The sequence below is a fragment of the Arvicola amphibius genome, chromosome 3 (assembly GCF_903992535.2).
Source record: "Arvicola amphibius chromosome 3, mArvAmp1.2, whole genome shotgun sequence".
Taxonomy (NCBI): Eukaryota; Metazoa; Chordata; class Mammalia; order Rodentia; family Cricetidae; genus Arvicola; species Arvicola amphibius.
Window position 1 is genome coordinate 407113 of NC_052049.1, and position 70588 is coordinate 477700.

The 70588-nt window shown below is 45.7% G+C and overlaps 3 protein-coding genes across 5 annotated transcripts in view; 1 reads left to right on the top strand and 2 right to left on the bottom strand.

Moving 5' to 3' along the window:
- LOC119808848 (palmitoyltransferase ZDHHC11-like) overlaps window positions 1–1138 on the bottom strand; it is a 24322-nt gene extending 23184 nt beyond the window's left edge. The window contains exons 1-2 of the mRNA XM_038321324.2: window positions 1061–1138; window positions 1–79 (exon numbers count right to left, since the gene is read on the bottom strand). The exon at window positions 1–79 is cut by the window's left edge and continues 212 nt beyond it. Of these exons, the coding sequence (XP_038177252.2) occupies window positions 1–79; window positions 1061–1138 (157 nt within the window). The remainder of the gene's footprint in view (window positions 80–1060) is intronic.
- A 3720-nt stretch (window positions 1139–4858) lies between these two features.
- On the bottom strand, window positions 4859–29549 carry Brd9 (bromodomain containing 9). 3 transcript variants are annotated; one of them, XM_038323160.2, is made up of 16 exons: window positions 29421–29549; window positions 28623–28837; window positions 28319–28451; window positions 26783–26843; window positions 26276–26420; window positions 25536–25646; window positions 24860–24972; window positions 22759–22891; window positions 20112–20187; window positions 18717–18812; window positions 16899–17031; window positions 14445–14556; window positions 13178–13216; window positions 12355–12454; window positions 8847–9014; window positions 4859–5489 (listed from the first exon to the last, which is right to left on the bottom strand). In XM_038323160.2, the coding sequence occupies exons 1-16, from the start codon at window positions 29470–29472 to the stop codon at window positions 5389–5391; spliced, it is 1788 nt and encodes a 595-aa protein (XP_038179088.1). In that variant the 5' UTR covers window positions 29473–29549; the 3' UTR covers window positions 4859–5388. The 3 variants fall into 3 exon arrangements, with proteins under 3 accessions (XP_038179088.1, XP_038179087.1, XP_038179086.1); XM_038323159.2 differs by having other exon boundaries at window positions 24860–24975; XM_038323158.2 differs by having other exon boundaries at window positions 24860–25035.
- Window positions 29550–29673: 124 nt separating this feature from the next.
- Trip13 (thyroid hormone receptor interactor 13) lies at window positions 29674–48400 on the top strand. The gene is made up of 13 exons (XM_038323576.1): window positions 29674–29835; window positions 30941–31106; window positions 32054–32183; window positions 34717–34772; window positions 35839–35929; window positions 37486–37558; window positions 40083–40146; window positions 40754–40840; window positions 41050–41156; window positions 42104–42257; window positions 44488–44600; window positions 46535–46604; window positions 47718–48400. Exons 1-13 carry the CDS (start codon window positions 29744–29746, stop codon window positions 47811–47813), a joined length of 1299 nt encoding a protein of 432 aa, XP_038179504.1. The 5' UTR covers window positions 29674–29743; the 3' UTR covers window positions 47814–48400.
- Window positions 48401–70588: the final 22188 nt, after the last annotated feature.

Consider the following 70588-nt stretch of genomic DNA (forward strand, 5'->3'; position numbering starts at 1 on the left):
TCCGGCTCACACCACAGATGTTTATCTGAGAGATAGAAAGGGCACAGAGCAGTCTGTCCCTGGGCATAGAATGAGTGGCCTGCAATACCACTTGTCACTGTCAGGGAGGTCACCAGGACCTGGGCCAAAGGCTGATATCTATATGGCAGGTTGGTATAGCTGACTAGGCTTGGCAGGAGATCCTTGTCCTGGCAGGTAGGTTTGTAGTCCCCAAAATAGTGGGCACACAAAATAGTGGGATAAGTCCATCCCACCTCTGTGGGAACAGCTGTCCATGAAGAGACCCCCTGGTTGGGCCAGACCTGATAGAGCATCACCTCTCTCCTTGACACAATTCTGTCCTGAATGTTCAAGTGACAAATACCAGAAAATACATAGAGAACAACACTGGGGCCATCCTATTGAAGAACCCAAGTCCATCCATTCCCCTAGAACCTTACCTCTCAGTGTGCTCCCTCCTAGAAGGGGCCTTCTATGAAGGACATCCCTAGGGAGGGGCCTGGGACAAGGGGGAAAGCACAATAGACTGATTTCACAGGAAAGGGCCCTGGTGGTGAGCCAGCAAGGTGAGGCCTCATCTTCCTAACAGCCCCAAAGTTCAACTTTATTGTTGCAGTGTGAGAACATTCTTGTACCATACGTACCACACAAAGCTACACACCACACGTAGAACATACAGGACACTACTCCCCACATCAAACATACGCATCACTCAGTTCTTAGGACCTCTGGACTCCTCTTTCTACCTGGCATGCCCATACTGTCTCCGCTGTGGGCATTGGTCCGTATTCTGCCTATGACACACACTTGCCAACACTCCCGCTTGCCTCCCTCAGAGCCACGCTCCACCCTCTCTCTGCGCTGGAGTCCCTTCATTCACTGCTTTCATAAGAGTGTAATTGATCCTCTCGAAATCTGAGGGATAAGGGTGTCTGCAGCCTTAGTGAGCTGTGAGCTGTAGGCACTGGTGAGCTGTGATTTCAGATCCAAGAATCGGAACTGGGAGTTTCTAGCATCTGTGACTATTTTGGCTCAGGTCTCTTGCTTCTATACAACCCACCTTCATTGTAGATTTCAGTGTGGACTCCGCCATAGTTACTGACACAGCTCTTGCCAACATTTCCAGAGCTTTCTGCATGAGTTACTCACAGCCATGAATTATCTCCTTATATTTTGCCTTAGGTTCCTTCCATATTTATCTTTGATCTGTCCAACACTGCTGTTATCCACCCATCCTGCTCATGATTTCCTATCAGTACCCTCATTTCTTGGGAGGAGCCTTCCCAGTCTGGGCTATCTCATTGTATGTCTCCATGGAGAGGTTCATCAGACAGAAACCCTACCAGCTCCAAGAAACCAAACAGGTCACATGATAGCTGGGGTCCCTGATGGCCTGAGTCCCCATCTGTTGAGGCCCTGGCCCGGGGAGTTGAGGTGAAACCCACTGCCCGTGGCCAATGTCTTACTCCGCCTCCTCACCTCTCTCATTGTCAGGTTAAGCAGCAAAGGTCAAACACTTATGCTCAGTGCTGAATTAAACAGCGGGAGGACCTTCCCATGTACAAAGCAGATATAGAACATTTCACAAAGGAAGGTTCCAAAGCTCATAAAGCCACAGCCCTTGCAACCAAGGAGACTACCTGCTGCTGACTAGAAGACAGAACAGAGGTGGGAGACAAACGGGTAGCACAGTTAGGTGGGAGTGGGGCTAGCTGATACACATGGGTGGGACTCTGAAGGCAGAGCCCAGCCTCACCACCCACATCTGAATTGGTTTTACATGGTCCTGAGTTTTGGTAACTATTGTAATCTCTTAATGAAGGCCATCAGCTTGTGTGTGGGCCTCTCTGACATGTCCCTCCAATTCTGACTTCTTTACACTTGATCCCCACCATTTTTGCTGTAGAAGCTGAGGGAAACATACTTCATGGAGAAACACAAAAACTCTGAGCCTGACCACTATTGCTGACAGGCTACTCTCTGGTGGCCATGGGTCTGGACAGCCCAGTGATGTTTCCTAGACTATGGACTCTGAGTGGTGAGTTGAAGCCCCAGGCTCTTCTGAGAATTTCCAAATAGAATACTACTTAAGTCTTTTCCATCAGTGTCTCAAGTTTTAGATTAAGAAATGTTTAGTTCCTGTTCATGGACTCCTAAAATGATATGGATGCTCCCAGCATGGACCGGAGGCTGATGCAGCCCCGGGACTGAGAGAGGATGGACAGAATAAACCCTTTCCATCCACAGCAGCCCCTATGGTGGCATGCGGCACCCCCAGAAAGTCACTTGCAGGCAGGATGTTGGTGGTGGCTGAAGACGGCTGCGCCTGGCTCTGTTGCCAAATGCCCACATGGACCAGGGTTCTAACCTGAAGCCACTGTTCAGAGTGTATGGACAGCACGATATTAAGGGACTGGAACGTACTGAAGACACTGGGTAGAGTGGGTTAGAAACTTGATAGAGAGGACGACTGGAGGGAAGGCCAGTCTGCTGTAGTGGGATTCTGAATCTCTGCTTTGGACAGTCTGGGGCTGGGCTGGTGGCGAGCTCCTTGCTCCTACATGTGGTACTAAACTCGCAAGGGTGACAGGAAGCCTCCCAAAATGCATCTCTCCTCACATCATCTTTGCGTGGCTCTCAGGATCTATTCATGTATTCGGGGCCTCTCTCCAGGGCTGGAAATGAGAAGTTTTGGTAAAGCTTCCTTATTCTTAATGAAAACTGCTGCCTCTTGATGAACCCAAAGTCTGGCCAGTATTCACTAAGATCTGCAGGGACTGGCCCTCATAGTAGAGCAAAAGGTGGTGCCAATGTTGCTTAACTCTTCTTTCCTTCTGAAGATTTGGAGAAAATTGCTGTGTACATACACCTAACTGCGTATCTTCACCGGTACAACCCACATCTACACAGCCCATTTGCACACTGCTCACCTGCACACTCCCACATCTGTACATACACTTCACATTCACACCCTCATCTGCATGTACAGTGGTACATACCTTCGTCCGTGTAATCCTCACCAGAAACATGCCAGTTCTTATTCCTATCTGCATATACACAAAAATATACATACTGTTGGGAAATAGTATTTTCAGGTGTGTTACGTTTGTTTATGTTGAATTTGATTAACTGGGAAGCTGTGATTCTTTATCTGTCTAAAAAGCCTCATAGAAAGGCAGAAGCAAGAGCAGGCAGGGCTGGCGGGCAGAGAGGATAAAAGAATGAGGGGCAGCAACAGAACAAGGAGAGGAGAACATCAGGGGCCAACCACACAGCTACCCAGCCAGTTGTGGAGAAAGAGTGAAGATGAGATATACAGAAGTAAAAAAAAAAAAAAAAAAAAGGAAAAAGCCCAGAGGGAAAAGATAGTCGGGATAATTTAAGCAGGTAAGAAACAAGCCAAGGCCAGACATTCATAAGTAAGAATAAGTCTCTGTGTGTGATTTATTTGGGAACTGGTGGTGGGCTCCTCAAAAAGCCAAGGGTAAAACATCACACAACACATACCTTCACCTGCACACACTATCTGTACACACACCTCCCATTTGACCTGTGCTATACATACGCATTCCAATCTAAAAGAGATGCAAAGGGTGTTTCAACTATCTTACATCTTGATCTGACCTTTTCCTTTCCTGAGATGGTGGTGGTTCCCAGGAGTGAGACGCAAGTCTATGGGTGACATCCAGCCAGTGAGTTTGAAGATTCACCCTATACCCTATTTAGTCAGCTGTTGAGTTTTGAGTTTGGCCAGGAATGTCTGGCTTCCAGGGCCTCTCCAGTACTCAGTACTGAGCAGTGGCCAAGCTGCAGTATTGGGTGAGGAGAGGTCACCTAAGGAAGGTTGGACTCCAAGATATAACAGTGAAAGGCAAATACGAGACCCCACTATTGTGGAATATCAGGAACTGGTAAATCCAGAGCATGAGCTGGTGACCTCAGTGAGCACAGAGTTCATCTGTAGGGTGATGGAAATGCTCTGAAACTTAATGTCAGTAGTGGCTGTGTAACAATAAATCTACCAAATGAGTTACATGATTTAAATGGTAAGTGGTTTAGATTTATGCTGTTAACGTCACCAAATTAAAAAGTCTTTCAACAGTGAAGACACTGAATTGTTTTTCTTCCTTTCCTCTGAAAAGGTGGTTGAATGCCTAACCTGTACCTCAGCATCTCCCAAGGCTCCTGTATAGTAATACTGCTACGGTGAGGACCATCGGACATGGACCTCCAGAGTGCAGTGCAGATGCCCTTTGCTAGCCCAGGTTCCCATTCTACCTCACTACGCGGAGGCCACCTTGGTCATGTGTAGTGTACCAGTGAGAAAGAGGCCCTGAAGAGAAGCTCTGTTCCTCTAAGGTTGCCTAGGCCTGGGAGCCTCATGGCTGGGGTAGCACCGTCTATCACCTGATGCTACAGACCAGAACCAACCTTTCCAGTCTCCCTCCCAGTGGGACACTGGCCCAGAGCTAAGTTAGCCTGAATAGAGAGGTGGCAGTCTCAAGACAAGACATATTGGTCCTAGGAAGCAGGCAGACTTTAACAAGTGCTGCTGCTGGCACACACTAGACTCAGCTACAACTTAACTAATGCTTTATCCAGATGTGAGATGATCTGTCCTTGGCAAATCTCAAGAACTCCCACAGACCACTGTTGCTTCCAGCCTGCTTGCTCATGCCAGGAATGCCACCTGCTATACCCTTCCAGTCACAGCCTGTCTCCCCTGGAAACTTAACTTCCATCTGCAGCTGGCCTGTGTAGGTGGGGTCTTCCCGAAAAGGAGCAGGATGTGTAGCAGGTCTACAGGACACAAAAGGTATCCCCACCGTCACAGCAGACAAGATGACCACAGAGTCACTACCTTTGGCATCTCTTTATTAGGGCCCATGCTCGTGTACTTAGCAAATATAAGCAGGTACTTAGCAAATACATGTAGTTTTGAACATTTTATGGGTCTGAATACTTCATTCTAAAATGTGGGGTGGTACATTATTTGTCAGGGAGACAACTCCATCCTCAAGTGACCAAACAGAAAATGGAAGCTACCTGAAGGCCTGTTCTGCAGGCTCCCCTTTGAGAACCGCAGGACGGCTGTTCAGGACTCATGTAGCATGACTATGATTGATCATAAACACACTTGGTCTCTGGGGCTCAGAAGAGACCAACACTCTCGTGTTCTATTGTCACTTCTCAGAACTTAGAGGACGCCACTTGGTGCTGTTGGGCCTCTGCTGTGGACATGGCAGTACAGACACACCACCATCTTCCTCAGGCTTCTACATGCCAGAGAGGATGAGACAAAAGTTTCTGTTTTGTGACAAAAAACCATGTATCAAATAAAACTTGGAAAAAAAAAAAAAAAGATAAAACAGCTGGAAAGCCCACAAGTTAGTTCTTGGCAGAAGCTGCAGGTTCTGGAGACTGAAGGAATTCATAAGGGTCATGGGTAACATCCGGCTGCTCCCCAACACTAAGGCGAGAAGGACTTCCTGTAGGTTTAAAAGAACACAGCATTTAAGAACACAAAACAGATCTGCAAAGCTTATGAGACCAACATCTGTGATTGATTGATAAATGTCCTCCCTGATATCACACATAGGTGCATTCATACTTTGAATTAGGGCTGCCTGCAACCTCCTAAGGCTCTACTTTGCTTGATACCCTGATCACAAGGTGATAAGAATAAAAACCAAATCTTAGCCTTTCTTCTAGCAGCTGCAGTCAGGCTTTCTTTGAAAAGATCAGGATTCATTCTGTACACAGAATACTTCAGGAAGCACGAGAGGTCAAAAGAGAATAGATGGCAGTGGAGGGCAGGGAAAGCAGTTCCTAAAGACCTAGCCCATTGCTCTGTTAGCCAACTTAGTTATCTTTAGCTGAGGTTCTTACAAATAAATACCAGGGACTGGAAGACCACAGAGAAAAGACATTACCAAAGAAACTGGCATGCAAGAGGCCGTGTTTGATGCCATGTTCACCGGAAAGTTAAGAGGTTGATTGAGCAGAGATCTCAGGATTGATATGGAGCTATAATGGCTTTGCTGAGTCCTATGCTGGGATGGAACCAGTGTGGGAACGACTTACATCAGCACATAAAATTTAAAGTGCAAAAGCAATCAAGAGGTGATGGGAAAAAGGAAAGTGAACAAAGGAGTCTATCTAGGTCACTCAAAGGCAAACAGGATAAGATTTGTGTCAAGCCAGAATTCACAAGGACAAACACCGACAGAAAGTCAGACGCTGTTAGTAAGCTGCTGGAAGGCTTTAAAGCCTAAGCAACAGTTCATAAAAGATGTAAGTGATAAAACTTCAAATGAAAAAAATTAAGCTGTCCTAGAGATTGGGTAACTATCCCCCCAGAGTTTACTGTATGTATTTCTCTCCTGCAACGAAGCACACCTGGGATGGATGGTTTTCTTGTTTGTTTTAAACCCAGCTCCGGTCAACAGTGAAGTGTGGTCAAGGGGAAGACATGAGCTGCGGTGTTACCTCAGAACTTGTCATAACTAGGTATCTGGTTCCAGGGGCAGGCATGGCAGGCCCAGTGCAGTCTCAGAACCTGTCATAACTAGGTGTCTGGTTCCAGGGGCAGGCATGGCAGGCCGAGTGCAGCCCTGATTTCTCTTGGTCTAATGCCAGATGCCAGAATTAGCAACACAAGCTGGCCCAATAAGACTCCCTGGGGCAACGACATGCAGTGGCCCCATGGTGGCAGCACTGCCCCAGGATAACAGGGCTAAAGGCTCACGGAAACGGAGTCTAGATGTTTGCAGAGGTCTAGACGGGATAGTGTCTTGTCCGTGCTCCCCCACAAACTGCCCTGGGGAAACGCAAATGATGAAGCTGTGCTGTGCTGTACTGGACCTTGATGTTTCCTTTTTAGTTGCTTTTAGCCGTCCAATACCAACTGGGACTTGTCTGGAGTGGACTGTGGGAGGCCTTCAGAGATCTTGCTCCCACTCTGTAAAAAGGTTTTGTTATGCAATGGTTGGTGCCTTACAGACTTGGAAAAGCGCCTGAAAAAGGTGAAGGCAGCAGCAGATACAGAGTCTGAATGAGGCACTGTGCTGGTCAGTTTCTGTAAACCTGACACGAATTTGAGTCCCTAGGGAAGAAGGAACTTCGAATGGCTTGTGGGCGTGTCTGTGGGGCATATTCTTGATTGCTAATTGATGCAGGAAGGTCGAGCCTACCAGGTGCTATCAACCCTGGGCAGGTGGGCCTGGCTGCATTAGAAAGGTGGCTGAGCAAGTCAGAAAAATTCCTCCATGGTCTCTGCTTCAATTCCTGCCTCCAGATTCCTGCCTTGAGCTCCTGCCCTGGCTTCTCTTGATGTTGAGAAATTTAAGATGATGTAAGTTCAACACCAAGTTGTGGTTAGTATATTATCACAGCAATAGAAAAGCTAAGTAGGACAAAAATCATAAGGTTCTTAGTTGAAAAACCCAGAGTGGGTTAATTTCCTGAGTTGCTGGAGGAGGCCCCTGAGGCTCCTCAGACCATAAAGGCTTTGGCCACTGTACTGTTGTTAGCTGCATGCCAGAATGAGACAGTAACTCTACTATTGACACACATACTATTGTTACAGGACATGGAAAAATCAGGCTGAGACTGACCTACAAGCTCTCTTCCTGCTGGCTGGTTTTCATACTGCTAGATGGTGTTAGGTGAGCTACTATTCGGGAGAGAAGTGTCATCAGAAGTCTTACTTGGGTATGGACTTTGCCGGCCACAGTGCCAACATGCTGTGTGTGGTGGTTTGAATGAGAATCCATAGGCTCATACATCTGAATGTTTGGGCCTCAGTCAGTGGGACTGTTTGCAAAGGATCAGAGGTGTGGCCCTGACGGAGGAGGTCTGTCACTGAGAGTGGAGGTCGCTGCCTGTGAGTGACGATTCGGGTTCTTAGCTGCTGACTGATCCAGTGCCAAGTCCACCTGTCATGACAATCCCACCACCTCTACCACACTCCCTGCCAAGACCATCACAGACTAATCCTCTGAAACTGTAGTCACCACCCCCCACTTTTGAGACAGGGTTTTCTATGGAGCTCTGATTATCCTGGAACTCACCACACAGACCATGTTGGCCTTGAACTCCACTTGCGTCTGCCTCCTGAGTGCTGGGATTAAAGGTGTGTGCTACAATGTCTGGCACTTTCTGATTGAATTAACGCAGGAAGAGACTCACATAGAGTGCTGTGATCCAGATCAAAAAAGCCAGTGACTGGGGAGGTCACAGGGCTCAGCAGGGAAGCAACTACTATTGCTTTATTAAATGGAGGTGATATGTCTGTCAATCTGCCTTCGAAACATCTGTGTTTATGCCCACGGAGCGCTGCTACTGTCAGCCTCAGCTCTGAAGAATAAAGGACTGCTGGTACAGGGGTCCAATGCTCAGACACAGATGGAGGAAATAACCATCTCACTCCAAAGCTTAAGGAGCATCGTGAGAGGAGCGACAGGAGGAGCGACTTACCTATGCTCCTATAAACCCCATAAACTCACTGGTTCACTAAGCTACACTTCTTTGTCCTGTTCTCAGTGCCACATCTGGGAAACTCATACGACAGGCTCAAGGAACTACAGAGATTTGAGATCCTACATGGGACTGGGATACTCAAGAGTGTTAGTACAGAAACCCCTCCATTGGTCAAGGAAAAAATATGGGATGGAAGGACAGGTGGCAACAAATCTATAATAAAAACAAATATCCTGCCCCTCCCCAAGATGCACAGGGTGTAGAGATCTCCCAGAAAAACAACAACAAACAACCCTGGTGAAGGCCACCATCCTGGCCCTGTGGGCCCAGTCCCTCACCTCCACTAGCCTGTGTGAGACCCTTACCTGGAGGGTGCGGCTCCCTCTCAGAGGCAGTGGACAGAGAGCTGAGATTGGAGGATGGCCGGGAGCCTCCTCGCTCTGCTTGTGCTTCATGCAAGTCCTGCAGGAGCCTGGTTGTCTCGTCCAAGTTCAAGTGGCTCTCATCGTGATCCAGCTCCTTCTTCACTTTCCCTAGGTGACAAATATGATGCAATGCTGGTAAGCTTCATCAGCACACACAGACCAGACACGGCACAGCTGTTCTGTAAGATCACTGCTGGAGTAGCTCACAGCACAGAACCCCACTGAGACAGGCCAGGGCTGGTAGTAGGCAAGGGAGCAGACCCAGTGTCTCTCACAAGCAGAAGGCCACTCTGAAGCTCAGCCATCCAATGCACCAACACTATGGACAACTTTGTCAACAGGAAAGAAGTGTCTGTCTGATGCTGGCCTCCGGCCATAAACAGAGAATGCAGAGTATGCAAATAAGTACACTAAGCAGGGTCTCCACCCAGATCCCACGCCTAGGACCGTGTTGACTGTCTTAGCCAAAGAACTACCTTGAACCTGAACACAGCTTAGCCAGAAGGGCTAGGAGCCCACCTTTGCCCTGTATTAAGGGTGACCTTAGGAACACCATGGAAGAGGAGGAAGAAAGACTAAGAATCAGAGGATCAGGGAGTATGCGGGGAGATTGTGTCTCCTAATGATAACAGAAACTGTACCCACAGTCTCACCAACATGACTGCCCAAATGTGGGCTATACAATACGATGCCAACGGTCATGCCAAAGTGGACAGGGAAAAGCCCAGGACGCCTCAACTCCAAGAACTTAGGCAACTAAGGAAAGCTGGGAATGTGGGGAGGTGGTCTTTCCCAGGGGAGAGAACATCAGCTGGTTGTCCACTGCTGAACGGTCAGCCCTGAAATTATACATACACCTAACACTATATGAGCTGAACAGGTTATGTTTAGGAATATATACGTCTATAAATATTATACGCATGTAAGAACAGTTAGTGAAAGAAAGAGGCCATGAATTTGAAAGAGAGTGGAGATGAATAAATGAAAAGGTCTAGAGAAAGGAAATGAGAGGGAGAAATTTTGTAATTATATCTCAAAAATAAAATAAAACATTAAAAGCAAATAACCCCTCCCCCAAATAAACAAACACAAAAACTAAAAGGTGTCCCTGGAAATGGTCCATGGAGTCCAAACTACTTACTGTCCTCAGAGCACAGGGTGCCATAACCCAAAGCATCACCCAGGATATAAATTCTGACACCATAAAAAAAAAAAAAAAAAAAAAAAAAAAAACCTATAAAGCAGCAAAAAAAAAAAAAAATGCCCCAAACCATGGGGGTGGAAGGGTACAAACAACTTAGATAAGTTAGCAGGCAGAGCGTTAATACACTAGAGTATTAGAAGGCAGAAGTAAGGGTAACAGCATCTGTGCTGAGACACTACCAGAGTGAGAGAGGAGAGCCCTCAGATGGTCAGCAGGCAGAGGGACACTAACCAGGGAGCTTACTTGCCTAAGATGATAGGCTGGTAACTGAAGGAACTATGGCCAGGAATTTCCACATTTGGTAAAGGATATGAAAACCCCATGGTCTGAGAAGAACTAATCTAAAGGAAAGCAAACCAAAGTACATTATAACCCTATTTCTAAAAAGTTGTAAAGGAAAGAAAAATCTTACAAGTGCCAAGACAAAGGTAGTCTGAATGCCGGAGAATGTACTAAGCAGCCTGGGCCATTGTCCCTAGGAAGGCTAGTATTCGGCCGTTTGATTTCAGAGAGGCAGGGAGTTCCCATCACTGACACTGTTTATTCAGAGAATGTGGTACGACTACCCCCATGGGGTCTGGAACCAATAAAGGCCAAGCCAGGAGGGGTGCATATAGTAGCACTAAATAGCCCCAACCAATCAAAATTCATGTGCTGGGACCTATCAAGCATGTTGTCAGAGCTCACTGAAGGACTGAAGCGTGCTCCCTGTAACTCCATGATCACAGCTCCTTGGGGGTTTGCTTGCATCTGGTTCCCTCTGGACTTTCCCACTGTGCCTTCTCCCTCCAATGACTCCTAGCCCTGAGTCCCAGCAGGCATGGCGTCTGGCATCTGAGATATCTTGAGGACAAGGACAGAGCTGACAGAAGACAATGACAGATCTAAACCCAATCCCTAAAAACTATGGCAATGTGAGGCTATACTGTTCACACACACACACACACACACACACACACACACACACACACACATCTACTTTCTCAGTCTGAAGCTGCTGACTCCGGGACCATCTTCACTGTGAGATGTGTGTCCTCTCCAAGTCAGGTATATGCAAGGAGAAGTACGGAGGGGAGGGCCTAGCTGTCTCCAATCTTAGGTGAAGGAACACACTGCACACCTCATGGAAGACAGCATTTCCAACAGTAGAGGGTTTATCCTTCAGGGAATGAGCGGCTGACACACGGCTGACACACCATGTCCGTGATCAGCACCTAAGCATCTCAGCTACCAAACAGGTTCAGTTTCAAGCAGTAAAGCACAGGGGTACGCCGCCAGGGCTAATTGCAGCTTCTGTTCAGAGTGGCAAGCATCAGACCTGCCTGGGGTCGGTGACAGATGTCATTTCTGTTCAGCCACGCATAGCTGTCTGACCAAGAGACTCCGAAGAAAACACACTTTTTATTTCCTAGTCTGATGTGGGAGAGTCTTCTGTTTGAGTTGACTTCATTGGCTAATAAAAAAACTGCCTGGCCCATTTGATTGGCCAGCCCTTAGGTGGGCGGAGTAGACAGAACAGAATGCTGGGAAGGGAAGTTAATAAATTGCCATGCCTCTCTGCTCTCTGAACGAGATGCGATGGAGCCAGCCACCAGACATGCTCAATCTTTCCCGGTAAGACACCACTTTGTGGTGCTACACAGATTATTCGATATGGGTTAGTCAAGATGTAAGAGGCTGAAACTAATGAGCCAGGCAGTGTTTAAATGAATACAGTTTGTGTGTTGTTATTTCAGGGCATAAGCTAGCCAGCAGCCAAGAGCCGGGCGGCAGGAATGCAGCCCGCTGCTCCTCACTACACTAGTCTCTTAAAAAACAGTGTTTTTTGTTGGTGGCTTGTTTAGTTTGGGGTTTTGTTTGTTTTTGGCATTTCTGATAAAGGGAATTGAACCCAGGGCATTGTTCATGCTAAGCAGGCACTCTACCATTGAGCTGCACAGTTCTTCTGACACTAGCTTCAGTTGGGCTTTTAACTCATAGGGAGCCAGCAGATATCACTTGGGTACCCTAATCTCTAGTTCTGACACTGTCCCCTGGAGACAGCATCTGATCCCATATGTTGAGGGTTTAATTTGGCCCTAACCACAGCCCCAGGGTGTTTCCTGTTCTGACTAGTGGTCACAGGTTCTCCTTGGCTGTGTTATTTACCAGGGCAGTTTGTGAGCACAGAGAAACCAAACAAGGCTTTCTTACTACATCACACATCACAGGTGGGCACATAAAACAGTTCCCAGGATGCCTCACCCAGGGAGCTGAGCATGGACACATCCAGAGAGACATCAGGGTATGGTTTCATCGACATGAAATCCAGAACAGGGCCACTATCTCCTAGTGGGTCCCCAACCTGCAGAAGATGAGGAAAATATTGATTAACAGACAGCACAACTGTCAGCTAATGCCAGCTGTATAAATCAACAGCCTGTGCTAATCTGAGCCCACCTCACAGTAAGTACCATAAACGAGCACTATCCTAAAGGCTGCAGTTCAAGGAACATGGACTCCAAGATTATCAGTAGAAATGCAAATCCATGTCCAGGGGCCTAGTCAGACCAATACACCCCTGACAACTCTCCTCTCTACTAAGAGCAAACCACCCTTTGCTAACTTCTTAGGGAATTCGTTAACACATGGAACTCAAGTGTTCACCACCACCTTTTTCAGGAGCAACGTGGCAGATTCCAAAACCAAAGGTTCCTCTTCTAGCAATGGTAAGACTGCAGTTGCCCAGCTCTCATTCCCTGGGAACTTAATCTCCTCAGGTACACAGGTCTCGGCTGGCTAGTGGGTAAACTTTGCAGCACAAGCCCAAGTTACAAGGGAAAAGGGTCCCCACCCTCCCTGAGGACAGTGCCTAGCTGATGGCTTTGAACTTGTCTCTGAGCTTAGATTACAGCTCTGTTCAGGTCACTAAGGTAAGCAGATGACAGCAAAGCAGGGCCACTGAAGCCCCTCTTCAACAACTAGCAGCCCCTGGATAGAAGGACAAGAGGCTGGCCACTCACTGCAATGACTACTAACCACACAAACCCGAAAGCTAAGCTTCTGTGCACATGTTTGGGAAACCCACCTTCACGTCATCTGCAGGTCTCATGGGGATGCTCCTCCTCTGCCAAGTAACAAGACAGGAAACAAGTTTTTCCATCAGCTTTCCATTACAAGGTGATCACTTACATTACACCAACAGTGGCTTGCTCACTGCCTGGGGTTCTGCTCATTATACCATCACTACATCTACACCTGAAGCAGGGGTTTTACAGGACTCTTCACAGGTGTAGTGAGGTTAGACCACAGCTGGTCAACTCATTCAATTTCAGCCAAGGTTCAAATACCATGCTGGGGCTGGGGTGAAGGGGAATATGGGTAAGAGGATTCCCAATTTTATATTGAAACCAATTATTAAAACAAACAAAAATGGGCAGCTTGAGAAAAACAGACCTGGATGATTAGTCTAGAACAAGATCAAGTGCCTGAGACTGGATGTGGACTGATGGAGGCAGCAGAGACATCTACTGCACTGCTGGAATGGGATGAGCTACATGTCCCGTGCTCTGGGAAGAGCATGCCTTTAAAAAAAACCCCTATTTTTAGGCACATTCCTCAAAAAAGATCATTTGGTATGTACTTCCACAGATTTGGTAATGTGGCCTTTATTTTACCATCTTTTCCTTGCAGAAGATTCCTCTAGCATTGCACCTTGAGTACCGAGCACCACTTTTACTGTGGCCGTCTATGTGAGATCATCTAACTCTTAGACAATGAATACAGAGTTCACCAGCACAACCTCACTTCAGGGACACACGGAGCAGTTTCCTGCCATACCAGACAATCCATAGCTAGAAACAGCCTGTGCTGGGTCAGCAAAATGCATCATCAGGTAAAAGCACTTGCTGCTCAAGCTGAGAACCTGAGTTTGGTCCCTAGACTCCACAGTAGAAGAAGGTAACTCTCAAAAATCTGTCCTCTTTTCTTCATATGTGCATCAGACACAAAATAATAAGAAAAAGGTTTTAAATAAATGGCCTGTGCTAACTTCTTGCCTGGAAAGAGAGACACGTGAAGAATGGCAACCAGAACAGGAGCCAAGCACACGTTGGTAGGGCTGAATTCTGGATGGGGCACAAGACTTCTATGCTTATATCCTCAAAAAAAAAAAAAAAAAAAAGGCCAGCTTTTAAGTATAATTTAAAGCTTAATGAACGAAAAACAGCTAGCAATGACCTCAAGAGCCTGCCTCCCTGAAATCTAGTGGGCTGGACAGCTCTCTGCTCCGGAGTAGCACCAAGAGTGGGACCAAGAGTCTGAGCCCACAAAAGTACGTCAACTTCAAACCCCACCTGCTTCAGCTGGAAGATCATCCTTGAGTGGTCTCCACCTGTGATTTGGTCCAGGAGGTCATCCACCATTTTCCTGCTGTAGCTCCCAGCATCCTTCACGAACTCCTGTAGGCTAGAAGAGAACCCTGTAAGGGAATGTGCTGAAAAAGCATCACATTCCAATTTCAAGATTCACCCCCAGCAATGACAATGATTTTGATTCCAGATGTCCACTGCCAACTCTCCTCAGTCCTCTGGGAGCTTCCCAGGTACGTGGGGTGGGGAGGGGAAGAACACATGATTGGACTGACCGTTCTCAAACAATTTTCAAAGTGGCTCATGGCAAAAAAAAAAATAAAAAATTTTAAAAAAAAGATTAAAAGAGCAGTAACACATGCAAGTACACATCCATAAAAAATTAAAAAATCCTAAGACTTACTAGTTAATCTAAAGAAGGCTGTCTATATCCACCAGTCTTGACATTTGAAAGTACAGGCAGCATGGAATGTAAAAGTGGCAGTGGGCAAATATGGAGGGGTGGGGAAAGACGCAGGGCACACCTTCTGGTACACTTTGATTTCTGGATCATATGACTATATTGGCTTAAAAATAAAATTTAAGATGTAGGCAGAGAACAAAAATGCCCTAGAACAAAGTATCAAGGATGACTTCATAAGGCTCCTAGACCTGGAAGACCTTCAGAGAGAGAAGCAAGGCTGCCGGCCTACAGCTAAAGCTAGATAAACCCATTACTATAGAACACTATGATAGAAGGGATCTGGGATAGAGGTACAGAATACTGGGGACCTGGGATACCCTGACTGTGGCACAATTCGTAGAAACCTAGAGACAGAAATAGGGGCTCAACCTGAAGGTCAGAAAAACAAAACAGCCAGCTACTAGCTCTTACCTCTACCTCAGTCTGAGATGGCAATACTGCCTCCAGGAATCCTCAGAAGGAGACTGTGTCTGAGAGCTGTCTCCTCCCATCTTATATTCCTCTCTAGGTCTGGGATTAAAGGCGTGCACCACTACCGCCTGGTTTCTGTGGCAAACTAGTGTGGCTACTGGGATTAAAAGTGTGTGTCACTACTGCCTGGTTTGTAAGGCTGACCAGGGCGGCTGGTTCACTCTCTGATCTTCAGGCAAGCTTTGCTTATTAAAGTACAAATGAACCACCACTACACATGACCATGTGTACAGAGGCCAGATCTTGAGAATGGAGACCTGAGGTGCTCACAGATCAACCCTGATGACCCCACTCCTGCCCCTGCAACTGTGAGGTGCTGCTATCTTCTGGTATTCTGTGTGACATGTGGAACCCCATGTTTCTCTGTGACAGAACTCAAACACATTCCAGGAGCAGACACCTGGGCAAGGCAGCAGGACGTTAATGGCCTGGGACAACTGCTCCCAGTGCCCTCAAGGAGAAGAGCTTGGTATAGGTGACGTGAAAGACAGGGCCTGCTAGGCAGCATGTACTCTGACTATGGAACTTAAGCCCCACCTGCTGACTTAACATATTTCTCTCCTGAAGGAAACCCCTTCTTTCACTGCCTCTTTGGTCACAAAAATCAGATATTCACTTATTAGGGACTAAATAGAATTTTTCTGTTTTGTGTTCTCAAAGATTCCATTTTTTTTAGAGGCCAGCAAAGTTTAATTATTCATAAAAACTTAATTCTACAAAGACGGCCCACTTCTATTTTGTACAGAAAACAAAACAAAATACAGACAATATGGAGATGCAGTCTTGCATCTGTGTCTTTAAAGAGATTTATTATTTCCTTTAGTTATATGTGTGCATGTGTATCTATGTGGGGTGTGTGACCATGAGTGCAGGTACTTGCTGAAGAGGGCACTGGACCTGCTGGAGCTGACGTTACAGGTGGTTATGAGAGACCTGACCTGAATGCTGAGGACTGAACTCAGCTCCTCTGCAAGTCTAAGAGCAGTATGCACTCAATCACTCGGCCATCTCTCTAGCTTCACAGTGGAGTTTTATGCTCCATTCTAGACTCTGTTAGGGGCTGAATTTTGTCAATTCCACCTCACCCCACCCAAGTTCATTAGCTGCAGTCCTAACCTCTGCACCACAGAATACGACTGTATTTGTAGACGGAGTCTTCTGAGAAGTGATTAAGGTAAAAAGGAGAAACTAGGGTAGCTGTTGATCCAATCTGACTAGTGTCATAAGAAGAGATCAGGACAGAGGGAAGGCTATGTGATGGCAGGAGAAGACAGAGTCTATACTGAACCAAAATTGCCAATCTTGGGCCTCAGACCTCCAGGTTTTAGTACAGTGAGGCCTGCAGGCCTTGGTGCTGGAACTTGATTACTGTGGACAGTGGCAAATAGTATTGGAGTTTCTGCTGACATCACCTTGCTGCCAGTGCTGCTATTCCCCAGAGCTCACAGCAATGCCAAGCTGCTCACCAGGGAACAGTTCTCACGTATCCATGTGACCTGGCTTACCTCAGTGCACACTGCACACCAGTTTCGTCTCCATATGCCGAGTACAGAAGTTCCATCTCATCTGATTTCAGGTCCCCAAACACAGAGTTGTTCTGCATTGAAAGCGCAGTGCTTGCACTAGAGAGGAATGTAACTAAAGAGAAGGGAGCAGAGGGAAAGTCAAAGTCATGCTCAATGCACTGCCAGCATGGCTACAGCCATTTCTCCTTCCAGGTGATCTCAACCTGAGCTCATGCCTGGTTTCTTCCTTTTTCTTCCTGCTTGAGCACAAATGCAGTAGCAGGAACTGCCCATGGATAACTGCAGAGTCTACTTAGCACGCCATTTCACATCTGTGGGCCAAGGGCCACAAAGCAAAGACTGACCCTTAGGTAGAGATGAGCTTGGCTAAGCAGAAGTGGTTCTTGGAACCAGTCAGTTCATGAACCCCTCTGACAGAAACAGGAGCTGAACCAATACAGAATACACTCTTTCCCAGGGTTATAATAGTAAACCAGGCTATGTCTACGTGGGTGTGCTTTTCAGTCTCTATTGGCAGTCACTATGGGTAGAAGTCATGCCGTGTCCTGCACTCTGCTATAGCATTCCTTCTCTTTCCCCTGTTGGACAATAGCTGTACACCCTCTTCCCTGTAACACAAATGCCTCCTGGGGACAAAACTGCTGAGCTAAGAACCAAAGACAAGCAACATCTCAAAAGCAAAGTGTGAGCAATGACAAGTGATGGGTTGGAATGGAGGCAGGTGTAGGTAAACCACACATCACAGAAGGTCCAAATGCAGGCTGGTCTCTAATATTCAGAGGTGTAGACAATGCCATTCCAGAAAAAGTCCTCTACTGAGACTGCATCGAGCTTCCCTGTGCCAAGAGTGAACACTAAGAAAAGCAGATGGTGTGCAGGACTGAGGGGATAAGGAAGTATCGTAAAGCTTGTGGTGCAGAGGTGACCTTGAGCCACAGTAAAGGTGAGGGCCGCAGGAAGCAAGGAGAACAAAAGCAAGAAGGGCAATCCCACCCATGCCTACACCATCACTCAAGAAACGATGTGTCTGGAATAAATACAGAGACAGGAAATACAATGAAATGCCAAGTCTAAGGGGAACATGCTGAAGTGCGTCCCATGTTTTTTAAACACCTCTATACTTGAGTAAAGGCAGAAGAGAGGTCATCAAAGAACATCTAGGCTCAGACCAGGAATGGCTACTGTGCCTTCAAGAGAAAGGAAGTGATCCCACAGAGAACCATCAGCTTGAATGCTCTCCAGTCTTAAAGCACATACTGGTGCACATACAGATACCCACACACCAAAGCAAGCCTGGCACACATACTACCACATATATACAACCACAAACATTCCCAAACACACTAGTAGATTTATTATAAATACAAAACCCACAAACACAAATATTCCTGCCCCTCCCTCATGCCATGTTGCTACCCACAACCACCTTATCTATCTAGGTCTCTTGGCTGCCAGGCAGCTCCATCATCCTCTAAATGTAAGCCTAAATGTAAGAAAACGAATCCCTCTGTAAGGACCAGCAGGAGCCTGAATGGATGGCAGCCTGTGTGAGGAAGCTTAGGAGCTCAGTCTGAACTCACCCCTACTAGTTGAGAGCAGAATGCAAAGCAGGAATTCTCCACCAACTATGACTTTAGTCATCTACTTTAATGGGTCTAAACTTCATTTGTCTTAAAAATCTAAACCCAGTCACATGAAGAAAATCATGGAAGAGAAACTGGCAACTTCAGCATCCCATTGGCAGTCAAGCCGGCCTTCAGCTCCCGAGAGTTCTCACCCACCAGCCACTGTACTTACCTTTACTTCTTCTTTCATCTTTGAAACCCAGGGTCGTAAAACCTGGGAGCAATTTGCTAGACAGTGAACTCAGGTCCACAGGGTGTGTCTCCTCCTCTGCAGAAGACACAGGAGAGGAGGAATGATCAAGTCAGCTTGCCTCAGCAGCGATGAGCATGTTCTCTATAGCACCTTGGACAGGGAGTGGTGGGGACACGAAGACTTTACAATGTCCATTTAAAAATGATTTTTAATATAATTTTTCAATATAATTTTAAAAACTAACACCATTTCAATTTGATTTTATAATTGCCCTAAAGTCAACACCATGAGAAAAATATTATGTCTGAAGCTAAACAGATGGTTCCATTGGCAAAGTGTTTGCCCTGTCAGCATGAAGTTCTGAGTTCAATTCCCCATCTGTACTTAAAAAAATTTAAAAAAAAAGACACAATGGTGCATGCTTATAACCCCAGTTATAAATGCGCATTGTAAAGTTATCCTTGTCACGTCTGCAGACCGTCACGCCAGCAATGCTTTCATCTTTGCACACTGCTCCCTCCTCTCGTACGTGCTGTCCAGCACTTACTGGCCTTACATGCAAATCAACTCTCCATTCCTGACAGGAACCTCAGTTTCCACACTGACTTTCTAGCCTAAGTATGGGCTACCTTATCTACTTTCTCCTGAAGACCACAGGAATTTGTTTCCACTCACAGTTAAAATCAGAGTGCCTATCCTGTACACTAGAGAAAATGAAACAACCTGTTGACTGTGGGCTGGGAGGAAGACTGTCAAGAGGCCAAAGAGCTGAGGAAGACAAAGACTCAGGCAAAGAGTAAAGTGTGAGCCAGCACTTTGTCTCTGCATCCTCTGTGTCTCACCCTCTCCAAGTGTGTCTGTGGGCATGCTGTAACCCCAGGGACTCAGTCAGAGGCACAGCTACTACCTTCTCAAGATGTTCCAATGAATGAAATACCCCTCCAGGCTGCTGTGCCTGGTGCCATTCATGTTTCCACTAAGACCTACCTTGACCCAATCATCCAGCCTTCCTTCCAGAATACTTTTGAGCTTCAAGTGCATAGGTCTGCATATGGCTCATGAGGAAGCAGTTCTGGCAGAACTCAAGAAACAAAATCTTCCTACATCATCAATGAAATTCAGTCCTTAAGAATCTATCACCACCCTGAGTAACCCAATGGAGGTCCAATGACATACTGGCCCCTTTCACGACACACATAGGCTCCACTGTGCACACACATGCTACCAAGGATATGTACAAGAGGGAAGGCAGACAACTCTCCTGCACTCTCATTAACAGTTGTGGTGACATATGAATGTGTTATACATGCGCTGCATCTCAGAGCATGTACAGAGTTTAGAGGACAATGTGCAAGCCCTGGACAAAGCACCCACCATCAGCGTCAGGCTCAGTTGCATTCACCACGCTGTAAAGCAGACTTCCATCTCCAAGCTTCTTCAGGTACCCCATCTGCAAGGAAGAAGCACCCAAGTGTCATCCCCCAGGGAAAACCTTGTGCTATCTACTAGAGACACATGACGTGCTAGTCACTTCTCTACCAGTTTCTCCAAGAGAAAGAACCAGAGACTCCCTCTCACATGTCCAGTGATTGAAGATTGGCCTGCTTGTGACTGATGGCACCTGCTCATAATTAAATAAACCTGATTATAACTGAGGACACCTATATATGGTCAAAGCACTGCTTAGACACATGACCCATACCAAAGAGTTTCTGAAATAAAAGTCTTGTCACAGAAGCAAATATTAAAAACCATCCATTAAGCCTGAACAAAATAAGAGAAAGAATGCCAGATAAGTAAAGAGCATCATGCCATGAAGTCCATGGTCCATACCTCTATCTCTAAGGTAGGTAGAAATTACTCCATTAAAAAACTCCACCAAAGGCCTTGACTATGTCCTGTCGTCACCCGCAGTCCCATACAGGACAGGATGTCAGTCAGGGTGAGGAAAGTATACATGTGCAGATGGAATGTGCAGGGACTGGCCAGATGCACGAAGAGTGGGAGAATGTCAGAGAGCAACATAGTAGGGCAGAAGCAGAGAGGAGGCAGATACCGATAGGGGATACCAACAACATACCAGGGTACTAAGGCCAGGCTTCTCAGTGCAGTACTACAAACTAAACAGGAGGAGACATGAGTGGCCATGGTATTGGAGGGAACAGGAAGTTTCACCAGACAGCAAAGATTTCAGTACATGCAAACACAGTTACCAACATAGTTACTCTTAGCTGCATATACACATGGTGTGTATCCACACAGGTACATTTCCGGGCTCTATCTGACAGTGTTTTACCTACAACATGGATATCTGTCCTGGTTAGTTTTATGTCAACTTGACACAAGCTAGAGTTATCGGAAAGGAGGAAACCTCAATTAAGAAAATACCTCCATAAGATCCAGCTGTAAGCAGGAAGTAGTGGTATACACCTTTAATCCCAGTACTCAGGAGGCAGAGATAGGCAGATCTCTGTAAGTTTGAGGTTAGCCCGGACTACAGAGCTAGTTTCATGACAGTTAAGGCTACACAAAGAAACCCAGTCTTCAACATCCCACTCTCCCAGACCTCCCTTCCAAAAGATACAGCTATAAGGCATTTTCTTAATTAGTAATCAATGTGGGAGGGCCCAGCCCATTGTGGGTGGTACCATCCCTGGGCTGGAAGTTCTGGGTTCTATAAGAAAAAAGACTTTTGACTTCCTTCAATAATGAACAGTAATATGGAAGTATAAGCCAAATAAACCCTTTCTCCCCCAACTTGCTTTATGTTGTGGCGTTTCAATGCAGCCACAGAAACTCTAAGACAATATCCATTTTTAAATAAGGTTTCCCACTGGAGGAACCACGGCTCCCCAGAGAAACGACGAGTTCCAGGGGTGGAACACAGCGGAGCACAGGGCGATGCCCCCCCAGAACTTCTCGCAAGCCACACAGCTAATGCTGACTCTTTAGCAGGAGTTAGAAGAGCAAACAAACAGACACAACTAGCTTTAAGGTGTTTATGGGGTTTTGTTTCATTTTTCCTTTTTGCAACGCTAGGGAAGGAACATAAAGCCTTATGTGGGGTAGGCAAGAGCTCTACCACTAAACCATACCTCTAACTAGCTTAAGGTATTTCCTATAATTGGAGGGTCCAAAATTCAACATTCAGAATTTAAAACATAATACACTTGATATAAAGAAACTTGATATGAGCCGGGCGGTGGAGGCGCACGCCTTTAATCCCAGCACTTGGGAAGCAGAGGCAGGCGGATCTCTGTGAGTTCGAGACCAGCCTGGTCTACAAGAGCTAGTTCCAGGACAGGCTCCAAAGCCACAGAGAAACCCTGTTATGAAAAGGATGTAACGTTCCAACTTCTGATTACTGTTAATACAGACCTTACATTGAGATAGTAAGATTCAGATTATGTCAGGTCTGGTGGAACAAAACAGGCTCATCTTACCATGTGCCCTTACTCTTGTTTCAGGGGCTGTGTTACCGTCTACATATGCTCTGCACCAGATCATCTTGTACTAGGGAGGAAGAGGGGTAGCACCTTGCTCTACAGAGAGGCAGGTAACAGTGGGATGGACCCCTCTGCCACAGCTAGGACTGCAGATAGCTGCATTAAGAAATGGCAGCAATAATCTACGAACGGCCCACAAGAAGACAGAACCACAGATGGCACCACACCTACGAATACTTACTATGAAGGGGGCTTTACCTGTAGCTTAAGCTTGGCCAACAAGGCCTCCCCTAAGCAACAGGGTCAGTCACAGCGGTCCCAACCTGGATGTAGTGGGAAATGTCATATTCCATGTTCAGGGTGGCCCTGCCAGCATAGTGATCTTAGACCCCTCTGAGGACATTAACACAAAGACAATCAAAGAGCTGATCTGGCTCTGGCCTGAACCCCTGGCGTCCAGGAGGTACTCTGGCCGGATCTCAGTACTCCCAGTGTTGATGATGGTACCTGGTTGCAAAGACTTGAATGTTTGAGGCCAAGTGGCACAGCCCTCAGGGGAGGGCCACAGATACTACCTTGCCACCTGGGAGAAACCGGTTAATTCTGTCCCGAGCCTCGTCAGCTGCGTGCTCTACGAGGGCTAGCACGTGCTCCTCTGCAGTGCTGTCTGTTAGGCTGCAGGCGTTCCCTTCAGGCTCAAACATGCAGCTGTAAGGCATGAAAACCAAATGTCATCATAGGCACTGCCCGTTTCTTCCCAGCAGCAGCTTCTGTGAACGATTCCCTCGCAGAGGCTAGCAGGGAAGTACTGGGCCGAGTTTAATCCCTCTACTTCTCATAGCATAGACAGATAACTCTCCTCCATCACTATGGGTTCTAATCATGTTCTTATACCTGGAATAAAAAAAAAATGCAGACCAAATAGAACCCCTTAGGCTTCCCACGTCTCAGAGACACTTGTCTTCTTACAAACAAACAACAAAAAAAAAGTGCCAGGAATTACATAGGTATTAAAGGAAATGTGACAAAGTCCCCACTGTGTGGAGTGTCACAAGAAGCCCTGGGCTCCCCAAGAAGGAGTTGTGGAGCTAGTCTGTCCCCTGAAGACAACAGAAACAGGCAGACAGGCTCCTCTCTGCCCTGGCACAAATGGTTAAGGAGATGTTGCAAAAAGAGGAGCCCCCATAACTGACGTAGCTGCTCCTTGGAAATCCAGCCCAGGGGTAATGGTGCCCCTTATCAGAGTCCTATAGCACTGGCCTTGACAGTCAAGCATGATCTGTAGCATTTGATGGACTTCAGTATAGAAACTCAGACTTTGAAATCTAATAATTCAGAAAAAAACTCCACAAATATTCATTATATCTAAAAGTCATAGAACCCACAGATGATGGTAGAATCTTAGTGATAAGATCATCTACAACACGGCCACTAACTAGAAACTCTGCAAATCTGAGGCAACCTGAGAGGCCAGGAACACATGAGGGCAGCAGGAGTCCCTAGAGAGCACAAAGGGCAGTGCACCAGAAGGAGCTGTCTGCTGAGAGGGAACCTGCCTTGGGAAACGTGCCCTTCTCCCAACATCATGGGATCCTAGGCCACAGGCTGGTCACTAACCCAAACAGGTATACTATCCAGATAAAAGTGAGACCTCTCACCCCTCGTCTGTGTGGTACTCATCATTCCATTCTGAACTACTTGGTTAGTCCCTCAACACAGCTCAAACTACAGTCGGGGCAGCCACATGCTGGATGGGAAGGAAAGAAACTATGCAGGGCTCCAACTTCCTACGATTGCCTAGATGCTCTGTGGGGTCTGCTACCGAAGAGGTAACATCAATTCAGCCTCAGCGCTCACTATCCATGAGACAAAGGGGCGCCATGAAAACCTTCTAGTATGGGGTATAGATAATGTCCTCTCAAGATCCCCTAATTAGCTCTGGCCTGATGGACAGGAGAAAAGCTTCAGGGAGCTCTGTCTGAAGTACCCTGACCTTCCTGATGCTCATCACCAAGCTGGCCACCTCCCTATAGTGCCACAAAAGTCAGCTTACAGACACTGTTTCATGGGGAGTGCTGGTGGCCAGAGTGGGCTCACGGCAACTGTGCTCTGCACAGGTAAGAACACAGGTCATGAGCAGATGCTATGTATGAAGGGCATATACTAAAGGGATGAACATTAGCAAATAAAATGCATATCATATAGTAATGACAAACTGGCAAAACGCACTGTAGGGACAGCTACATGGGCTGTGGATCCCAGTGTGAGTGGCTAGCCCACAGGAGGGTGGTCTCAGCCCCCTCGCATCTCGCATTCATCAGTAGCTGTGACAGTGGCATGAGACTATGGGGTGAGTGACTACCTTACCCACAGAACTGCCCTGCAAAGTCCAGAGTCTGCAAACATACACAGGTGATAGGCTAGTATCAGCTATGAGACACAATCACCTCATTTTAGGGCAGGTAGAACAGGGTGGCCATTTCCCTCTTGAGTTCCAGAGCCAGGAAGGCATCCAGATTAAGGCCCCTGGGCTGCACCAGGGGTTGCCTTGTGGAACCCAAGAATCCTTAGAGACCTGTTCCTTCATCCAGGATGAGACGCTCCACAGGTCCCCATCGCCCTTGCTGGGCAAAGCACTGCTGTCCTGCTTGTAGGCAGCAGCCCCACAAGCCTTACCTGATAACTTCTCTACTCGGCTTTTTGGATTTCTTGGTGGTTTCTACTTGCACTGGGACAACCTCAGGAACAGGTTCCTCAACTGCTGGGTCTTCACTGCCCAAGAGAGCTGCCTGCTGAGAGAAATCCATGTCCTGCATAAACGACATGCTGCGCTTCAAAGCTAACAGCCGCTCCTAGAATCAGAAAGGACAGAGCAGCAGGACTTTACCTCTCCCTTAGCCACGGAGCCGTGACGATGGGATGGCATGGGATGGCCACGGCCTCACCTGGCCTAATCGCCACCTTCCCAGACGCTGCAGCGGGAATGGTGGCGAGGGCTCAGCGTTCAAGGTATGGCCCAGAGATGGTGGTGAGAGAATGTTGGAGCCCAGCAAGTGCCGCCTGCCTATGTGAGGCTCGTACAGCCTGGCTTACACTTGGAATGACCGTCGAGGGTCAGTGAGGCTGGGTCACAAGGTAAAACCACAGGCTGGCTGTGGTCCAGCAAGACTGACCTAGATCCAGAACTTTTCATCAGCCCCATATACTGGCACCTCTAAGCTGTGTGAAGGTGCACAAGGGGTCAGCACCTGGGTGTGGCGGATGGATGAAGCGTGTCATTCATTGTGAGCCTGTTAGGCACAGAAAGTTAGGAGACTTCGGCTCAGTGCCATTGCTCTAGTGGGTTCCTTACTTTGCTCATCATCTTAAAGCCCGCATGCAGGATCTTCTTGGCTAACTTGTAGTACACGGTGTCTGGTCTATTGTAGGTCATCGCATTATCACACATTAATTTGAAATCTGCCTAAGAAGAAAAAAACAAGGAATTTGCCATATAAGTAACAGCAAAGTTCTCCATTCTTGTCAAATGATGCCAAGTGGAAAGGAATGAAAGTCAACAAAAGACAAGCTAGGGAAGACAGATTTTTAATAACTCAAGAGAGAATTTCATAACAATCCATGAGTTTTTATTTGCATGAGGAATTTCCCAGCGAAAATTTGGTCAAAGTCTCTAATATTGTTTTGTATATTAATATGTAAATTTTATGAGAAAGACTGTACAAATATTCTAAGCACCCTTCTTTCCTCCAGGCCTTCTTCCTATCTAGTAGAAATACAGACACAAATAGGAATAAGAAGCAACATGTCTGGTTCTTTGACCAGACGTGAAATGCAGCGAGGGGTTCTGCATCACAACTACATGTAACTGTAGTTCCAGGAGACAAATGCCCACTTCTGACCACCAAAGGCTCCAAGCATACATTTGCTGCACAGACACACTTATAAACATAAAATAAAACAATACATCTAGAACAAGTTATAAATGACTTGAGGTACATATACAGTGTTCATTATGTGAGTGGGCATGAGCACACCCACACGGAAGAACACACACATTTTGCAAACTTATTTCGGAAAGTAAAACTTATTTACCTTAAATTCTGTGACTGATTTATATTCGTTGGCTACGATCTTGTCCTTCATTGTGCCAAAGTCCATGGGATGTTTTATTATCATTGAATACCCAGGAGCAATTGCATCCGTGACAGGAAAAGCAAAAAATCCATGAGGATCTTTTCTGAAAGCAAAGATATCTTCGAAATGAAAAAAAAAAACCCTAAAGTCTAAATTTCTAAGTGATATAAAAATTTTTACAATCTAAAAATTTATATAGCTGATTAAATTTCAAATTTGCTTCTTAAAAGTTCAGTGGGAAAACACAGACACCTTTTTAGAGTTCCAACACGTGTTTTACACACAACAAACACTGTCCCAGTTATATCCCAACTTCAGACGGGACAGGCTGGAACGCAGCACATAAGCTCCTGGCTCTGAAGTGCGGTCTGCACCTGGTGTGCCCACACCCTGCTAGACTGGGAGTGCTAGAGAAGGAGGGTGTCTGTCTCACGGGTAGCAGAGGACAGGCGGGACAGGGGTTACCTCTGCAGCTGACGGAGGAAGTGCTCCAGAAGCCTCTGGATGGGCGTGCTCTCATTCTCAGCTGAGTTTATAAAGAGAAAGCAAGGAAATAAAATCAAACAGCAAGACCTCATTTCCTTCATTAGAAATCTCCGTATCATCAGCCTGTGGCCTTTGCAGCATCTGAAGCCCAAGCAAGAACTGAGAACTTGGGCACAGCTCCCTCAACACAGGCAGGTTGGCAAAGGGATAAACAGCATGTCTCAAGACCCACACGCTATTTCCAGTTCCCATCACAATCCAAGTTGGTATTCTAGATGAGATATGAAAAGGCAAGCGTGTGGAAAGAGCTCATTCTGGACTCCCTGGTCAGTACTGCACTTGAGACTTCTCGTCATTTCTCTGTACCTAGTTCTCACTGCACAGCAGAGGGACATAAAATATATACAGACCTCATGAAGGCTGTGGGTATCAGCTAAGTCTCTGAGCTCACAGTCAATCTGACAGCAATGTTCCTGACTGTCCAGGGAATGTCCAAAGCAGCAGTAATCTCTTCAGTCCCCCCACAGGTCACAATGACTGCACTGTGTCACTCAAATTCGCTGTGCCACTTTGAAGACAGGCCCTGATTGTTGTTTCCTGGAAATTTACTATGAGAGTGAACTGCTCTGCTCAGGGATGGAGTTACTAGCAAATAGCACTCTTTCCCACAAGGACTGTAACAGATATCTCAAGGGGCCTGATAAATCAGGGACTGTCAAGTCTGTAGTCAAAGGATGAAATTCTGAAGAGAAAAATTGCCACACAGACTGAGGGGTATGAACACTTCTTCTGTAGCCATCACAATCTGATTTAATATCAGCGTTCCTGATAACCCATGCTCTGACACCCAATCTCCTCAGTTTCTCTCCATGTAGGAAGAGACATTTTTGCCTGAAAACAGAGTTCCTGGAGTCCTATACAGGAAGTCTGGGAGCCAGGAAATCCAAAACCAAAGACTGAAACGCCATAGAATGTCGTCCCTGGCACGGGATGCCCGGGTCAGAAGTTTCCCAAAGACCCGCTGGCTTCATACATGTCATCTTGAGGTCGCTGTAAATAACTCCAGACCTACCATGAGAGCCTGTGTTGGGAGAATCTCCTGTTTCTACATGTGTTTCTGATGTGACTCATGGAGGGCCACTAAACTGGTGGTGCTGTTTGGAACAGTAAAGCAAATAAAGCCAAACTACTAAACTAAAAATTAGTGAACTTTAACCAGATAAAAAATATTGTAAACTGGGTAACAGCGGCACAAGCCTTTAATCCCAGCACTCAGGAGGCAGAGGCAGGCAGATCTCTGAGTTTGAGGCCAGTCTGGTCTGCAGAGTAAGTTTCAGGACAGTCAGGGCTACATAAAGAAACTCTGTCTCAAAAAGATAAAAACAATACTGTAGGTTTTGTGGGACACATCCAGTTGGTCTTTATGACATCTGTGCTTCTGTTATTAAATACCCCAACAAGTGCATAGCCATGCTACGGACAGGATATAAAACATGTCCAGGGGCAGGGTCTTGCCTGGCTGAGTTCGGCAGGCTCTCACTGGTCGATCCGGGGGTGGCTCCACCTCCACCTTCTTTCCAGGGTCGAAGGCATCAGCCTCCCCCTCTGAGTCGCAGTGCTCCTTCTCCCGCTTCCGCTTTTTTTCTTCCTGTGAGTAGCAAAGAACAGAGGCCAGAGGACGGCACGAGTTCTTTTAGATTGGTACTCTAGGCCCTGTGCACCTCTGCCTTTTGTGGACTGGGGAGAAGACCCATTTCTACAGAAAACACACTGGCCTAGGTATCACTAGCATCCCCATCACAGGCCATTGCACCTTTACCTTCCGCTTCCTTCTCTCCTCCTCATCGAGGTGCTTTTCCTTCTCTGACTTCTTCTTCTTTTTCTTCTTCTTTTCTTTGTGTCTCTCCCGCTCATGGTCTGACCTATCATCATAGTAGCTGGAGTCGTGGCCAGATCCTGAAAGTTCAGTCACTTCGCTTCCTCCCACTTTGAGCACTAGCTTCAGAGGCTTCTCCAGTGGTGTGTCCGTGTAATCTGCACACAGATCGTGAGTCAAACTTGCAAAATTCCGGGTGGGACTACCGCGCCCCTGTGGGTGTCACAAGGGTAGGTGTCTGGTCTTGATAAATCTAGGCAGCAGGGGGTTGTCAAAACCATGGGAAAAGATGAACTCTCAAACTGACAGGGTTGTGTTCGGTCCTTTCAAACCACATAATCACCATTGAGAGTACTCAGGGCATCGATCCTACCAGGAGAAAGTGCATCACCACGACCTAAGACCCAAGACCCCCAGTTCCTTTGTGGAAGCCCCTCTTTTTGCTGTGGGTCTTCCTGGTACCAGAGAGGAGGTCCATGGAGGCCACAGGACCCGAGAAGCCGAGGGCCTCACCCTGTGACCTAGGAAACGCAGCTAATGCCCTCCACCGGGTCAACCCCCGCCCCCTCCCACGAATGTCGGCGACCCGGCTTTAAGCCCCGCCCGCTCACAGGGCCCCGCCCGCCTCAGGCCCCTCCTCTACAGCCCCGCCCAGCGCAGACCACGCCCTTCCCTTGGAACCCGGTCCCCGCCGGTCCCCGCCGGTCCCCGCAGCCCAGACCCTGCCCGCAGGCTCCGCACCTTCGTACGACGAGCGCCACTCCGCTTTGTGCTTCTTGTGCTTCTTGCCCATGGCTGCGGTCGCAGCGGATCCGCCGAGAAGCGGCTGCCCGTAGCCCGACCAGCGCCAGTCGGAAGTGGCCCCTTCGCCCCCGCCGAACACTTCCGGGTCAGAGGGCGGTGCTCAGCGCGCGGCAGATTCGAAGCGCGGCGGGGCGGGGCGGCGCGGGCGACGGAAGTGGCTCAGACCCGGGCTCAACCTAGGTGCACAGTCCCACGGCTGAGGAGGCTGCTCCGCGGGGCGTCACTCGGGCCGCGTTCCCACGGCTCTCGGAGGCGGCGTCATGGACGAGGCGGTGGGCGACCTGAAGCAAGCGCTTCCCTGTGTTGTCGAGTCGCCCGCGGTTCACGTGGAGGTCCTGCAGCGCCGCAGCAGGTGAGCTTTGCAGGGGCCGAGCACTCGGGGCGCGTCCTAGCCGGGCCCCACCACGCGTGCCTCCTGACGGCACTACCCTACCCCACCTTTCAGGATCCCATCCCGCGGCGTCGCACGTCCTCAACACGGCCCCGCTTCATATAACACGAGCAACCTGCCTTTAACCCCCCACACCGCATAGCACCCCCAAATGGCATGACCCCGCTTTGCCCTGAACGAGATTCCATCCCACCACACACTGCTCTGAGTTTCACTCGCCGCTATCCCATCAAGACCCCACATCCCTCATCTGGCAGAGCCTCACAGCTCTCTAGTGGAGCACAGTCTAACGATGATGATGGGGACGGTGGTGATCTCCAGACGTCAGGGGTGCAGGGAAGTGGAGTGTCAGGAGAGCAAGGAGAAGAATAAGTGTTTAGCTGACTAAGCCTGTATCTGGTGGTAGATTTCCTGTTACAAAGATTTACAAACTCGTGCAGGGCAGTGGTGGTGCACGCCTTTAATGCCAGCGCTCAGAGGCAGAGGCAGGTGGATCTCTGTGAGTTCCAGGCCAGCCTGCTCTACAAGAGCTCGTTCTAGGACAAGCTCCACAGCTACAGAGAAATCCTGTCTCGGAAAAAAAAAGTTAGACTCAAAGTTAGACCCTACAGCTGCGGTCTTTCATCCCGTCCTTAACAGTGGCTGCTAACATGGATTGAATGCCCCTTGTATTTCAGGCTTGTCCCAAACACTGAATATTGATTAATCTTCATAGTAGCGTGTCAAGAACTAGTGCCACCTCTTTTTCTAATGGTGCTGAGGGCGGTCGGTGGTGTGACTGCAGGCCCAGGTCCCTATAGTTGATCCCTAGACGAGTCCACTCCCAAGCCTGATCCTGGCTAGTAACTTTTGTGTGTGTGAAGTCTGAAGATTTTTGTGTATGTGTGGTTGTTTTGGGGGGGTTGTTTGTTTTTGGTTTTGATTTTTGAAATTTAAAACAAGGTCTCCTGTCTCAGCCTCCTGCATGCTGTGATTTCAGGCATCCCCCCACCGCTCCTGGCCATACTTTAGTGCTGTTTTTTTTTTAACTAAGATATTTTATGTATGTCTATATTTATTTTTCTAGTACTGCAAAAAAAGAAGACATAAAGCTGAGTGTTCAAAAACTGCTCAACAGGCATAATATTGTGTTTGGAGATTACACGTGGACTGAGTTTGATGAACCTTTTCTGACCAGAAATGTCCAGTCTGTTTCTATTGTTGACACAGAATTAAAGGTCAAAGACTCTCAGGTAAATTCTCCTGGCTACTGAACTCTTAGGGAAAATGAGGTGATTCTCACAAATAGCTAATATTGACATTGATAGCAGGCTCTTAATCTATTGGTTTTGATGGCTAGATAAGCCTTAGCTATGTATCCTGGAGCTAGGTGCTAGAAAGGATACCATGTGTCATGATGCTCTGGACAAAGCAGGGAACACACAGAATGAGAATCTGAGAGCTATAGAGTATCGAACTGTGCCTGAATACCTGAGTCCTCCCTCTGTTCATGAGCAGGTGTTGTGGTGTGCTCAGGAGTGTATTAGCACGGTAGATTGTGTGGAAGTTACAGAAATGAGATGGGCCTGCCTTATGGAAGCTCTTCATCTCATACAGATTCGCTTACCCACTGTCTTCTGATCTCATTTGTGGGAAGACTGTTGGTACTATCTATCACCAGTATAAAACATTTGGTAATGTATCCCTTAAAAAAGAAGCTTCAATGAGCATTATATGACTCTTGCTTATAAAGAACTGATTTTGAGGGCTAGGATGTAGCTAGTGGTAAAGCTCTTGCCTAGTTTGCACAAGGTCCTGAGTTCAGCCTTTAGTATTATAGAAAGAAAATTAATATGTAAATAGAAAATAGGAAATTGATTTTGAAAAATGAGGCCTAGGTCTAAAAGCCTTTAATCTCAACACTCTGTGAGGTCAGCCTGATCTATAAGGATAGCCCTACATCGTGAAACCCTGTTTCAGGGTGTATGATGGGGACGGGGCTCAAGAGCTCAAAGGGGAGAAATGGATAAACACCTTAAGAGCAAATCCTAGATCAGAAATGAAATGCTAGACTTCCTCTAATCTGAGAGGTGGTTTTTAACAGGTAGCCTTGGTCTTTGCTTTGGACTTCAGCATAGAGAATGGTAGTAAAGAAGGAGGTGTTCTGAGTTGCGTTGTTTACTTTGTACCTCATCAACAGCCCATTGATTTGAGCGCATGCACCATCGCACTTCACGTCTTCCAGTTGAATGAAGACGGCCCCACCAGTGAAAATTTGGATGAAGAGACAGAAAATATAATTGCAGCAAGTCACTGGGTTCTGCCTGCAGGTACAGGGTCCTGGCGGGTGGGCAGTGACTGAGGAGCGCAGCCAAGGAAGGCCCGAGTCAGAAGCTTAGGACCCACCTGGGTCTCTTAGCCAAGTTACTTAGTGAGAAGATTTGGTTCTTTGGTTTTGTAAGATTTTAGGATACTTTATCCCATATGAGATGTATGAAAAGGTAAAACTATGTTAGCTCTCCATCACTATAATAAATGTTTGAGACAATTTGCATAAGGAGAAGAGTTTGTTTGGGCTCATAGTTTCAGTTCATGGAGGAGTGGCTTCATTGCTTTGTCCCTTTTGCAAGGTAGAGCATGGTTTGGGGGAGGAGAGGGTGGTAGAGGAATCCTATTCTGTTCGTGGCCAGATGCAGGAGAGAGACTAAGAGACCTGTGTCCCACTATCCTCCTTCTTGGCCCTCCCTATCTTTTAAAGCTCCACTACCTCACAGTAGCATTGTGCTGATGATCAAGCCTTTAGCATGTGGGCCTTTAGGGAATACTACAGATATGGTTGGTGGTGATTGCAAAGGAAGGAACACATTTCTGAGCCGAGACTGTTTTGTTGTTCCTTTAGACAAGTTCCTCAGATTGTGTCTGACTAAGGATGTCACTTGTATTCCTTATCCCTGCCCAGCTGGTCAATCCTGACTTCCTATGACAGTCCTTGCTTCTCTGGGGACTGTGCTACTGGCTTCCAACAAGTGGTGTCTAGGGATTAATTCAGTCACCAAAGTTTTATGTTTCTGCCATGTAGGGGGAGCTCATTTTTTGTTGTTGTTGTTTGTTTGTTTGTTTGTTTGTCTAAAACACTTTAAATAATACATAGCTTAAAAGGTAAGTCTAAGAGGAAATATAAATTGCAGCATTCAATTCATGGTGGCTTACGCCTTTAATCTCAACACTCAGGAATCAGAGGCTGTTTGATCTCTGTGAGTTCAAGGCCAGCCTGGTTCCAGGGTGGCTAGGACTGTTACATACAGCAACCCTGTCTTGAAAAAACAAAAACAAAAAATTGCAGCACTCAATGAAAACAAAATATAGTGTACCAATATTTTTTGAAATATACTAACCCAAAAAGGAAATTTATAGGCTTGCATTCAAAGTAAGAAATATCTCTGACCAACAGCCTGGACTTTTTCATCTAGAAAGAGGGAGCTGATGAAAAAAATAAACCCAGAGAAAGCAAGAGGATATAACAGAAATGGCAAAATTGAAAATAAATGAAACAATAAAATTTTTTCTGAAAAATATTTTTAGTGCTTGGATATTTCATACATGCATGTAATGGTTTTTGATCAGATCAACTCCAGTTCCTCCCCTATCCTCCACCACCATTTTTGCCTCCTAATATCATGTTCTTTTTTTTTTCACCCACTGAACCCGCTCTGTGCTGCCTGATGTGCACGGGTTTGAGCATCTGCTGGAGCATGGCGGGGCCTGCAGCCCTGAAGAGAACTGACTCCCCTTCCCCTAGCAGCCATCAGTTGCCAGTAGTTCCTGAGATGGGGTGGAATCTCATGAGCCACATCCAACAAACACCCGCGGATTCTAGCTCTTAAATTTTCCCACACTTTCTTGAGGGCAAGATGTGTGATAAAGATGTCCCATTTAGAGCTAAGAACTCCACGGTCTCTTATTCTTAACCTTGGCCTGTAGTCTGCCTCTGCGTGGAGATTCCACCTATTACAGAAAGAGGCTTCTCTGATGATTAATCTTTAGGTGTAAGAAGAGAACTGTGTGGGGCATGCAGTTTATTACTATGTCTATTTAACAAACAGGATTAGGTTCTCCCCTGGGGCCTACAACCTAGGCACCCACGGAGTTTTGGTCTAGTTAGTGATACCAGGGTTGAGTACATTCTGTGGTGCAAGCTTTAAATACAATCAGAAAGTGATTGATTACTCCTATAGCATTTAGTTCACTAATACACCAATGGGCATATCTTGCCAGGCCAGTCATTAGGGTTCACAGTGGTGTATGACTGTTGGTAACTTTTCTTTTGCGGTAGCGTGCATAGAACCTTCTAGCACTATGAAAGCTAGCCAGCAGGGATGAGGAGGATTTATTTATAAAAGCACTAGTCCTTAAAACATGAAGATTAATTCATTTTCTCTCTGTAATATTGGAAATTGAACTCACAGACTCACATAAACTAGATGAGCAGCCTACCTCTGAACTTCGTGCCAAGTCCTTCCTCTGTGTACTTTTTTGTTTGTTTGAGATAGAGTTTCACTAAATTACTCAGGCTGGCCTTGAACTCACTGTTAACCCTGGCAGGCCTTGAACTTGTGATCTTCCTCCTTCAGCCTCTCAAGTCATTGGGATCACAGGCTTGAGCTTGGCAGGAATAATCCCTTTGTTTCACTTATCTGTCAAAAATTATATGACTGGCATTTATCTTTCGACCTGTAATTTTAAGAAATGTTGAACTTTGAAAAAAAAAATGTGCACTTGTTGGATCCATCTTGATCTTCATTGGAAAAGCGTTGAACTCAAGATCTTCCTAAAATTAAGATTTTGTCTTACTCTCCCTTACAGCTGAATTTCATGGGCTTTGGGACAGCCTTGTGTATGATGTGGAGGTCAAATCACATGTAAGTTGCTGTACTTTTTCTCAAAATGTACTTATTGCTTTGCTCTCCGGCCTCTGTAGCACTAATTCTAATTGGCCTTAATAATAAAAACTCGGACTCAGCTATTGGGGGAGGGGGTGAGAGCTGAAGGATCAGAGTAGTAGAGCGGCCAGCCACTTGAGAGTTCTACCAGTGCTCAGACCAAAGGGGCCATCCTGTCCTCGGGCTGCACTGAGCTCCTGTCTCCTCCCGCCTTATATTCCTCTCTCCACCCAGCCTTATCACTCCTTTCTCCACCTCCCTCGTGCTGGGATTAAAGGCAGGAGATCCCAAGTGCTGGGATCACCTTTGTGTGAGCTCTGTTTCTCTTTTAAACTGGATCAATTTCACGTAGGCCAGGGTGGCCTTGAACTAACAGAGATCCCATCTTCTCCCCAAATCCTGGGATTAAAGGTGTGAGCCACTACTGCCTGTCCTCTAGTAGCTTAGCTCTGTACTCTGTTCTTCAGGCAAGCTTTATTTGTTAAAACACAAACGAAATATCAATACAAGCCTCTCCGTGTCCCTTGACTCAGGTGGCCCACATCCTGAATGACAATCTATAGAGGTTCCCTAGCATAGAACTGATCCTTTAGGTAGGAAATGGTCAGAGATTGGGGGAAAATGAGAATCTATTTTGAATTACATTTTTCTTGTGGGTCCTTTTGGTTACAAACTAGAAAACTGTCGCTTGTGCTGTATGCATACCCAATCACCTGCTGTGCTGTTTTCAAGGAGGGAGTTTTTTTATCTGATAAGTACCTTGGGCATCTTATTGGATGTTATCATTCTGAGTAAAAGTGTTGACTTTGTTTCTCCTCTTAGAATGATACCAACCAGTGTTTTACCTTCTTACCTTTTAAAGATGCCTTCTAGAAGGTCAGCAAATGATGGGAGATGGTCTCTGAGTGTTAGGAGGTAACAGTCCTTTCAGGGGTAGCCATGCTAGCCTTGCGCCTTTGTTGTTTAGAAGCAGGCCTTTGAAGCATGCTTTTGGGAACCTTTGCCTTGCAGGTGTCTTATCTGTCTTTCTGCTTTTCCGTATTAGCTCCTTGATTATGTGATGACCACCTTACTGTTCTCAGACAAGAATGTGGACAGCAACCTTATCACCTGGAACCGGGTAGTGCTACTGCACGGTGAGGTGGACACTTCGTGTGACAAAATGGACGGCCTGAGATGACTTGTACAATGTTTTAACTCTTTATTTTCTGAAAGAGTCAGAATTGTTCTTGGGTAGTCCATATCTTTGACCCTGAAACAATTCCCTAAAGTCTGGCAAATTTGGTAGCTGACTTTTTCTTGGGGTCAAATTGATTGCTTCCTTCTAACCATTTTTATATAAAATGATTGCCTGTTTTTCCCAACTGAACATAATTGCTTAGGATAGAACAAGTCTCCATTCTTTTCTGTGTGATAGTTCCTCCTTCACTTCGTGAGTGTGAACTACAGAAGCCATGTTTTAAAAAGAAATTCTGTCAAATGCTTTTTAGAAGGAAATATTATTGATTTGTACCCCACCCATACTACTGTCATCCCTGCATAGAGATGAAGCAAAGTCAATACAGCACCCACATTATAGCAAAGGAAGAACTTAAGATAATTGCCAGTTTATGCCCAAGATTTTTAAAAAGTGTCATTTAAGGGGCTAGAGAGATGGCTCAGTAGTTGAGAGAACGTGTTGCTCTTGCAGAGGGCTAGGATTTAGGTCCCATCACCCACTGGTAATTCACAGCCATCTGTAACTAATTTCTGGGGACCTGATACCCTCTTCTGACCTCTGAGGGCACTACTCAAGTAAAAACAAAACACTCTACACAGAAAATAAAAATAAATCTTTAAAACATAAAGCTGGATATGGTAGAGTAGGCCTTTAATCTCGGCCTTAGGAGGCAAAAGAAGCAGGCAGATCTCTGAGTTTGAGGCCACTCAGGGCTATATATTGAGACCTTGTCTCAAAGAAGGGGAAAAAAACGTATTTTGGTTCACAGTTTTAGAGGTTCAGTCCATGATCTATTGACTGCTGTTTTGGGGTCTGTGATGAATCGTATGGGGGGAGCATATGGGAGAACAGTCATATCATAGCCAAGAATGAAAAAGAGGAGGAGACCAAAGGCCCTCAGTGCCCTTCACGTGCATACCCCCAATGACGTAAACCTTCCTTTACCTCCTCTCATTTTCTACAATCACCCAGAGCACCACTGGGGACCAGACTTTTAACAAATGGATCAAAGTGACACCCCAGATCTAAACTGGTATTGCTTTTCTGATCTGATGTGGAAGGCAGGTCCCCTTTGGGTTATCTGCAGTGAAAGGCACCACTACAGTAATGGCTTTAATGAGATGTCACTCTTCTATCTCCATTTACTGAGAAAGGTGTATTTGGTCTTTGATAAGTGCTGACTTCCTAGAGGAAGTGTGGAGACAAGGGCTTGTGTCACTAAGATGTAGACAGAAGTGGTGTGTATTTAGTGTGCCAAGCGAAGTTAGGAGCCAGGAAGCAGTGTCAGCTGGGCGATTAGAAATAGGAGAGTCCATCCATGTTAGTGATGTCCAGTCAGGGCTACATAGTGAGATCCTAGAGCTTTTAAACTTAACAATTAACACTTATAGTAATAACAGCAATAGCACTTAACTATGTTTGAATGTATATTACAGCACCGGCTTGAATTTATTTCCTTGGCTCTTATTGCAGGTCCTCCAGGAACTGGAAAAACTTCCCTTTGTAAGGCATTAGCACAGAAACTGACCATCAGACTGTCAAGCAGGTAACTTTGGTGACAGCAGAGAGCAGAGCAACAGCACAGGATTTGTAATATCTGAAACTTTTATTTTCGGTTATTCATGGGTTCCTCTCCATAGGTGTAGGCCGCTCATTTCTCTACACTCATGGTCTCGGGGTTGATTCAGTCTTGTGACGTCCCCTGAGGCAGCCTGGCACTGTCCTAGTCCATGTAGACTTAAAAGTGTTTCTGCTCATGGCGGTGGGTCTGGATGCTAAGCAGATTCTATGTTCTTATGCTTTTGTCATTTACTAGGAAAAGAACTTTGATGTTCCTGTGGACTTACCTGTCCTTTCTCGAGTTCTCTCTGTTTGGGGTCTTGGTTCTCCTCACGTTTGAAGACAGTGTGGTGATTACTCATGACTTGGGAATCTGTTCTTCAGCATGCTCACAGGTGTCGTTCCAAAGATCACCCATGTACTTTGCCCCTTTTTTCAACTTTTTATTTTTTAAAAAATTATTTTATCTTGTTATGTATATGGGTATTTTGCCTGCATGCATATCTGTATGTGTGTACCTGGTGCCCAGAGAGGCCAAAAGAGGGCATGAGATCCCACGGAGCTGGAGTTTCAATGGTTGTGAGCAGCCATGTGGGTACTGGGGCTCAGACCCAGGTCTTTGGAAGAACAGCTAGTCCTCTTAACTTCTAAGCCATCTCTCAAGCTCCTCTTTTTCATCTTTTAAAAAATATCTGCACTTAATTTTAAACAGTTTCTATTGCTACACCCTTAAGCCCATGGATTTTTTGGTTTTGTTTGTTTTGTTTGTTTGAGTGTGGAGTTTTATTAAAAGGGAAGGGAGAGACAGAGAAAGAGGGAGAGGAAGAGAGGCCGAGACCTTTTTGCCTCTGCAGGAAGAGAGAGAGTGAGAGAACTCATGAATTTTTGTTGTTGTTTTTGTAGTGTCTAAACTGCTTTTGCGCTCAATGTAGTTCTTTTATTTTTCATAGTTTCTTTTCTTTCTGTGAAGATTCCTTTTGGTTCTTTTTTTTCTCTTCTTTCCTACAGGTGTTTTTGTTAATGTCCTGAACCAGTTTATATGGCTTTTTTTTATGATCTTGCCTATCTGTTGACTGACTTTTTGTCTAGTTATGGGTCATATGTTTCTCTTTCCTGGCATGTGTGTTTAGTCTTTGTTGTCAGTCTGAATGGATTTGGAATCATCTAAAGGACACAGCTGTCAATCTGTCTTTGAGGAGTTTCAGAAGTTTAAAAAAGAAAGGAAATTCTGTCCTAAATGTGGGTGACACCATGCTACAGACTAGCATCCTAATCTGAATAAAAGGAGAAAACCAGCTGGCTGGTAGCATTCTGCCTCCCTGCTCCTGGTTGATGCTGTGTTCTAACCCACTCTGCATCAAGCCTTCTTTATCATGATGGGCTGTATTCCTCCGAACTGTGAGCAAAAGTAATGCCCTCCTCTCTTAACTTGTTTGTTGTCAAGTATTGGACCACAATGATGAAAAGAAACCTAATTCAGCATGTCAAGTGTTTTTGCCTAAATACTAAATATTGTAGTTAAAGTATCTAGATTTTTACATATTCCTTTTAAATTTCTGTCTTGGTTCTGGTAGCCTTTTCAACTGCTTATAACAAGCAAAATATTCCTATGAGAAATCTAACCTTCACTTAGAAAAATGTGGGAATTTGTATTTATCTTGTGAGTTAGAAATGTGTGTGTGTGTTTGCAATTATTTGTTCCTCATTGTGTTAAATACAGTGTTTTATAATTAATGTTATTTAATATTCACCCCAGACTCTTTACTGTGTCATGTTGTCATTAACACCTTCTCTACACTTTGTAAGAAGCAAAAGTAATTACTATGGTTTTAAAAATGGAATGCTAGTGGTATTTTTTAAAAGCAAGGAATTCTTCTGTGGACCTGTTACATGGGCGAGCTATACAGAGTACTGGGAAGCCTGGCCTACATAGAGAGTTCTAGAACAGCCAAAGCTATATAGACCCTGTTTCCAAAGGGGGGGGGGGGAGAGGGAGGGAGGGAGGGAGAGAGAGGGGGGGGGCAGTTGATTTTAGGAGCTTCCTCCTCTCCCCTGGCTCCACAAGGCTGAGTGTGTACTATTTCTGAGGAGGGTGCCGTTTTAGACTTTCTCTGGTCAGCAGCATTAGTGTGTTTTGGCCCTTTGAGCACTTCAATGCTTGAGGCTGTGAGAAAAGGAATAGTCATACTTTGGGGTTTGTGAAAGAAAAAAGAATGTGTAGATCCTGCCAAAACTTTGTGATGCTTCTATTTTGTTTTATTTGCTGTATTGGAAATAAAAATTATAAGCAGATTAAAATGTTTGTTATTTGATTCAAATGGGGATATGGGAAAACTTGTCTTACTGTCACCTGAACTTATTAATTGCATCCTGTTAGGTTTTCTACAGTTATTAATTATATGGAACTGCATCTCTTAAGAGTGGGAGTTTAGTTTCGGAATGTGGGCAATGGAGGGAGGTTGTGTCAAAAGCAGTGTATTAATTTTAGTTTTCCTACCTTTTCTTACCAGGTACCGGTATGGCCAGTTGATTGAAATAAACAGCCACAGCCTATTTTCTAAGTGGTTTTCAGAAGTAAGTATCAAATGTTTTAATTATTGATATTGTCAACCATAGTGGAAAACAATGTCTTCTATCTTAACCAAACATACCAAACACAGAAGCTTTTGGAAAGAAGTAGGTGGAATGAGAAAGTCAACAAGGTACCTGACTATGGTCCAGCGCTAGAAGACTTGAAGGCAGGCTTCACACTCATGCACTCTGGATCTGAACTGAGGGTACCAGGACAACGTTGTGGGTGTTCTCAACCCTGAAAGCCCAAGGCATCCCGATTTGGTATGCCTTGTGGTGGGTGATACAGGCAACTGTAAACAATGTGCCTGTGACTTTCCCTCATCAGTTTCAGGGTTGCCATCAGTGGTTGGTCTTGTTCCCAGGGAGTAAGCTCACACAGGTGATCATTAGTGGGGTCACTTTTACTGCATCACCCTGAACAGTAACAGATGTGGTCTCAGGTCTCCATAGCCTAGGAAGCAGCAGCCTTTGTGCTGATCTCTAAAGCCATCTCTAGATCTTGTCTGGTGCCGTGAGTTTTCTGGGGGCCATCATAACAATGGTGCCTTTGTGCTCATGTAACAGTTGACTACAAATTGGCACCACTAACATGAATGCTTTGTTTCAGAGCGGCAAGTTGGTAACTAGGATGTTCCAGAAGATTCAGGACTTGATTGATGATAAGGAAGCTCTGGTGTTTGTGCTGATTGATGAGGTAAGCACTCAGATAGCCAATCTTTGATCCCTCTCACTTGGTCAGCTGTGTTGCAAGCTCTCTCTGTGGATCTTTTCCTTTTCCTGATGCCCCATGCATTGAGCTGGGAGCAGGTAGCACACATAGACACATTCAGTATTTTTATTCTGTTGACACAGTCCACAGCCAAGTGCCAGTTACTCTTCACTGACATTGTTCTGTCCCCGCAGGTGGAGAGTCTCACAGCTGCTCGAAATGCTTGCAGGGCAGGCGCAGAGCCATCAGATGCTATCCGTGTAGTCAATGCTGTCTTGACGCAAATTGACCAGATTAAAAGGTAACGCTGGGGTAAATAGTGAGAGTACACATGGTAGAGATAGAGAAATATGAGGATCAAATAGCTTTAGGTCTTGCTCTCGGGCAGCTCGATGACTTTGTAGTCATTTCCCTTACCTTGGCTTCTGCTGCTAGTGTCTCCCTACAGTCTCCAAGGAAGGTTCCCTCTGCCCGAAACCCTCACCACCCTCTCTTCCAGTATCACTCCCAGTCCTGTGTGCCAAGTTCCCATCGCAGACCAGATAAACACTCTAGATAAATACTAAGTCTCAGACCATTTCTACCTAGGTCCTGTGATAAACTGGTCAGCTCTCTTCCCCTCTACCCAGGATCTCTGTCATACTGACAGACTCTCTACTCTCCTTCCATGGTCCCTATTATGGGGCTTCACACTTGCCTGCTTAGTATCCCTCATAATACTTATGATCTTCCTCATCTGCCTGCTTGGAGTGCCCCATTATGTGATTTCTTTCCCCCACTGCAAGGAGAGGCAGTCATCCCCTTCCCGTTAGTTAAAAGGTGATGTGGGGTCAGAAGGACACCTCCCCATGGTGTCCCTTTTGCCTTCATTATGATCAAGGCTGATAGTCTTCATTGCCTCAAGTTCCCCTTAGTGGGTAGTCAGGGATGTTGCACAAAATAAGATCTTCCCAGAGCTGAAGTAGGTGAGACAACAAATCCAATAGAGTATACCACAGCTTTCTAGAGGCAAATGCCTTGGGAGTATCTGGGCATAGACCTGCTGCAAGCAGGAGATTAGGGCTCTCGGGATAGGAAAGCTGTATTAGGTTACTCTGACATGAAGCACAGCCACCAAAATAAAACTGGATAGGCTCTTCTATTCACTGACCTACTGGTCCTCCTACCTACGTCCCTGTCAAATAAGGCGGACCAGAACTGGGCCTTTAAAGCACAGTGTGCCTGATCTTTGCCTGTTTACCACAACAGGCATTCCAATGTGGTAATTCTGACCACTTCCAACATCACTGAGAAGATTGACGTGGCTTTTGTGGACAGAGCTGACATCAAGCAATACATTGGACCCCCTTCTACAGCAGCCATCTTCAGAATCTACCTCTCTTGTTTAGAAGAACTGATGAAGGTATCTGTTTTCACTCCTGACCATCACTAGGTCTGTACGTGTCGGCAGTTAATTAGCATAGCTTACTGGAACACTAGTTCCAATAAGGCATTTTATCGTAGGCATCTTCTTACATTGAAATTATAGTTATATTGCATCTAAATTTTGCCTGCTGACTCAGTATTTTTTAATCTTTATTTCCTGTAAAACTAAATTCTGAATTAGCCTATAAAATAATGCTTTTTTATAGTACTTTTATGTACCTATGTCATTATACCATACTCTTAATACTGTCTGTTTTCTGGTACAATATGATTGACACTTCGGTATTTAAGATACCAGTGTGTGGGTCAGTGAGAGGGTTGTAGGCAGACTACTGGGCACATTCTGGTCTGAGCCTGCCATGAACTATGGAAGTGGCCAGTCTCTTAGCCTATACAAAGGACAATGGAAGTCCTGCTTCACAGGTTATACTGACTGAAGGCCAACGTTTTCAGAGTATCATCTGACTGAAGGTTATGGTTCTCAGACCTGCATCTGACAACTCCTGCTGCAAGAACATACTTTTGAGTATGGAATGTGGGGAATTGGGCAGTAACCAAGCAAGCCAATATGCAGAGATTTATAATAATGCTGTGGTGGCCCTAGTCAGCAGAGTGGAATTGTCCTCACATCCTACAGCGACTGCCTCTATTTTATGATGCACTCTCTTCACCAAGGATGTTATGGTCACTTTTGGACAGGAATAGGGAGCCAGCTCAGCCAGGAGTTCAGTAAGGGCATTCAGGTCAGCATTGTTCTGGCATTGACATCCTGTCTGGCTTCAGTAGCTGGAAGAAGGGTGGGGGCCTCTGTGAGCTGCTTTACTGCCAAAGAGCTTAGCATGAGGCAGGTCCAGTGAATATGCTAGATAATGTTAGCGGTCAAAGGTGCTTTTGATGTATCTTTTAGCCTTCATAATGGGATATTTGTCACTTACAACATGAATCTGGAATGTTCTGAAGTTTAGATTAGAGGTATAGATTTTAGGGAAGCTGAGACCAGTTTCTTTATTTGGTTATTTTGTGAAAACCATCAGGGGATGGTTCTTGCCACCCAAGCACAAGGACTAGAGTTCAAATTCCCAGAACCCACTTGAATGTGTCAAAACCATCTGTAATCCCAGGAGTCAGGAAATAGAGACAGGATCTCTGGAGCAAGCTGAACAGCTAAGTAGTCAAATTTTTGAGCTCTGGGTTCAAGTGAGAGATGGTGAGCTATTATTGTAAAAGATATCAGTCTCTAGACACACACACATATATATAAAGAAAGAACAAGAGATTCAGACACTGTAATGAAACGTGGGCTGGTCCTGAAGGAAATAGTGTGTAATTGAGTCTCACTCTGTCAGGAGCTTGCAGTGGGCTTTTGTGATGTGTGCCTGCCTATATAAGTTCACTGACTATGGGAACCTGAAAGAATCACTTGTGCAGAGAAGTAAGGATACCCAACAGAAACCTGTTTCCTCACAAGCCTCCAAATTATACAGAAAAGGGTTTTGTGGAATTAGTGCCACCGTGACCGCTCAGCGCAGCTCCTTGAGGGAGAGTTTCCGGAACCCACTGCCTTGTCTGTCACTCTACTAGTCAAAACTGAAGAGCAAACCGAGACTGTTCTGTTGAAGACAGCCGTGGTCCTGGCTCTGCATTTCAGTTCTGCTCCTGTTTGTTTGACACATATTTCTCGAGCTAAGGCAGAGTTCAGTACCACACATCACTGTCTCCTACCCATCCCCCCAAACCCTGACTTGTAGCCAGGAAATATCTTGGCTAAAAACTTAGCATCTGGGAGCCGGGTGGTGGTGGCGCATGCCTTTAATCCCAGCACTCGGGAGGCAGAGGCAGGCGGATCTCTGTGAGTTCGAGACCAGCCTGGTCTACAAGAGCTAGCTCCAGGACAGGCTCTAAAGCTGCAGAGAAACCCTGTCTCGAAAAACCAAAAAAAAAAAAAAAACTTAGCATCTGGCTTGCTACTGGTTTCTGAGCTATGCCTTATGATTTATATAGTGATCTTTGAAGAAATATAGGTATGTATGTGGGGATGAATATTAAAAGTATGCAGAGCTGTATTCTATTGTATCTGGGTGATTATATTGGACTTATATAAATCATAAAAGCTTCTGCTCATTCTGGCAGTGCTGGCCCTTTTTCTCGTGGTGCCTGCACCTTGTCTTGTGTGGATTGTGTCATAATCGCTCTGCCTTGTTCCCTAGTGTCAGATCATATATCCTCGGCAGCAGCTGCTCACCCTCCGAGAGCTGGAAATGATTGGCTTCATTGAAAATAATGTGTCAAAGCTGAGCCTCCTTTTGAGTGAAATTTCAAGGTACAAACTGATGTCATTTTTTAACTTAAGAAAAATCATTTGCTGAGGTTTGCTGAGGTAACCAGGTATTATGATTTCCTTTGGAAGTCAGAAAAGACTCTGTCAGTGAGCTATCAAGGCACTGCAAAAGTAGGCCACTCGGGAGGCAGAGGCCGAGAATCTATGTGAATTCGAGGCCAGGCTGGTCTACAAGAACTGGTTCCAGCCGGGCGGTGGTGGCGCACGCCTTTAATCCCCAGCACTCGGGAGGCAGAGGCAGGCGGATCTCTGAGTTCGAGGCCAGCCTGGTCTACAAGAGCTAGATCCAGGACAGGCTCTAGAAACTACAGGGAAACCCTGTCTCGAAAAACCAAAAAAAAAAAAAAAAAAAAAAAAAGAACTGGTTCCAGGACAGGCTCCAAAGCAACAACGAAACCCTGTTTTGAAAAACAAAACAAAAAGTAGGCGTGAATAGCTGGCAGGGGCAGCAGAAGCCTGCAACTCATAGAAAGAAAGTGAGAAGGAAAATAACTTTGGTGATTAAGGTAGGATAAAGGGCAGGAGGAGTATGGCACAGAGCCTCAAAGGACATTCTGGCCAGTTTAGATTTTATTCAGAAACCATGAACTATGTGGAAAGTTAACATGAGGAATACTGCTAGAGAAGAAACTTAAGTCTATGAGAATACACTTATTGTAAAAACATAAGACATAGTGGCCTGGTTAACATGAGGAATACAGTGTTACTTACTCTACACCTGATGCTTCCAGGTTCCAGTCTAGGCCTTGGTCCTAGAGCCTCACTTGGAGCAGGAACTTAAGATGGCAGATGATGTTGGGTGGTGCCGTTTGTCTACTCTTTTGCCCTTTGGTCTTCGGTCTTTTTGGGGGGTGGGGTCTCTACCCAGTTCCCAAATAAATACCAAGAGGCTTTTTCTTACTTAGAAATGCCCAGCCTTAGTTTGGCTTGTTTCTAGCCAGGTTTTCTTAATAACCCATCTACCTTTTTTGCCTCTGGACGTTTACCTTTTCTTACTTCTGTATATCTTGCTTTAACTCTTACGCTGTGGCTGGTTGTGTGTCTTGTCTCTAGCGGCCTCCTCTCCTTGTTCTTGCTCCCTCTCCCTCAGATTTCTCCTCTGATTTATTCTCTCTACCTGCCAGCCCCACCTATTCTTTCTACTGCCTTGCTATTAGTCGTTCAGCTCTTTATTAGACCATCAAGTGTTTAGACAGGCAAAAGAACCACAGCTTCACAGAGTTAAAACAAATGCGGCATAAACAAAAGTCACACACCTTTACAGCATTAAACAAATGTTCCACAGCATAAACAAAAGTCACACACCTTTACAGCATTAAACAAATGTTCCACAGCATAAACAAAAGTCACACACCTTTACAGCATTAAACAAATGTTCCACAGCATAAACAAAAGTCACACACCTTTACAGCATTAAACAAATGTTCCACAGCATAAACAAAAGTTACACACCTTTACAGCATTAAACAAATGTTCCACAGCATAAACAAAAGTCACACACCTTTACAGCATTAAACAAATGTTCCACAGCATAAACAAAAGTTACACACCTTTACAGCATTAAACAAATGTTCCACAGCATAAACAAAAGTCACACACCTTTACAGCATTAAACAAATGTTCCACAGTATAAACAAAAGTCACACACCTTTACAGCATTAAACAAATGTTCCACAGCATAAACAAAAGTTACACACCTTAAAATAGTATTCTACAACACTTGGGGAGGACAGAGAACAGCAATCTTTGAGGCCAAGGCTGTACCGAGGATCACACAGAGGCTTGTGCTTTTGGGTTGCCTTGGCCAGCGTTTGAACTCCAGTTCACCTTAAAGAGAATGATTTTCTCTGAATTGTGCACATTTATGTATGAAGTTGACATCCATGATTTTTTTTTTTTTTTTTTTTTTGATGCAGAAAGAGTGAGGGCCTCAGTGGCCGGGTCCTGAGAAAACTCCCTTTCCTGGCTCATGCACTCTACATCCAGGTAAGCTTCCCTTGGCCCTGTGTATTGGATACCCGGGTTCCTCTCCCACACTGTTCACAGGATTCTGGGGTATCATCTTAGTTTCTTTTCCAGCTGTGGTATGGTAAAATGCTCTTTAAAAAGCAATTAAAGGGAGAGTTTGTTCTAGCATCCTGGTGTGAAAGTCAGACCAGCAAGAACTTGAACTTGCTGGTCCACAGTCAAGGAGCAGAGAATGAATAAATGGTGTTGCAGGGTTTCTTTTCCTATTTATATAGTCCAGGACCCAAACCAGGGACTGATGCCCACAGAGTGGGCTGGTCTTCTCACTACAGTTGATATAACCGAGATAATTCTCTAAAGACATGCCCAGAGGCCTGTCTCCCAGGTGATTTTAGGCTCTGTCAAGTTGACAACATTATCTGTCATAGGCAGTGGGTACTTGGGAAGAAATGGCTCTCCCAGGTGTCTCCTCATAAGTACACACACTTGTGTGTGCAATACACAGGCACACACGTACTGTGGTGCATTAGAAACTTGGGTTTAGAGCCTACCTCATATTATTCAGTACGTGTGCCTCATGAGCCTGGGTTCTGTTTACAGCCAATTTTTCCCTTACCTGCCCAGGGCCAGGCCTCCAATACAAGCCTATCAGCCACCCAGTTCTCTTAAATCTATTATCTGACACTCTGCCTGACCAGTGACAAATGCCATGCTGTGGTCTTCAGTACCAAGGAAACCGATGGACCATGAGTGTGCGTGCTTGACACAGGGGAGAGCTTGGTGCTGAGCTGCACCATGATTCTCGGTCATAAAGCAGCAGTGTGGTGGCCGAGCTCTTTGGGAAAGGCTCTGAAATGGCAGGCTTTGAGGCCCCACGTTCTGTTCCCGACAGGTGATGGTTGCTGGTCTTACTTGTCTACTCTGGTAGCCTTTTCTAACCAGTAGGAAACAGCAAGATACATCACCTTCTACAAACCACATCTGTGTGCCTTGTTGTGGGCCTGAGAGGTTGTGGCTTGTTTAGCCCACGTAGAGCTGAGCGTCTTCCTAACTCCGCAGATCTCTAGATGATCCTGCCAGGTAGCCTTCTAAGGCCCACGTCCACTCATCCATGGTCATGTGTCTTTCCAGGCTCCTAGCGTTACCATCGAGGGTTTCCTCCAGGCCCTGTCTCTGGCAGTGGACAAGCAGTTTGAGGAGAAAAAGAAGCTTTCAGCTTATGTTTGATCCCAGACAGCCATATCTGTGGCATTCAATGGACGACTAGTAGGTGACACCACCTACCTCATAGTGTGCATCAGAAATTACACTAAACCATGTAGGTCTGCAAGCCAGACAGACAGGTGGGCAAACTTTGTCCAAAGAAGGACTGTTTTGTGTTATTTTACAATGCGTATTTAAAGGTAAACTGCCTGTCTTTTTCACTGTTTTTAGAAGATAGTTCAAATTTTAAAGACCTATCTAAATATTGATTGCCATCCTGACTTTAGCCTGTCAAAACAGAAGACGTTAAATTTGTTTAAAATAGAGATCAAAATAGCTCTCCTAGAACAAGAAAGATGCTAAGAAAATGACAGCATTGAAAGATCTTTGCCCAAACGAGAAGGGAGCAGTTACTTTCTGGCCTGAGCTTGCTTCAGTTAGCGCAAGATGCTGTGTAATGGGTGAGAATGGCATGTTCCCATGATACGGAAATTGAGAAGAGAATTACAGGTAAGGCCTTCTTTGACAGTGCTCAGATGTCATATTCACGGGAGCAGTGCATGCTTTGTATGGAAAGCCGGCAGTGTATGGAAATTTCTGCTCTGTTTTGTTTCTCCAATAATGTTACTCATAAGTATAAAATGAGTCATTAAGTGTTGCACCTCAGATACCGTGTTTTACTTCATCTTCTGCTCAAAGTAGTTTGGCATTGATGCTTTGTACATAGTCACTTTTAAAGGGATATTAAACTTGCCCTTGAGTGCTCTCAATTTTATTATAATATCTGCTTCAAATGCTGTGAATGTTACTAATAATGACTGGTGTGTTCCTACAGCTTTAAATCTGCTATGCTCCAAGGACCTCACAGTATAGTTGTCATTGGCGGGAGCACACCCACCCTGCCAGTAGGGTTAGGAGTAGTACTTCTGAGTCGCCACAGGCCATGGCTACTGCCTGTCAGCTCAACTTTACCTCCTGATCTGATACAGACTTGGAAAACGGAGCCCTGCTCTGTAATTCCTGGGGCTCCCATGGGTGCTTTGGCTTCACTTTCCCCTGGGAAGCTGGGGAGAGAGCAGTGGCTGGAGTAGATGCCACTTCCTGCTTCTCCCTGTGCATCCTTTCTATTGGTCTGTGCTTTTCGGGGTTTCCAGCTGATCTGCTGTTTCGTGACTCCCAGTATTCTTCCTCTTTTTGGAATAAATTTGCCCTTTGTTGTTCTGACTATTTTCATTCATGGACTTGCAGAAGAAGTTTCTAAACCATTCTCTTTCCTTAGAAGTTACCTCTAACTGGAAAGAAAAAAAAGGTTAACAAGAACTCTGCAAATTCTTGAAAAAGAAAATTGTCAGTTCAAAAGAAAACAGCATGATCTCAATTTAAAAAAAAACACAGAGAATTAGAAAACATAAGTCATTCTCATGAATATATATTCACAACTTTTCACAAGGATAAACCAAAGCAGGGCTTCCCTAGACTTTTATTTCTAGGTTTTGGGTTTTTGAGACAGGGTCTCACTATGTAGGTTTGTCTGTCCTGGAACTCAGAATGTAGCCTAGGCTATCCTCTAGCAGAGATCTGCTTCCTGAGTTCTGTGATTGAAGGCATGTGCCACCATGTCCACCTTCTGAGTAGTTTATTTATGGTTTATTTATTTGCATGTCTCTAAGAGTGTACACATGGCACCTCCATTTTCCACTCTAGCCAGCCCTTATGATGTGTCCTAACCCTGTGTAATGAATGGGGTCTGAAGGTACAAGGTCAGGAAAGGGTGAGGATGGGTTATTCCATATCCTAGGATTGGGAGCTAGGGTGGTCAAGGACCATCTTTCTACTAAGATATCCAGCATCTAAGTGTCCAGGTAAAAAGATGAGGTCTGGGAACTGAGGAGTAGAGAGGTTAGGGTGTGAGAGTATGGGCTGAAGGGTACGTATCTAGAAAAGCCAAGGACAGGTTTGTGGAGAGGCTTGGATAGGGAAGAGCCCCTCTTGGAAGAGATGGTCTGATGATTTCAACTGACAGTTCTTTCTGAGACCAGCAGAGGGCAGTATCCTGCAAGTCAGGACAGGTGGTGAGCATTGTCTGGAGTTTTCCTGAGCCCACCCATCAGCTGTAGCCTTTTCCTCCTGGCCCTGTGCGTTCAGTGCAAGGGCATGTATGGTCATCTGTATGTGTTGTATGACTTTTCCTGGGAGATATGAACATGCATGATGACAGACCAAAGAAATTATTTCTTCCAAATACAACTTTGGAAGTCAGTGTTTTGGGAGGGTTAACTACAGAAGAATGGTGACTTGGACAGCTACATCACCATAAAAAGCCCCACTGCATCGTGGCTGGCAATTTGTAAAAGCTTATCGCTGGAGTATCTCGAACAACTTTCAGGAAGCTCCACTAAAGAGTCTCCTCCACTAGCAATTGTTTGCTGCTTATAGAAACTCAGTGGTGGAGATGGGATTCTTGTAGGTTGCCTGAGCATCCTGCTTGTGAGTTTCCTTCCTTCTCTGCAGTAGAAAATTTGGAAGAAATAGCTATAGAACAGCAGGTAGTCTAGGCTGAGGGGAGCTTCCAGCTACCTGGATCTCACTCAGCAAAGCTCGAGCTCTTTGCAGGCTGTTGGGGACATACTCCGGCACTCCTGGACAGGCATTATCTTTCCAGTTCAGGGATGGCTTCCTGAGGTGGCATAGCAATGTGATGGTGCTGGTGTGGACTTGACAGCCAGAATCCTGGCCTAGCAGGACGGTGACTGCCCACAGTTTTCCTCCTATAATGAGCCTGGCCTCTGAAGGTTCCATGGGCAGTAAATACCCCACATCACACAGAATCTGGTGACCCATCGAAACTGGAAAAGAAACTGCCCATGAGGAGCCTGTACCAGTCTGTAGAGAAGGGCAGGTAGATCTGGAAATGCTTGTGGAACACCCCCCCACACACACTTATCAATAGCCATGTCCTAATGGGATGAACAGTCGAGTGGCCCCAGCAGTCTCCTGACTTAGGGAAACAGTATAAGTGCTCTTTGAGAAAGCCATAGTTGAACATGGCTATCATTCAGTCAGATAAGACCTGACCTGCAAATCAGGAACCACAGATCCCAGGGCAGAGTAGTATAGGGCTGGGTCACCCTCCCTCTTTTCTGTAGTAAGAGGGATAGGCTGGTGAGTTAGAAAAATCCAACACTCTTAGCTGAAAGCACGATCGCCTTCCTGCCTCTTGCACCCCTTGGGTGTTTTGATGGACTATCCTAGGATATCAGTTCTACACTTTCCACTTGGATTATCCCACTAGAATGGCAGCATCAAAGTGTTAGATGACTTGATCCCAATTGTATACTCAGGCCAGGGGTGCTCTCTCAAGTCCCCCTGGCCCTGAAAGCTCCCGTAGCTGTCCTTAGCTGTGTCTTACAACTCCGCACCTGGCCAAACCAGCCTGCTGGGAGATGCTGGTGCCCATGTGTCTCGACAGGGAGCTCCTCACACCTTTACAGGATCCAACAGATCCCTGTAGGGTTGTGCTGAGATTAACCCTATTTCTTGTGGTAGGGGCCGGACACTTTGATAGCCTCGGAGTGTCTGGACAAACCTGAGAGTTCCCGGGTTCCATAAGGTCTTGAGTATGCTGTCTCTTAGAGGAAAACTCAGCCATCTTGATCTGCTTGGTAGTTGACTTTTATGACCATAGACCTCCTGACCCTGCAGCCTAATGGTCCTTTGGGATCTGCCCTCAACATTTCTTCCAGCTTACTTACTACGACCAATATTTTCATCTGAACGAGCACACACTCTCGACCATCCACTGTTTCAGCAGAAGTTTTAATACTTGTCTGGTCTCTTCTTGGTCCAGAGTACCACCTCCCAGCAGGACAATGGTGAATTAGTCTCCTTTCATAAGTACTCATTAGTGGACCTAATCCCTACCAGGGGGGCTATAGGTTTATAAAGCATCCGATTTTAAATTATTTGCTAGCAGAGAACACAAGACTCAAATCAGATGAAGGTCTTCATTGCCTGTGACACAACAAACCCACTGTGGTGGTTTGAATAAGAATTACCCCCTTACACACACACACACAGGCTCATATATTTGAATGCTTAGTCACCAGGGAGTGGCACAATTTAAAAGGATTGTAAGGATTAGGAGGTGTGGCTTTCTTGGAGGAAGTGTGTCACTGGGGATGGGCTTTGAGGTTTCAAAAGCCCATGCCAGGCCTAACTGTGTGCTCTCTCTCTGTATGTATGTATGTATGTTGATCAGGATGTAGCTTTCAGCTACTGCTCCAACACCAGCCTACATGCCACCAAGCTTCCTGCCATAATAATGGATTAAATCTCTGACGCTGTATAAGAGTTGCCTTGGTTATGGTGTCTTAGTCACGGTTCTGTTGCTGAGAAGGATGTGGGGTAAGGGGAACACTCATCCATTGCTGGTGGGAGTGCAAACTTGTACAACCACTTTGGAAATCGGTATGGTGTTTTCTCAGAAAATTGGGAATCAGTCTACCTCAGGACCCAGCAATACCACTCTTAGGTATATACCCAAAGAATGCAGACCCATAACCACAAGGACTTAGGCTCAACTGTGTTCATAGCAGCATTTTTTGTAATAGCCAGAACCTGGAAACAACTTAGATGCCTGCCCCTCAACTGAAGAAAATGTGGTACATTTACACAATGAAGTACTGCTCAGAGGGGGGAAAAAAAGACATCTTAAAATTTGCATGCAATGGATGGAACTAGAAAAAACCATCCTGAGTGAGGTAACTCAGACTCAGACAAACATGGTATGTACTTATAAGTGGATAATAGATGTAAAGCAAAGGATAACCAGCCTATAAGATCTCTGGGATAACGATATCAGAGACTAGATAACAAGGAGAACCCTAAGAGAAACATACATAAATTCCCCTGGGAAGGGGAAACAGACAAGACCTCCTGAGAAAATTAGGGAAAGGCTGGAAGGGGAGGGGAGGTAGAAGGAGAACATGAGGGAATGGGATACTTGGGATAGGGGAAGGACAGGGAGAGAAAAGAAAGATGTCTTGATTGAGAAGCAGCACTAGGGAAATTCCCAGGAATCCATAAGGAACCCCAGCTAAGCAGCAGTGGAGAGGATGTCTAAATTGGCCTTCTGCTGTATCAGATGACTACCTTAATTGTCTTCATAGAACCTTCAGCCAGCAACTGATGGAAGCAGATACCAAGAACTTGGAATTCACATTTAGAGATCAGCTAAGTAATCACTGGTCAGACTGCAAACCTGGTACATCACATAGACTGCCTTCATAACAAAACCTTTCTTTATAATCTGAACTCTCAGTTCTGACTTCCCTTTGATTGATGGAGTTAACATTTTCTCTGAAAAGTCATTCATCACTTGAGTCATAACTATAACAGAAAACATCATGTCATCACCACTAATAACTAAAAATCCTTCTTCAAACACCCAAATTATTGCTTATGGCAGGAACCCTTTCTTCCCTCATCCGAATTTGTTTTTTAACCAAAACTCCTTTTCAGCCATCTTCATGACTGAAGAATTTTTGTAATCTTATCCAACTTTTTTTTAATTTCTTTAAGACGATCTTTTTTATTTTACATACTAATCTGTTGGGAGCTGTGAATTCCCAGATTCTGAATTTCTTGTAAACAACTTGTTTTCCTTTGCTCTGAGACGTCTTGCAGCTGCTCTGAGCACGAGACCCTCAGAAGTTCTTGATGGCAGGAGAGTGGTTTCTGGTGCGTTTGGCTGGGGCATGGCTATCAGTTAAGGATCTCTACATAAGCTGCTCTGGTACACAATAGAGGGGGCATTCTTGGGTCATTCCTGTTTCAAGGATGACCCATGTCTCTGTCTGTGTATCTTTGTGTGTTTCAGTCTCCAGCCCCGTGCCCGGTTCATGAACTGTATGGCAGCGCATAGAGTGCAGATGTGCTACACTAATCCCAGTTCCCCTTCCCTCTCCTCCTTCTGCTCCCCCCACCTTCTCTCCACCCCACCCCTCATCTACTGAGAAGGGGTGAGGCCTCCCATGGGGAGTCAACAAAGTCTGTCACATCACACTGAGGCAGGACCAAGGCTCTTCACCTGTATCTTGGCTAAGCAAGGTATCTCCCCATAGGGAATGGGCTTCAAAAAGCCAGTTCACGCACTAGGGATAAATACTGGTCCCACTGCCAGTGATCCCACAAACTGCCCAAGCCACACAACTGTCAACTCTCATTCAGGGGGCCTAGTTCGGTCCTGTGTAGGTTCCCCAGTTGATCCAGACAATGTCTTAGTCACTCTGTTGTCCTATTGCTGTGAAGAGACAACACGACCAAGGCAACTCTCATAAAAGAAAACATTTAGTTGGGGGCTTGCTTACGGTTTCAGAGGCTTAGTTCATTATTATCATGGCAGGGAGCATGGTGGCAGGCAGGCAGGTGCTGATCCATAGAGCAAGAGCAACACCAGGTCCAGCATGGGCTCTTGAGACCTCAAAGGCCGCACCTAGTCTAACAAGGTCATACCTCCTAATCCTAGTAATCCTTCCAAACAGTTCCCCTCTCTGGTGACTAAGCATTCAAATATATGAGCCTCTGGGGGCCATTCTCATTCAGACCACCACACACAGTTTACAATTTCTTTCTTGGCCACCTGAGTTATTAAGGATGGAAACCTTTCCTGGTTACTTAAGTTATCGTATATCACTGCTTTATCACGTGTGATTAATACTGTCACTGTTGTGTAACTTATCACCTATCCAGGCTTCTTTTCTGTTGTAAGAATTAAGGATGGAAACCGTTTGTGGCTCACCTTACCGGTTTTTTTTTTTTTTTTTTTTCATTTCATTTTAAAGAGAACCTTTTATCAGACACAGTACTCTTTCAGGCGTTACTTTCTATGGCAGGTAATATTATTTGGGGGAGTTAGTGTTGTATTTCATCATAGTATCTTATTACATATGCCTTATTTTACTTTGTTCTCTACTATTCTCCTTACCTACTAATCTACTTCCTTCCCCTCCCCTCTCCAGTCGGTTCTTCTTCCAATTAGTCCCCCTTCTATTTTCTGTTTACATGGAATCCATTATCCTCTCTATATATCTTCTTTAAAATCTCTTCTTCCTCTTATAATTCTGTAACCTACAAACACATATATGAATACATGCATATATGTACATATATCTTATTTAGGTCCCATATATGAGAGAAAAAACATGCAGCATTCATCTTTTAATTGGCTTGTTCCTTTAACATAATGATTTCTAGTTATATCCATTTTCCTGTAAATTAATGGCTACATAAAATTCCATTGTTTATATGTACCATATTTTCTTTATTCACCTGTTGATGGGTGGGTAAACTGGTTCTATTTTTTGGTTGCTGTGCATAGTGCACAGATGGCTAAGTATCTCTATAGTGCACTGACTTCAGGTGTATACCCAAGACTGATATAGTTGGTCACGTGATATTCTACTTTCAGTGTTTAAATACACCTCCATACTGGTTTTCATAGTAGAGGTACAAGTTTACATTCCCACTAGTAGTAAATGAAGGTCCTTTTCCCCTATTTCTTTGCTGCATTTTTGTCTTAGTTTTCTTGGTGATAGCCATTCTGACTGCAGTAAAATGGACTCTCAAAGCAGTGTTAATTTGCATTTCCCTGATGGCTAAAGTTGTTGAACTCTTTAAGAACTATTCTCTGGCCATTTGTGTATATTTGAGAACTGCTCATTTTCCCACCACCTGTCTCCCTCCTTCCCTCTCCTTTGTCTCCATTGACAGGATTAGATCATGAGAAGGTCCCATAGGTCATCCTTTTCTCTCAGGGTATCACTCACTTGTTACTGTTTTTTCTACTGCAAAGTTTACCAAACCTGTCTTCCATGTGGTTATGTAAATCTGTGTGGTGATCTTTTATTATTACTAATTATTGCTAGTTATATATATAATAAACAATAAAAATGTACATATTAGTTCTAAAATTCTATTTTATTCTTTCTTAGTGAGGTTTTATTTCCACTGTGGTCATGTTTCCTTCAGCTCCTTCAGCATATTCACAATAGCTTTTCTTGACAACCCCAGCAGTCCCCAGAGTGACCGTACTCAGTAGCACCAGCACTGTGCAGAGTTTGGGGCCAGCCTGGTCATCTACAAGAGCTAGTTCCAGGACAGGCTCCAAAGCTACAGACAGACCCGGTCTCAAAAAACAAAAACAAAATCAAAGAAACAAAAAAACCAAGTCTGCATGGGCTTCACACGAGGAGTATCTTCCTGTTGGGTTAAATTTGCCTGTGTCAGTTTGGTGTAGAGAAGCAAGTCTGTGTCTTGTGTATTCACACACACACACACCTGCAAAAACTAAGCACAAAAAGCCAAATCATCCCATCAAAAAAGACAAATGCAGTAGACAGGTCTCAAAAGAAGAAATACAGCTGGCCAGTATATACTTGAAACATGTTTCACATTTTAATTTTTTTGTAATTACCTTCATTTCCAAAGCTTGTTAAAGTTCACACATCATTTTTGTTTGGTGGTGGTGGTCGTTTGTTGTTCGTTTTTCTTCCCTAATTCAACAATGTTTCCTGGCGATGTAAAGCATTAAAGAAAATGTTAAAGTTTTGTATGCCAGTGTCCTGACCTTTCCCTGTCTGTCACTTACATCCACTCAGAAGCTCAGAATTCATACTAGTTGATTAGGGGCATCCTTAGCTCTTGAAGGACTTGTTAATCTTCACGGCTGTGTCATAAAGAGGCCAGAACAAATGGCTAAGGTTGAGCTATCACGCTTAATTGTGAAGGCGCCTACCAAAGCTCAGAGAAGGTCCTCTGTCAATCATATTTCTCAAGAGAAAGGAGTTTCTGCATTTGGGAACCATTGCTTGGTGGAAGGGTGCTTGCTGTTGTAGAATATTATTTTAACTAAGAAAAATTTATTTTATTTGTTTATGCTGTGGAGTATTACTTTAACTGTGTAAAGGTGTGTTATATTTGTTTATGCCGCATTTGTTTAACAATGTAAGGATGTGTGTTTAATTATGTAAAGATATGTTGCATTTGTTTGATCTTGCCTGCCTAAGGCACCTGATTAGTCTACTAAAGAGCTGAACATCTGGCCAATAGCTAGGCAGAGAAAGGATAGGTGAGGCTGGCTGGCCGAGAATAACTAGGAGGAGGACTCTAGGCTTGGGACGAATGAGAGAAGCAGGAGGAGGAGAGAAAGAGGGAGAAAGAGAGGGACACACCTTAGGACAAAGAAGCCAGACAGCCGCCAGCCAACCAGACACAAGAACAGTGAAAGTAAGAAATACAGAAGGAAAGGGAGGGAGGAGGGAGGGAGGGAGGGAGGGAGGGAGGGAGGGAGAGACCTGAAGCAAAAGGTAGATAAAGAGAAACAGCTTAATTTAAGCTAAAAGAGCTAGCCATAACGAGCGTAATCTAGGCCACACGTTCATAATTAATAAATCTCCGTGTCATGATTTGGGGAGCTGGTTTAGTGACATAAAAGAAAAGGCCTGCTACGCGCTTGCTTTGTCTTTCTGTTGGCTTCAGGGGCCACAGTGTCCCAAGCTCCTTGAGGGCACAAAGCAGTTTATTTACTCTTCCCCTTTTTGTTTGTTTGAGACAGGAGCTTGAGGTGTGGCTATGACTGCCTTAGAACCTGAAATGCAGCCCGGTCTGGGCTTAAACTTGCTGTTTAACCTACCTGCCCTCTACCTCCTGAGTTTGGGGATTACAGGTTCGGGGCCACTACACCATGTTTCTTACTTCCATTCCCTGTGGCTGGGTGTTCCCCAGTGACACATGTTGTCTTTCCCTCTCTGGCCTTCATTCCTTTAGCAGCTGCAGAGCTGTCCTCTGATGTCTCCACATTCTCTTCCTTCCTAGAAATCACCAAGGACAGCTTAGCCTGAAGATTAAACTCAGATACTTCATTGAGCCTTACCTGGGGTATGATCGCAGAGCCTGGGTTCCAGGACATTCCCTAGCCCAGACACTCACATCCCTAAGATAGAATACACACCTCTTGTTCTCATTCCCATTGGCCACCCAGGGGAGACTGCAGTCTCAGGAGATCGCTGTACCCAGAGTGGGTAGAGCAGGTGCCACCACTCTGAGGTAGCCCGGCAGCTGATGGTACTCTCCATGACCAGCCTGTGATCCACTCTTCATCAACAGACCCAGCTTTGGTTCCAAAATGCTGTTCCCTCCCCTTCCTCCTGGCTGCTGAGTGTATTCCCTCATTCTGCCAACACAAGCACTCATTTACTAGGGAGCCAGAGTGGCGGCTGGCTTCTTGTGGGACAGAAACTGCCCAAAGTTGGTTTAGCTGCTAGTTAAGTCCTTCAAATATAATCTTATTTTACATTGATTTGTTAGTTTTTTTAAATGTGTTTAAACCAGCAACCTCTTCTGAGATGTCTTAAATTTCATTCTGCTAATACCCACCTATGAACTACATAAGTCATAGCCATATACTTATAACAGTGGTTCTCAACCTGTGGGTCATGACCCCATTGGGGGTGGAATGACCCCTTCACGGGGTTCCCATATCAGATATCCTGCATATCTGCTTTATATTATAATTCATAAGAGTAGCAAAATTACAGTTAATGAATTATCAATAAAAATAATTTTATGGTTGTAGTCGCTACAACATGAGGAACTGCATTAGGAAGGTTGAGAACCACTGACTTAGAAGAAGCTTTGCCTAGGGCTGGAGAAAGTGCTGGCTATTATCAGTGGTGTCTAGAAAATGGATATTCACTTTGGCTATTCAGAACTCTAGAGTACAAACTTCTCAACTCTTTGGTGTCCAGAGGGAATGCCATCAGCACATCCACCTACACATGCACTTACCTATAGACAGTCTCCAGTGGCTTAAGACTTTGGTTGAGAAAACAGATAACCAGGTCAAATAAATACACGTTTGTTCATTAGAGCATCCCTGAAGCATAGAACTTTCATAAGGAAATGGAGCCCTGAAGGCACAGTTAGTCAAACACCCATGTGCCAGATCAGGCCTAGGGTAGGTCTGAGGGAGACTAAAAGAAGGTAAGTGATTTTAACAAAATGGGTTGGTCCTTATTGATTAAAAAAAAACAACAACAACAGCAGCAACAAAATGCTTGCCCCTGTTTCAGGTATTCTCTCCCATGAAATTTCACCTCCTGGTTCTTAGAATGGGACCATAGGGAACTGATGCTATTACAGCTGTCATCTCCGAGTGCCTTGAGCTCACCATGGTCCACATCCAGAGCAGAACCTTTTTGGGTTCATGGTCTGAGCTCCTTCACATTGTGTCTTGAAAGGAGATAGAAGGCTTCCTGACCCCACACTTAGGAGGCTGCTGTTTCTCAGAATTGAAACAGCAAGCCATTGCAAACATTTGTACTCCAACTGGGTCTGGTGTGGGTGTGGACTTCAGCAACTGGCTCTTTTCCCAGATAGGAAAATATCAGCAAAGAAAATGGTCCAACTCTCCCTTACAAAGCAGATCACTCATGTTGATGCATAATACAGCTTTCACCTGAAAGGGAATAAGAGTTAATTCTTATGCCAAATTAGCTTGATCATAACCCAAGAACATGAACTCACCACCACCAAAAAAAAAAAAATCATATACCACTGTGAGACCAATTTCACCAAGTTTTTATGCTTATAGAATTTGTTAAGTCATAATTCAAGGTCTTTTTCAAATACCTTAGTGGAATATTGGGTTGGACAGGTTAGCAAAGTAATGAAGTCTCTACTATAGGTCTCAGTGTTATCTGATGACATTCTAGCTTTCAGGTTGATGGAAGCTAGTAACCTAATACAATGCTACATGTCAAAAGATATGACTCATAGACACAGCAGTGAAGAATGAGGGGCTATGAAGGAGACTAAAGAGTAACCAAAAAGCCGGGCGGTGGTGGCACATGCCTTTAATCCCAGCACTCAGGAGGCAGAGGCAGGTGAATCTCCGTGATTTTGAGGCCAGCCTGGTCTACAAGAGCTAGTTCTAGGACAGGCTCCAAAACTACAGAGAGACCCTGTCTTGGAAAACCAAAAAGAAAAAAAAAGAGTAACAAGTAATTTTGCTCTAGATCAGTGGTTCTCAACCTTCCTAATATAGTTCCTCACATCCTGGTGACCCCAACCATAAAATTATTTTCGTTACTACTTTATAACTGTAATTTTGCTACTGTTATGGATAATAATGTAAATATCTGATATGCTACCCATGTGAAAGGTACTTTGACCCCCTCAAAAGGGTCACAGATTGAGAACCACTACTCTAGATCTTCAATATTTCAACTTTCCATGATCACAAAAACCTAAATTATTGTACAAGTCATTCTTGTACAGTATTGAATGTAGGTTTGGCTCTTTTCTGGGAACTTCAGGTCACACTCCGTTTGGAGTTGGGTCACGTCCCATCAAGAGGTTCTTTTCTATAGGGGGCTTTTGAGGCCTCTGGGAAGGCAGCTGAAGTTCAGTAAGGGACAATGATCTGCTAGCTGTTTCTGGCTCTGTTTTCTTTCTTTTCTGATGGACTCAGCATCGGCCAGAGTCTCTTGGGCATCATGTTTCTATAGCTGGGTTTGCATCAAGGCGTTGGGTGTGAGATAGTCCTACCCATCATATTCACTCAGCAGTGTGCACCCTGTGTTTCAGCCACCTTCCCCCCTTCCAAGTGTAAGGAGGTGTGGCAGCCACGCACCTACATTGCTGAGCACTGTAGCATTTGCAAGTGGTGGCTGCATAGGTTTGGGATCAGCCGGTCTGCGTGCGTGAGGCTTTGTCTTCATATGCAGCCTGTCATCGACCTCTCAGGAAGATCTACGGATCCAAGGATTAACAGTGATGGTCAGATGGCAACAGCAGGACAATGGTTACCATCTATCCATCCTTCCCAGCTGCTCTGGCTGACTGAGAGGAACCCATTCCCACCTCTGACTCCAGTTTGTTGCCAGTGAGGAACACAGCTCAGGTGACTTTTGATTTTGGTTGAACAGAACCCAGGTCTTCTGTGTTGAGGAGAGCCAAAGCCACATGAGCGCCACCAGAAAGTCAGTTCCTGGACCCAACGCTGACTCAGGGCAGGGCTCTATTTTTTGCCGAAGGAAATGCTTTCTTGTATTTCACTTTTGGAGAATGTGCCAAGCATTCTGGCTCGTTTTTGTCTGGCTCAAATTTTAGGGTGAAAATGAAGCACAACCTATTACTGAACTTGGCCTAGCAAATGGAGAAACTGAATTGCCACATCCTGCAAAGGGAGATGGGACTTCTAACAAGAAACCAGCCACCAATGGCAGGGCAGCCTCCATTCTTTCTGGAACCAATACTAATGCTATTCCTTTGTATATATTCACTTCTGCCTGCTCCAGAGAGGAAGAGCTCATTGTCTACATGAAAGAAGAGAGTTTAATTGCTGGGACCTGAACTTCCAGCCAATAAGTGACAAGCTGTCAGTTTTAAATGATCAAAAGCTTTGACCTTACATTGTAAATAACTACCAGTCAGACGCTTCATCTCCTCTTTGTGGGAATTGATGTCTGTTGACAGAGCTAGGTGCTTTAATCACCAGGCTCCTCAGGAAGCTGGGTGTTGTCAAGTACGAGTCCAGACACTGCTACAGACAGTGGTGTTGGGAACCTCTCAGAGTCCCCAGTGAGGCCTACATCTGACCATGAAAAGAAACTGCTTTGACTGGCCCTCCAAAGCCTTGCTGACTCCTTTTTCTCTACCTGAGGAGCGTTGCGTCCCAATAATGGAACAGTGACCGATCTCCGACCTCACAGGTGACCTGAGGGAGGTACTCCAGACAGCCACTTGGGGGAATGTGGAAGGACTCCCACGTGTCCCATTGTTTCCTGTGTAACCCTGTACATAGACTCCCCTGTTACTGTGACTTCATTCTACAGCGTCACACCGAAAGGGGTGACGGTTTAGAGAAGGAGTCATTCCAAGGCCAGCATAGGGCTGAGGGCCAGAACCACCCAGCCCAGCATCTTCCAGGCCTTAGTATTTCAAGCACAAAGATGCAGAAGGCAATAACCCCATTCAATACCAATGCTGCCAATGTCTCTGTTTGCTGGGAATTTTTGAGCCCCTGGGAAACTCTTGCCTCCTGATCTAGAGCAGAAGTGTCCAGAATCTCTTTGGAGGCCTTGTGCTTGCCACAGATCTCAGGGATGGTCTTTAGTCCACTCAATTTCTTCCCCTGGTACAGCCAGGCAGTGGGGCTTTCCACAAGTGCTGCCATGTGGGAAGACCTCAGGCTCTGCCTTCCTGATGACCTTTTCTGCTTTCTGAAGAAAGTTGGGACCTCACTTTATCCAGTATGTGTGAAGGTGACATATTCATCCTTATTCTTCAGTTGCCCTAGCTTTGGGGCAACATACTTGAGACTATTCCTCAGTGTCTACATGAATAGTATGCTTCACATGGGGTCTCAGCATGCCCATGAGGCTATGTCCCAGGGTGACTCTGGCACCTCTGTATCTGAGCTATGGAGCAGTTTGGAGTTCATGGTGAAGATGGGTCTGATCCCCTGGCTCTGCTATCTGCCATGCCTCTGCTCTTCATGCTATCTGCTCTTCTCGTGGACCTTGATCTCAGGAGCTTTCTTACCCTGGTCGTGGGGAGGACCATTGCCGGTCTTCTCAGTGACCCATATATCTCGTCTATCTAGTCTTATTTTTATTCTGAAAACTTGCTGGTTATTAGTTTTTATGTATCCTGCTTTTCACTTATTTTTCTCTGCCCCTGGACCCTGTGTGGATGTGACTGTAGGTTTGGACTTTAGCCCTAAGGTTCCAGCCAGACGCCTTCCAGTGACACTTGCTCCTCTTGGTACAGCCTTCTCTTCCTTTAGGGAGTTTCCCGTTGTGCACTTTACTGATGGAGAAGGAAGTTATCATATGCTAACTGCTCTTTAGGAGTTGCTCTGAGGTATAATAAACCCAGTGTCAATGCCTAAATGTCCTGCCTGCTTCTTCCCCTGGAGTGTTGGTCTGATCACCGCCACCAGGCATTACACTTTCATTGGTAACCATTTGCTTCACCTCTGTGTTTTCCTTCCTCCTATTCCAGCATGCCTCATTCGGGTTCTCTGCCAACAGCACCCTTTCAGGTCTTCCCACGTGGTAGCTCTGTGTCAGCCCCACTGCCTGGCTGAAGGATCGGAGTTCCTTTGTGTTGTCCACTTCAGAGTGTGTTCTGTTGTCTGCTGCCTGGTGCATGCTGTGCCTCCTCCTCCCTTAAGTCAGCTTCCTCACAGCCGAGCCCTGTCTCCACCTAGCTGTCTATTCCAGGGCAGAACCCTCTGTCCTGGGAGGATTCTCCTGTTGGGACAGGGAGCTGTAGTCTGTTTACTTTGGGAGCCTTTGGCTATCGGTCCCCTCCCGTTTCTTTCCAAGGGCTCTGGTCCTGAATATCACTGTCACGCTGTACTTTCTCTTGTGCTCTGGGCTTCGTTCCAGATGGTTTCTTCACAACTTCCTGCAGGTCTCAAGTTCTTGTGTCTAATATAATACTGAAACTCTCTGACTTAAGTTTCAATTATTGCTTAATTTCCTGGTTTTGCTTTTCAGGTTCAGCTTGCTTTTAACTAGTTTCAAGTCTCTTACATGTCTGAAAGCACATGGAGCCCATTTATTTTTTTTTTAACCTCAAACACTGATGGACTCCGCTGCCTATATCAACAAATAGGACCCTCTCCTGCTGTTTCTAAGGACCTTTATTACAAGCTACTAAGTTTTCTCGTACCTCCTTACCCAGGAAGCATTGGGAAGAGGCCTGCATGAGGGTATGGTTGTCTACACAGAGGACTGATCAGACTCCCAGGAAGGTGACTGCAAGGCTGCAAGCACACTGGCTATAGACTTGCTATGAACTCCAGGGGAGATGCTCTTCTCAAGCTTATTCTCTGTACTCCTTGGATTTTGTGCCACTCTCTGATTGACCCTGAGCCCTCCACTGCGACTACCTTTGCTCTGGCTGCATCTCCTCTTGTCTGTCTTCTCTAGAAAATAAACATTGCCATTTTTATTACTGCACTGGCAAACTTCCAGGGATAATACAAGCTCTGATCTGGCTTCAGTTTCTCCAAGATGGGGATGCAGAAGACACCCTTCCTCTCTGATTGACAATGCATCTGAGACGGTGCTGCCACAGCCACCCAATATGCTCTGGCTTTAGGTGGGACCCAGACACTGTTTCTCTGCTCCCTGTGTCTGTGGATGTTTGCTAAGTCTTAACTCCACATTCTGAAGGTCTTCTGTGGCTGCCTCCAGGCTGACTGCTAGCCTGTCCTCGTTCTTTTACAGGTGGTGCTCCTGGGTCTGTCGCCGTCTACAGTCTGAAGTGGGGAGGAGCCAGTGCAGACACTCTTACTGCTGTGAAAGGCCACTGCCCAATACACAGGGTGCAGGGACGGGGCTCCAGGAAAGGTCACTGCCCAATACACAGGGTGCAGGGACGGGGCTCCAGGAAAGGCCACTGCCCAATACACAGGGTGCAGGGACGGGGCTCCAGGAAAGGTCACTGCCCAATACACAGGGTGCAGGGACGGGGCTCCAGGAAAGGCCACTGCCCAATACACAGGGTGCAGGGACGGGGCTCCAGGAAAGGTCAATGCCCAATACACAGGGTGCAGGGACAGGGCTCCAGGATCTGCCCTGGGCAGAGGGGATGCTACTCTCAGATTCCTGATTTTAGAAGAGATCTTAAGAATGACTCATAGTGGGCCACGTACAGACTCCTCCCAGAAACCCTAACCACATTTGTCTGCTCCTTGCGCTTTGCCCATAGTGGCAAACTTTAGTCTGGTGGGTGTGAGAACTTGTAGGGAGTAAGTGAAGTCCTGAGTGTGTGTTGCTGACATGGGCACAGCCATGTCAAGGACTCCAATGATTCAGACCCGTGGGAGTGGCAGAACCTTCTCCAGGTGAGCCTCAGGGCCTGGCAAAGTCCTCTTCTGGTCCGTGTTCAAATGTTGATATTGTATGCAGAAAATGCCCACCATAGCCACCCCCTGAAAACTGAAAACACTCCTACAAAAAATTAGTTAGCCCTGCCTACCTGTTCAACTATATATAAAACCCTGCCCCTTTGTTTATACGCAATAACTCTGCCTCCCTGTTCAACTATATATAATAAATACACTGAACTTCTGGGCTGCTGTGGTTTCTCCAAAAGCCCAAACCACCACATCCCAGCTTTTCTAATGTGTGTCTCTGTATCTGTTCTTTCTTCATTCTCTGACCATGCTGAGCCTGGCTTCCAGGACCCAACCCAGAGACAAGAGCTAAGAGTGAGGGGCTAAAAACAAATTTAATTCCTTAAAGTTGTGGGTCACTAGGCACCAAGCTTAAACAGTCCAGTTTTGGGCCCATTTGAGGCTAGGGTCTAGAGTCTGAGGCAGATGGGATCTGAGCTGCTGTGGTTCCTGTAAATACCAGAAATTCTCCACCACTGGACTCGTTTTGAAAAAGAAGTCATTTCTCCATCATTTGTACATAACCCAAATCTGAGTTCCTGGGGCATGAGCCGTGCACCTGGGCAGATGTGACACTGTCCCCAGTGCCTTTGCCTCCTCTCAATGTCTAGACAAAGCAGAAGACAATTTAGAACTCACATAGCCAAAAGTAAAGTTGTATTTTTAAGTGGGAATAAAGAATAAATAAAGTCCCTAAGCAGGAGGTCTGGGCTTTTCAGTAGTTAAGGGTGGGATGACTGGTGGAAGGCAAAGACAGCCCCGGAGATAGATGCTGAGAACTTTACCCTGTAAGCCACAGCCACGTGGCAATATACAGATTAATAGAAATGGGTTAAATTAATATAAGAGTTAGCTAATAAGTTAGAGCTAATGGGCCAAGCAGTGGTTTAATTAATACAGTTTCTATGTGATTATTTTGGGTCTAAGCGGCCAGGAACCAACATGCAGTCTCCTCCAACATGTATGTGCTGTGGGACAATGGTCTTGTACCCTGTAAAGATTTGTCAATTGTATTGTTTTAATAAAATGTTGATTATCCAGTAGCCATCCAGGAAGTATAGGCAGGGCAATGAGAAAAGGAGAATTCTGGAAAGAAGAAAAGCTCATAAAAAGGTACCAAGCCACGTGGCTAACACGGACAAGAATTATGGGTTAATGTAGGTTATAAGAGTTAATAAGAAGCCTGAGCTAATAGGCCAACCAGTTTATAATTAATGTAGACCTCTGTGTGTTTCTTTGGGACTGAATGGCTATGGGACTGGGCTGACAGAAACCTGTCAACGTGTGTGTGTGTGTGTGTATGTATGTATGTATTACCTTGAGAGTCCTTGACTCCCTCATGCTTCCTGGCCACAGTGCTGGGGTATTTCTGCTCTATTGATCTCTGTCAGAAAGACTCTATGGTATGTGTGTGAGTGAGAGACAGACAGAGAGACAGATCCAGCAATCTTCAAGGGAGATAAACGAAGCTGGATCCATGATGTACAACTGGGTTGTGAATACATTTAGATTTTCCATCATATAATCTATTTTTCTTATACTTATTTCCTCTATTTTGTAGTAATATGATGTTATGCTTTTTGGACTCTTTTGGGGGCCCACCACCCAGCTCCCAAAGTAATCACACACGTCTTATTCTTATTTATACACATCTGGCCTTACCTTGGCTTGTTTCTCGCCTGCTTTTCTTAATTTATATTATCCCCTCTGCCTTTTGCCTCTAGGCTTTTCCATTCTCTTGTTTCTTTAAAATCTGTCTCTTACTCCATGGATTGCTGTGTAGCTGGGTGACTGGCCCCTGGTGTCCTCAGGCTACTCCTCCAAACCCCTTCTCCTAGTTTTCTCCTTCTCTATCTTCTCTCTGCCTGCCAGTCCTGCCTATCCTTTCTCCTGCATCGCTATTGGCTGTTCAGATCTTTATTAGACCATCAGGTGTTTGAGACAGGCAAAGTATCACAGCTTCAGAGAGTTAAACAAATGCAGCATAAACAAAAGTAACACACCTTAAAATAATACTCCCAACACTATTGTCTTCACTTTCTTAATCTGTGTGGTGATGCAGTTTTCAAACAATATTTTTCTTTTGTCTTTTCCAAGTGTGACATCAGGGTCCTCCTGGGCACTCCCCACCACATCTCCTACTAACATGACAGTTGCAGCAGCCTTTCCTGGAATGTCAGAAGGAAGTCACTCTGACTACGCCCTGGTCGCATGGGAATGTTTGCTCCTTCCCTGCTTAATACTGTGTTTGCTGAGGGTCTTTTGAAGAGACTCGTATTCGGCTAAGGAAATTCCTTTCTATTCTTAGTCTGCTGAGGGTTTTTTTCATGAATGAAAGCTGAGTGTTCCCAGATGTGGGCCTGTGTCTATTAGGGTGGTCATATGCTTTCCTTCTTCCTTTTGTGAGTGTGGGCCTCAGGAAGTAGGACTGTCTATGAGTCCACAGCAGCCCTCACCACCCAGATGGACATGGTTACAAAGTGCCTTTTCTGCATCTTCACTTTCCATGAAAAATGGGCCCTTCTCAGTGACTATGGGCGAAAACCTGGGTCTCAAGGTTGCTCTTTTTGGGTCAAGGTAAGATGATGCCAGGGCTTGGAAGGGTTAGGAGGTGACTGGCTGAGGAACGTCTCACCTAACCTCACTCTTGGCTCATTCTCAGGATGGTCCCTCCGGAAGCTAAGGATCCTTCCAGAACTCTGGCAGGAAAGACCCGCACAGTTTGGACTTGCATATAAAGACCCAAGATCCTTTGGAACAAGCTCTGCCCGCCTCACCTGAAAAACAGTAGTGCTGAAGTATGCCAGTGCTAGCGCAGTACTGCAGGTAACACAGTGGCGTGAGGTTCCCAGGAGAGCACAGATGGGGCATCATGGGAGAGAGTCACCATCAGCCTGCTCTTAGCAAACTCCGAGTGCATGGCTCCAGCTCTGCCTAATTTGAAGATGCTGATGCGTGTGGCCAGTGAAATCCACAGCACTATGACCCGGGAGCATGAGGGGCTCCACTGTACCTTGCCGTCCCTCCAAACAGTACCCCGGCAGCCAGTACAATGGCATTTCATAAATAATTACACATTCCTTAAGCTTTTGCAAAGCCGAGAGAAATCATAACTGCGATGCTGAGATTCTTGGAATGTTTTCCATTTATTTGGTGTGGCACAATCCCCACTGGGGCTCAGCAGAGCCCTGTTTTCTGTGGCATTGGAATGAAATGATGGAATTGTGGTGCCTGTTAGATACTCCCAAAGGAGGACAAGCTCCTTAATCCTGTGATGCCCACTCTTGGAGCATCACCTCAGGCCGGGACACCCCTGAGCACTGCCAAGTCTTTCCTGGGGTCTCGTACCCCTCAGATGATGGCTTTAAGATGATGGCTATCACCTCTGCTTGCTCTGGAGTTACCAATATTCCCTGTTGATGCCCCCTAAATTTGGGGCAAGCTCATCTGCTTATCTTTCACTGAGCCTTTCTTTGACCTTCAACCTGTCTTAACCCAGCTTGGTGACTTTGCTGGTCTGATTTCTCATTACAAACGTTAGGATCAAACAACTGTTTGGATTCTGCCCTTGTCTCAAAGGGTCTGCAGCAGGTCCTGAGTGACCTCAGGACTGCAGCGGCTAGCTGACTTCTCTGCTACCTACATCTCCCATGCTCAGGCACATTTATGCACACTTCCAAGATGGTTCACCAAGTCTGTTTATCCCATCTCTGAAGGACAATGAAGCAGGGCCCAGCTCACAAATGGTAGACCCACAGCTCTGTATGGTGGCTTTAACCTTAACCAGAACTGATGGTGTGGGCCAAAGAAGGGAACCCCCATTTGGAATACAGACTCAGGGGGGCTGGTCATACAACTGCCTGGTGATGCATTTCCAGAGACCGCTCGACACTCCTCCTGCAGCTGGACTGTGGTGTAAGCCTTGGTCAGCAGGCCCAAGCTCATGAAGAAGCCAATGAGACGGAGGTGGATGGCTCAGCTCACCAGGGTAATAAATAACCAGAGTCCTGTTGACGCTTCCCACAGTTTGGAGCCAGGTAACCCATTTGTCTTTCTCTGAGCCTTTCTTTGGCAGGCACCCTGGCTTAACTGGGGTGACACCATGGTGGTATCCTCTGGAGGCCACAAAAGTTCATCACATTCTGGCCACCCAAGGTCCTAGGGCTCAATATCTTCCTCTAGGCTACAGTTTCTTTTTTGTGGTGGAGGACATTGTACAATAGAAACACAACTATTCTGTGTTTGCTTGAGCCTTATTGATAAAGTATTTCTCACTCGCTCTCCTCAACAGCTGTCTTCACTAGACACAGAGGAGACTCCCTAGCTACTGGAACTCAAGAGCTTGCTCTCCATCAGACACACATGATCCTATGCAGGTATGGACTACAAAGCCAAGGGCGGTGTCACTTGACCCTTTAATCTAAAGCCAAACAGATGGAAGTATATGCTTAGCTCTGTAGCTGAGGTCTGGGCAGTTCCAGTAATGACTTAGACTGTGCTAGCCTAGGCAACATAGCTCTAGTTGTCTTATACCCTCAAAGAAGTCTTGCTAGGGCGGGGTCAGTGGCCAGAAGCATGCTTCTAAGCAGCTCACTGCAACTTGAACCAGCATTTTGTTATGACCGGTGTAACCTTGGCTCCCCTGGTTCCCATATGGTATTGCTGTCTGGGGGTACTGTGTTCAGGATACAAGGGACAAGCCACAGCTACATTTATACCTAACTCATGTACTGTACCTACCAACTGTGGACTACACCCCACCCTTCTTCACCAGCAGGTGACCCAACTCAGGGAGACTAAATCGACTGAGATGAATGTAATTAGTGGACAAAGAGCTTGGGCGCTGGGAAGGAAATAGTGCCCGGGAGTATCCAGCCAGGCATTTGCCAAGGGCAGCACTTGGCCTTCTGGTCAGCCCTACACCTCAGGTAAGCAGATTCTCTTCATCCATCACATGCCCAAAGCTGAAAGCAGAAAAAGTCTTCCCCAGAGTGAAGTCAGAACATCAGATGGCCTCTCTGGTGGCCTTCCCTGTCTTTAGGGCCTCTGCTTATAAGATTTCTCTGACCTTGGTTTCTCATACCAGGCAAATGGGTCCATCTGGGGACATTATAAATGTCAGGTGACTAAGACTGGACATAACCACTAGAACAGTAGTCATAAGCACCACTGAGCCACCAGGCCACAGGTGCTGGAAGCATGCACCAACTTAACAGGAAGGGCCAGGAGTTCTTCTGGGGTTCCAAGTCAGACAGGCATTGGGTATCTGGATCTCTGCTGGACTGATCACCTGTCCTTTCTCCTAGCATCTACTGCCATTCGGAGCGGGACTACTATGTGGGTCCATCACGTGGGTCAGGCCCTTCTCTTCTAATACCAGGTCATCTACCACCAACTTCCTGATAAAGTCCCCAGGACAGGATGTGGCTGTGGGCCCTGTGTAGGCCACACCTAGGTCTGAGGGCTTCCACCTGGTAGGCTGCTGGTTGCCACAGTCTCTAAGCTTTCTTGGTACTCATATCTCATGGCCTGTAGGTCCAGGGTCTTGCCTAAGTCTTTGATGCCCCGTCTTCTCCACAGGCCTGAACAGAGTCAAACTGGGGTGTCCTAGTGCTCTCTGTCCTGGGGTTCTCCTTCCTGCCTTCCTCAAGCAAGGAGGACTTCTGGTCTCATCTGAGGTCAATTGAATGCAGACCTGCATGGCAAGCTGGGCTCCTGCAGCTGAAAGGATAAACGGCCAAGGTCCCTTTGCCCTCATGGGGGAAGCAGGAGGCAGCAAAAGGGTCAGCTATGCACCCCTACCCCTCAATGACAGAACCTGCTTTCA

What these genes read in the sequence shown, in the direction of transcription:
- Brd9 (XM_038323158.2), bottom strand. Translation starts at nt 29,472, where the DNA reads ATGGGCAAGAAGCACAAGAAGCACAAAGCGGAGTGGCGCTCGTCGTAC. An exon ending in AGATGAAAGAAGAAGTAAAG is followed by an intron (nt 17,032 to 18,716) that starts GTAAGTACAGTG and finishes CCTTCTCTTTAG; the next exon opens with TTACATTCCTCTCTAGTGCA. An exon ending in GTCCATGCTCAGCTCCCTGG is followed by an intron (nt 9,015 to 12,354) that starts GTGAGGCATCCT and finishes TTTGTCACCTAG; the next exon opens with GGAAAGTGAAGAAGGAGCTG.
- Trip13 (XM_038323576.1), top strand. Translation starts at nt 29,744, where the DNA reads ATGGACGAGGCGGTGGGCGACCTGAAGCAAGCGCTTCCCTGTGTTGTC. An exon ending in GTCCTGCAGCGCCGCAGCAG is followed by an intron (nt 29,836 to 30,940) that starts GTGAGCTTTGCA and finishes TTATTTTTCTAG; the next exon opens with TACTGCAAAAAAAGAAGACA. An exon ending in CTCATGCACTCTACATCCAG is followed by an intron (nt 46,605 to 47,717) that starts GTAAGCTTCCCT and finishes GTGTCTTTCCAG; the next exon opens with GCTCCTAGCGTTACCATCGA.